General features: G+C 46.2%; 1 protein-coding gene across 5 annotated transcripts; it reads left to right on the forward strand.

Moving 5' to 3' along the window:
* The first annotated feature begins 3273 nt into the window (after positions 1-3273).
* uspl1 (ubiquitin specific peptidase like 1) lies at positions 3274-52390 on the forward strand. Of its 5 annotated transcripts, none has more exons than XM_072476970.1 (9): positions 3274-3377; positions 11715-11886; positions 12398-12526; positions 17615-18227; positions 28818-28931; positions 35730-35859; positions 41001-41126; positions 41208-41368; positions 49106-52390. In XM_072476970.1, the coding sequence occupies exons 2-9, from the start codon at positions 11761-11763 to the stop codon at positions 51199-51201; spliced, it is 3495 nt and encodes a 1164-aa protein (XP_072333071.1). In that variant the 5' UTR covers positions 3274-3377; positions 11715-11760; the 3' UTR covers positions 51202-52390. The 5 variants fall into 5 exon arrangements, with proteins under 5 accessions (XP_072333071.1, XP_072333070.1, XP_072333072.1 ...); XM_072476969.1 differs by having other exon boundaries at positions 3291-3397; XM_072476971.1 differs by lacking the exon at positions 3274-3377 and adding an exon at positions 3436-6632.
* The last annotated feature ends 8225 nt before the right edge of the window (positions 52391-60615 follow it).

Below are 60615 nucleotides of genomic sequence, written 5' to 3' on the forward strand. Positions count from 1 at the left end.
TCTGCACCAGCCCTTGGCAAGAGCACCCCACTTAAGCACACATCTCCAACCTCTCAACGTAACCCAGTAACCCCACCTAATCTTTTTTGTCTAGATACTAAGGGCAATTTAGCATACCAATCCACCTAACCTGCACTTCTTTGGACTGTGGGAGGAAACCGGAGGAAACCCATGCAGACACGGGGAGAACGTGCAGACTCCGCACAGACAGTGACCCAAGTGGGAATCGAACCCAGGTCCCCGGCGCTGTGAGGCAGCAGTGCTAACCACTATACCACCGTGCCACCCCTTCAAGAGCACAGAGCATGTTTACAAGTTGTAAACAAAAGAATCGTTCATTATTTACATGTTTAGCTCACCTTTGCGTGCCCATTGAAGAAAGCAGTTCACTCCAAAAGGGTCGTCTTGGCGGTTTCAATAACTGGAGTCGTATATCAACATTGTTAAGGATTCTTTTGAAGAGGTGGCTTTTTCAGCAAATCAAAAAATTGGCTACAGGTGATTTTCTTACCAGGTTAAGGTTGTGTTCTAGTGGATCTTTGAAAATGAATGGCTGGAAGACTTTTAAGGTGTAGCAGTGTCCAGGTTTTTAAAGGCATAGATTTTTCTGCTAATGCTGTTTCTGCAGCTGTTCTTCTGGATAGAATGACTAGATTCCCTCTGGTTCTTGAGATAATAGAATTGTTACCTTTAGTTGGTTTTGGTCACATGACAAATACTTACTTTGCCCACTCAGAATTGTTTAATGCTAGAAGCAATTTCTATACAATTGAGAATGGATGGAGGTCTGTTCGCACATTATGATATCTATGATAAACTGGCTTCCGCAGCTTTCCTTGTTAAGTTTCAACTTGGTGCCATAAGTTCTGTAAGTACATTGATTCTGAGTTTTGGGTAAACCACAAACCATGTCGTAGATGTAAATTCCACAAATGGGTTTTGTTCTGGGTATGTCCATTGAAGTGGGGGGAGGAGCAGCCATGGTTATTCAATCAGGAATTTTCTAAAGACTAACAGCAACCTTGTGCAGAATTTGTGACCCTTGACAGCCATGTTAGTGTGAACATTTAAACAACCGTCCCAGAAAATTATATGCTGTACAGAATGCAATCCATGTTTAAAAGTATGAATAGGACATGTCATTTCTGAGCCCCATCCATAGAATCCCTAATGCAGAAGGCTATTTGGCCCATTGAATCTGCATCGACCCTCTGAAAGAGCAACCCATCTAGGCCCACTGCCCCGCCCTATCCCTATAACCCTACCTAACTAGCACATCTTTTTTGACACTACGGGGCAATTTAACATGGTTAATCCATCTGACCGACTGCAGCAGAAACATCTTTGGCATGTTTTATGGGGGTGGATACTTTCCTGTCTCTCTCATCTTCTGAAGACCTTTAGCAATGGTGAATCGCTTAATATTCATGTTGATTGCATCCCACCAGAGCATTTGAGAATTAAAGAGGGGCTTCACATGTCAAATCTTTGGAACTGCTCTGGGGTCAATGGTGTCACATTCAGCTTCCATGTCCATACTGCCAACCCGCTGGTTACCGAGTGACAGTTGACTAGTAGGAGGCTGTGGTCAAAGAACATTGGCTTGACAATGGTGGATCTGAGAGTGAGTGCCTGGAACATAACCAGGAAGTCTATCATGGGATGGATGGCCCTGTTTTGGCTCAATCAGCTGTAACTACATCGTGCTTCCTCTGCAAGGTCACTGAAAACATCGCTTAAAGCTTGGTGTCTTTTACCACTTCCATCAGAAGTCTGAATCCGCTGTTGGCTTTGCCAGACCTCCAGCCACCTTAATGATACAGTAATGTTATTGTCCAGGATAGGACATCAGCAGGAGAGCTGTGTGGGGAAGGGTAACCCCAAATGCCCACATTTCTGAACATGGTCCTTGATCTGAAAAGTTTTTTAAAAATTCATTTTTAAGGGATGTGGGCGTCGCTGGTTAGGCAAGCATTTATTGCCCATCCGTAGTTGTCCTTTAGAAGGCGGTGGTGAGTTGCCTTCTTGAGCTGTTGCAGTCCTTGAGGTGTAGGTACACCCACTGTGCTGTTAGGGAGGGAGTTCCAGGATGTTGCCCCAGTGACAGTGAAGGAGTGGCGATATATTCCCAAGTCAGGGTGGTGAGTGCCTTGGAGGGGAACCTCCAGGTGGTAGGGTTCCCAGGTATCTGTTGCTCTTATCCTTTTAGATGGTAGTGGTCATGGGTTTGGAAAATGTCCAAGGAACCTTGGTGAGTTATCATCTTGTAAATGGTACACACGGCTGGCACGGTGTGTCGGTGGTGGAGGGTTTGAATGTTTGTGAAAGGAGGAGCAATCAAGCGGGCTACTTTCTCCTGGATGGGGTCGAGCTTCTTGAGTGTGGTTGGAGCTGCACTCATCCAGGCAAGTGGAGAGAATTCCTGACTTGTGCCTCATAGCTGGTGGCAGGCTTGGGGGGGGGGGGGGGGGGGCGGTGAGTTACTCGCTGCAGGATTTCTAGCCTTTGACCTGCCCTGGAAGCCACAGTATTAATATGGTTAGTCCAGTTCAGTTTCTGATCAATGGTAATCCCTAGGATGTTGACTGTGGGGGATTCAGTGATGGTAATGCCATCGAATGTCGAGGGGCGGTAGTTAGATCTTCTCATGTAGGAGATAGTCATTGCCTGGCACTTGTGTGGCACGAATGTAACTTGCCACTTGTCAGCCCAAACCTGGACATTGTCCAGGTCTTGCTGCATTTGGACATGGACTGCTGTTCATTCTGTTTCTCTCTCCACAGTTGTTACCAAACTTGCTGAGTATTCCCAGCACTTTGTTTTATGTCAGAATTCCAGCATCTGCAGTATTTTTCAATATGAGGTGCACGCCTTGGTGATCAAAGAACATAAACAGGGGAATTTCCTGACTCACTTGAAAGTTTCTGTGACCAAGTGGACACCAAAATGTGTCTTGACTATTTTAACTGATAAATCTCATGGAAAATATAAATATCGTGGTGAGCACGTTTGGACAGGGCCGGACGCACGGAACATCCTAGGCCCGCAAAAGAGAGCATCCCAGGCGAAAGTGAGAGTTTGATAGCTGAGAAACCGTCTCTAATTGTAGGCTGTTCACACAGGCGCGGAGACGCGGGTTTCGCCTCCTTGCCTTCATGTGTTTGGTTTTGATTCTGTGACTGGGCCGTCGGCAGGTGGGAACTTAAATCCTGACGGGGGGGTGCAGTCGGACCGGAAGTGGAACGCCGGAAGCAGAGGACGGAAAACGTTGGGCGGACGTTGCTGGAGCGGGGCCGGCGGTGGTGTGCGAGCGGCCCAGGAGAGCGGCCGTGGTGGGGGGCGCGCGAGAGCGGCAGCGCCCAAACAGGAGGAGGAAGGTGCGAGAAAAGCGGCACAGGTTAGGGCCGGTTTCACGTGAATCCTCCATGTGTTTGGAGTCCCGGCCCCCGAGTCTGGTCGAGGCGGCGAGGGTAATGGAGGGAGGGGCTGCTCCTTCTGTGGGCTGAGTTCAGACACGCAGCTTTCACACCTTCAGCCAGCTCGGGGCAAAAGCTTCAGGTCGCGGGTGCTTAAGGTGGGCTGATGCCAGGCCGCCTCGGTCACTTTCGGGTACTCTCCCTGCTTTGGGAGATCTCACTTTGGCGCAAATCTCAGCTCAATTCTCACCCCTGCTTTGCTCGGAATTATTCCTTCGGTCTGGGGGTTCTGCGCGGTGTGGTGATTCCCAAGCAGAATCATGGAACGACCACAGCACAAAAGGAGGTAATTGGGCTTGCTGTGTCTGTGCCAGCCCTCTACCATAGCAACTCACCTGGTCCCACTTTTCTGTCTTTTTCCATAGCCATGCAATTTTTTTACTCTTCAGATAATTGGTCAGGTCTCTTTTGAAGACCTTGATTGAATCTGTCTCCACCATACTATCAGGTGGAATATTCCAGATCCTAACCACCGGCTGTTTCTTCCTATCTACTCATGATCCTCATGATTTTGAGTACATAGACATAGAATTTACAATGCAGCAAGAGGTCTTTTGGCCCATTGAGTCTGCACCGGCCCTTGGAAAGAGCACCCCACTTAAGTCCACACCTCTGCCCTATCACCGTGACTCAGCAACCCCACAAAACCCCTTTGGACACTATGGGCAATTTAGCCTGGCCAATCCACCTAACCTGCACGTCTTTGAACTGTGGGAAGAAACCGGAGCACCCGGAGGAAACCCACGCAGACATGAGGAGAACATGCAGACTCCACACAGACAATGGCTCAAGCCGTGAATCGAACCTGGGACCCTGGAGCTGTGAAGTGACAGTGCTAACCACTGTGCTGCCTCTATCAAATCTCTGGAAATTCTCTTTGAAGAGAACAGCCTCAGCTTTTCCAATCTATTCACATAATTGAAGTTCCTCGACTCTGGAACCATTCTAATTAATCTTTTCTGAACCATCTCTAATGCCTTTATCTCCTTCCTTAAGTGTGGTGCCCAGAGTTGGACTCAATACTCCAATTGAGACTGAACCTGTGTTTTCTATATATGTTTATCACTCCTTTTCTGTAGAACTGTCCTCTATTTTACATTGTCTCGCCTTGTTTTTTTCTCTACCATAATGAATCACTTCAGATGGCTGCATTGTTTCATTTGACAATTGTCTGCCTATTCAACCAGCCTATGCCCTCTTGAGATCTATCACTCTTCTCATTGTTCATAATACTTCCAAGTTTTGTGTTCTCTACATATTTTGAAATGGTGCCCTGTGCACCCAAGTCTAGGTTATTAATATATCCAGAAAAGCAAGGACCTTGACACTGACCCTTGGGATGCCACACTCGTCTTCCTACAGTCTGAAAGACAACAGGAGATCTTGACTCTTGGTTTTCTGTCATTTAGCCAACTACTATCCCTCTTCCCCTTAAAGCTATTGTCACTGCCTTTTAAAAAAAAAAACTTATTGATTTGCTTTCCAGAGCCGCTTTGCCCTGAAGATTATGATTCATTTATATGTGGATATTAATCCTAAGGGGCCCTTTGCACACTTCCCTCCTTGTGCACCCTACATTTGTCACCTTGTCATACGAATACCAGTATGATTCAAGGAGCACTGCAACACTACCAGGTGCTGATCATGAAACTTTTTGTTATGCTTTTCTTTGTAACAAAACGCTTCTTGGCCTTTTGGATAAGATGAGCGTGAGTGAGGTCAGGTGTAATGCCTGGATCTGGTATGTCTCTTTTGTGGGGACCATGAATTGGTTTTTGGAGCAGGCAAGGAGCAGGATTAGGGGTTTGCCCACGTCCACACTCTGAGTTCTGGCTTTGTAACTCTGATAAAGTAATTTTAAAAAGGTGCTGGGGATGAGTGTCTCCTCCTTTCCATTTTTATAGCCAATGATCCCACCTGATCTTGGTAAACTCAATGCAGACCATGATTGAATATGAGGAGTTCTCAAATCCTAAGACTTGAGAAGCCTAACTGTAACTGGATTTCTAATTTGTTTCTTTTACTCTCAGGCAAATATAATTTTTTCCCTTTAATCTCATCCATCTAATCCTTAAAAACAACAAAGTCAAAATGCACATTACTTTTTTCTCCCATCTATGTAAACAGTTCAGGAGCTTTCCTTTGGCGTGTTGAACACAAAAATGGTTTCTAATTTAAAATATATGCATTAATTTATAGTGTACTCTTGTATCCTGCATATGTACTTCCCACAAGAAATGTATTTTGTGATGCTCAAGTAATCTAATAACATTATACTAGTTTAATCTCCTTTTTTGCCTTCTCTATGTCAATCATGCTGTGCTCTCCAAGAGTGCTGCTACTACTTGACATTTACTGGTATTTAAAACAAAAGTAGAGGGTGAGGGAAGCCTAATTTGCCCAACTTGAACAGTAAATTTGTTCCACTCTGAATAATTGGCTCATGGAATGAGTGTCCTGAAGTAAAGAAACTCATCTAGATTTTTAAAGAAATTTTGTTGGAAAATGTTTTCATTGTTGCCTGATCAGTGCATTGTATCCATGTTTTGCCCACTAGAATTCTGTTGACCTTCCTATTGTCGCACATTCTGCGATGACGAAGTATCATGGCTAGTTGAAATAGTAGACATTTTGATAGCTTTTTTCAAAGCACCTAATTTTGATACAGATGTTTTCATTCTTTAGAATTGTAGAAGAGGTAAACGAGAGGTAATAACACAGATTTAGGGGCAAGTATTGTCAACTCGTCTATAATCCAGTTTTTTCCAAGAGTTAGGCAAAGTCGGGGTAATGCTTGTAAAAACTGACCAGTGGTTTGGTATCTGCCATTTTATTTAAGGGTAGTTGAATCTTTGTTTTATCTATTACATTGGAGCCCAGCTATAAGAGCACTTTTCCTGTTCACTGTCAGCCATGTCTCACAAATCTGAGGCTTCAAACTGTGCTTCTAACTAATGGAAAAACACTTGCACTGAGGCAAGAGGAGTAAAACTGGTTGAAATGGCATATCTTAATATAATATAGTTCAACAGCCATCTGAAATAATTTGGGAATAAAGTAAATCTTAAAATACTGTGGATGCACAGTATCAAGAATAGGTCAGTTGGAGATGACGGCAAATCATTTGGGGAGCAAGAGTGAACAAGTTGGTGAAAGGTAAGTCTTGTGTAATATGTTTACATTGCATTGTCTGGGCTTTTCTCTATGGCATTAAATCCTTTGTTTTCTCAAAAATGTACCCATTATGGTTTAAAAAGCAGAAAAGTTTGGGTTGATTAGTGGTTGCTTGATATCTGACCTAACAATGGGAGCACTTTGTTATTCTGACTGCAATTGGATGGAATTAAAATACAGATGACAGATTATTGCATTTCTTAAACGAGGTGAGTGAAATTTAAAGCTCAATTTTGGTAATGCCAATTACAGTTATAAGACAGTCTTAATGAGGTGTGCCGGCAGTTCATAATATCAATCTATTCGAGCATTTTACAACCTTTTGTTGGAACCAAAGGTTGTTACTTTTTGTTAAATTGGAAACATGTACTGACGTGGTTCATGAATTTTGATGGCATCCTGTTTAAAGTATTGGGCCGGCATTCTTCGGCTGTTGGGATTTTCTTTTCCCGCTGGCAGTGCACCCCTGCCTGTGTGTTTCTCGGCTGCGTCAGGTGGCTTCAATGGGAAATCCCAATGACAAGTCGCCTGGTGGGAAGAGTGAATCCCGCTGCCAGTGAACGGCGGGCCGCCGAGAAACAGGCAGCTGGGAGACTGGAGAATTCTGACCAAGGCTTCGCAAATTTCCTGACTAGCCCTGGAACTGCATCCTCGGCGCAATGTTTTGACTGCCAAACATGAGGTAAAATAGTTAAATTTTTAGAAGGAATTTTAAAATGTAACAAGTTATTGATGGTCTTCAAAACATGGTGCAAAATCTAATTTGCATTAGATTTTTAAATTTTAAGCAAGGATTGAGGTGGCAAATGGATAATTCAGCAGAATCAGAAACCTACAGCACAGAAGGAACCATTTGACCCTTATACCTATGTTGGCACTTTGAAAGCGCCATCATGCTGAATTCCCTTTTCGTATGTAACCCTGTCAGTTCCTCATCCTACAGTACTTGTTCAACTCACTCTTGCTTATGGAATCAGCTTCCACCATCATTTCAGGCAGAATGTTCCAGATCCTGACTGCACCGTGAAAAGAATTCTCACCCCTATACCGTTTGCAAATCATTTTAACAATTATAGAACATACAGTGCAAAAAGAGGCCATTCGGCCCATCGTGTCTGCACCGACCCACTTAAGCTCTCCCTTCCATCCTATCCCAATAACCTCTCCTAACCTTTTGGACACTAAGGGCAATTTAGCATGGTCAATCCACCCAACCTGCACGTCTTTGGACTGTGGGAGGAAACCGGAGCACCCGGAGGAAACCCACGCAGACATGGGGAGAACGTGCAGACTCCGCACAGACAGTGACCCAGCGCCTCAATTTCCCCTGTTCCAAGGAGATCAATTCTAATGCCAACTTCTCTTCACAAGTGATGTTTCTCATTCCTGGTAATATTTTGGTCAGCTTCCTCTGTACCTTTCCTAAGGCCTTTGCATCTTCCCTGCAGTGTGGTGCTCCAAATCATTCACAGTATGCCCACCTAATCAATGATTTATGAATTTCTCACCTGGTCTCTTGAGTTGTTTATAGATTCTTCATGTTTGTAGATTCTTCATTTTTATCTTTCTGTCTCCTCTGTTTCTTACGTTTTCTACTTCCATTTACTTTTTAACATCTTAAGATGTTAACTTATGGGATACAATTAACTAGCTCAGGCAGCAGGCGTTGTCAGATTATTTGATTGCAGGATAATCCTGTTCTCACTTGGTGCCAGGATTGTATATCAATCCAGACTGACTTTATCTCTCTCTCCCACCATTGCATAGCCTATACAAACTATTATATTCAGTCTTTAGTGTGAAGTAGTAGTTCTAAAGAAATTTTGGAAGCCAGTTGTGTTGTAGCTGTTTGAGGAGAATAGCAGTTAAAAATACAACGTTCCCTCGCAACCACCTTTTGAAATTGCAGAAATCTTATATATGTTTGAAACTTTTTTTGTTTTTAAAAATATTTTTATCTGAACCACAGAGACGTGTTCAGCTAAAATTTAGAGCCACGGCAGATTGCTCCTCTAAAAGACGCAGTTTTGTGCCTTCGCTGAACCAGGAAGAGAGATTTCCCAGACTTGGTCACCTTAGCGGTATTGTGTGGTAGCCATTAACTGGATTCGACCTGTAGACCCTAAAGTTGGATGTTGGTTGGGAAAAGGGGTGTCTCAGTGAGTTCATGGAACATAGGTATATTTTGGGAACAAGAGGTAACTTCAGATAACACGGGTGTGTTTAGTTATTAATATACTTAAGTGTCATAGTGTATATTAGTCTTTTGTGTTTTTTCTTCGACTTTATTCAGTATTCTTTATTAATTATTTACACAACAAAAGGACAGGTTTCTCATTGGGTTGTACACTGTTCCTCACATTATTCAAAAAAAATAAACACCATTAAGAACCAGTGTTTCAAGTTATCTTTCAGTGTTTGGAGACATTCTCGCAGATAACATCAGCAGAATTCTTTTTTTTTTTTTTAAATATTTTTTATTCTCCTCCTTTTCACATTTTCTCCCAAATTTACACCCACCAACAATAAACAATAATCAGTAACAAATATGTCAATCCCCATATCAATAACAACAATCCCATCCTCCCACCAAACCCCAAACATTAGCCCGCATGTTCACAAAAAACAAATGATAAAAAGGAATTAGGGATCACCCATAGTCTCCATTAACACACACAGCTCCTCCTCCCCAACCCTCCCACCCACACGCCCCAACTAATGTTCGATGTTATCCAGTTCTTGAAAGTGCATAACGAATAATGCCCATGAATTGTAGAACCCCTCCATCCTTCCCCTCAGTTCAAACTTAACCTTCTCAAGAGTCAAGAATTCCAACAGGTCCCCCCGCCATGCTAGGGCACAGGGTGGAGAGGTTGCTCTCCAACCTATCAGGATCTGCCTTCGGGCGATCAACGAGGCGAAGGCTACAACATCTGCCTCCGCACCCGTTTCCAACCCTGGCTGGTCCGACACCCCGAATATGGCCTCTCGGGGCACGGGTCCAGTTTCACGTGCACCACTTTAGAAATTATCCTAAAAACCTCCTTCCAGTAATCCTCTAGCTTTGGACAGGACCAAAACATATGAACGTGATTAGCCCCCCACACACACAACGTTCACACACATCTTCGACTCATTCAAAGAATCGGCTCATCCTCGCCTTCGTGAGGTGTGCTCTGTATACCACCTTCAGCTGTATCAGCCCCAACCTCGCGCACGAGGTGGAGGCATTCACTCTCCGGAGCACCTCACACCAGAACCCCTCCTCCATATCCTCTCAACTTTTCCTCCCACTTTGCTTTGATCCCTTCCAGTGGTGCCTTCGCCTCTTTCAAAATAGCTCCGTAAACTGCTGACACTACCCTCTTCTCCAGTCCACCTGTAGTCAGCACCTCCTCCAGCAATGTGGAGGCCGGCTCCACCAGGGATCTCTGTGTCTCCTTTCTGGTAAAACCTCGAACCTGCATGTATCTAAACATTTCCCCCTGCTCCAGCCCATACTTCGCTTCCAGCTCCTTCAACACTGCAAACCGACCCCGAAGAAACAAATCTTTAGTGTCTTAATCCCCTTCTCCCATTTCTGAAAATTTCCATCCCACCTCCCTGGCTCAAATCTAGTTCCCCTGAATCAGCATTTCCCTTGACCCTGCCCCAATCTGAAGTGTTGGCGAAACTGCCTTCAAATTCCCAATGAAGCTATTATTACTGGACTCCCTGAGTACTTCCTCGGGGCTATCGGGAGCGGCGCTGTTGCTAGTGCTTTCAATCCCGACCCCATGCACGTTCTCCTCCATTCTGACCCACTGGGAATCACCCCCTCTGACCACCCTCCACACCTTCTCCACATTCGCCGCCCAGTAGTAATACATCAGGTTCGGAAGACCCAAACCCCCTGCCTGCCTTCCCCTCTGCAGCAGCACCTGTCTACCTCTGGCCACTTTCCCTCCCCATATGAACAAAGTAATCCTTCCCTCAATCTCTCTGAAAAAAGTCTTTGGCTGGAAAATTGGCAGGTATTGAAAAATAAACAAAAATCGTGGCACGCGTTCATTTTAACCGCCTGTACTCGACCCGCCAGTGACAGAGGGAGACCACCCCATCTTGCCAGATCAGCTTTCACTCTCCCCACCAAACTAGAAATGCCCCCTTCTCTCTTTTTCCCCCCCCCCCCCCCCCCAAACCCCCGGGCAACCTGCATCCCCAGGTACCTAAAGTGAGTCCCTGCCTTACGGAATGGCAGCCCCCCCACCCCCGGCAGAGACACCACAAAATACTCTTGTTCAGATTTAGTTTGTACCCCGAGAAAGGCCCAAACACTCTCAGCAGCTCCAATATTCCCCCTATATATGTTTGAAACTTGAATGAATATATTCAAAGACCACCGATTAGATTCTAAAAGCCAAGGATTTGATTGTCATGACCTAGATGGGCTACCACCTAAACATTTTGAGGAAACCTGTTTATAGCCATTTTGAGACTCTCTTATGTGCTTTAAATGCATGGTTTCAGAAGCTGCTTTCAAAAATGTTTACCTGATGAATTACACTCACCAGGATGACCATTTTCTGCAAACAAACATTTTTAGAGAAAACGTATAGATAAATTAATCTTTCTGTTGGCTCCCTCCTAAGTGCAGTGTTTCTATAAGGTGATCAGTGCATGTGTTTAGTTTTTTTTTTCATTTAAGCATCGAGGTTAAGAATATTATGATGTCACTCCTGGAAGTCAAATGATTTTTGGATAATGATGTATGCTAAAACAAATAAGGTTTCCAGTTTGAGGTTGGGTAATTTTATCGAGTGAACAAGAACATGGCTACACCTCATTAAGATGACAACAGGATTACCCTCAATTTAACACTGGTGAGCTGTTAGTAGCTTACTGATTTTGATCTGGAATTGTTGTTTAAAATATTGTCATCAAAATGTTATTTTGAATCTGTGCTTGATTGTATATTTTTAGAATGCTACTAGTTGTGAGTGCTTGCATGTTGTAAGTTTACTGATTACTTGTAATTAGGTTTCATGTATTCTCTAATGACATCTTCAACTTTTATTTCAACAGCATATTCTGAGAAGTTCCTGATGGTGTGCTTCAAATCACCGGTGAGATGGTAAAGGTTAGCCTATGTCTCAGCATGGCGGATAAACAGAAGACCAAGACTGGTTTGCCACTGAGTGGTCCAGACACTGATATAAATGTGTCTTCCATCCACACGGTGGGGTATTTGGGAAAAGTCAGTAAAACTGTTTATTCCTCTCTAAACTGAGCAAAGTTCTAAATTTAATTACATTTTCAAATTATTTTGAATCTATTGTCTTTCTGGAAAAGGTGAAGAAATGTGGAACATTCTAAACTCATTCAAAGTGACACGGAAATCTTGCACAAAGTGCTATGGCGAAAGATTTGTCTGAAGTGAAAACATGGTTACCATGGTAATCCTCTAACTACTGAGTAGTTGTTGAAACATGCACCCGAGGGCACTGAGTCTTACTTTCAAATGAAAACGAGAATATGAAAGTAAACTGAGCATAAACAATACTGTTTGTCATATTTGTCCAACTTAAAACTGTCCTCGAATATGCACTTCACGTTCTGAATACTGAAGATGAAAATACTATATGAAAGGGATTTAAGTTTCTGTCTGGTTATGAATGGTGTAAAACATTTGACTTTAAAAAAACTCCTGAATTGGAAACATGACGCATAACTTTCCTTGCTCCATTTTATTTTTTCCCTGTATACAGTTATCTGGAAACCCCTCACCCAGTCTACGGGAATACTGTCCTACCTGTGCTGCAAAAGGAGAAAAGAAAGCTTTGCGCAGATATTCTATTAGCTTGAAGGAATCCGTTCTTCTTTGTGAAAATCCACAGGTAATGGAAATTTTAGATGTGAGTTTGTTGATTTTTCCAGATCTCACTGGAATGTTTTCCATGCAATAAAGCTGTAGAAAGCAGCAAGTAGTATTAGTCAATTTGGACATTATTCAAAATTGTTGGTCATTGCTTAAAGTTGTAGTCAAATTCCTGAAAATTGTAACTATGAAACGACTTAAAACAAATCACATTTTCCCATTAAAATCCATGAAATATTAATTAGGTTCTGAGAACCTTTCCCATCAGGGAAAAAAATATACCCTTTAAGTTGAAATCTTTAAATTACTAAATTCCCAAATTGATAAATGAAATAACTTTGAAAATAAACTTAAATATAAAAGAAGGTAACTTTCTCCTTGCAAAGCCTCCCATTCGCTGTCAACCCTGCTCATCACACATCCGTGCCCATTCTCTTGACCCTCCTGGTCATTGCAGGCCCTTCACCCAGACCCTCCGGTTTGCAGCCTTTCTGGTTCCCTAACCCACCTTTTTTCTGCCAAACCTCTGACTTGTAGTCACCGCCACTTCCTAACCCACCCTCTTGTCGACCCTTCGACTCCTGTCCTCTGCAGCTCCGTAGCCCACCTTGCTGACCCTTGCTCACACTGAATCTTCCACTCATCACTTAGTTCTCCTGAACCCTTGCTGTGAGCATGGGCTCTGATGATGAGTGGCGAGACACAGGAGGAGCAGCTTCAGCTTTCAGGAGTTCTCTTCAACTGGGATGGTGATCAGCTTCATCCCTTCACCCACCGGGTTTAGAAATCTCCCTGTACATTCTCATCCTAGTTTTAAGGTCACCGAGAGTGGTTCTTACCTTCATAGCATGGGTTATGGCAGTGTATGTGAAGTCACTGACCCACTGGTTTTATCTCTGGGAAGGGGAGTCGTGTCCCAGCCCAGTGTTTATTCAATTCATTGAGGAAATTGTCTCATTGTCAGGATGAGGGATCTATGACCAAGAGATATCTAATCACAGTAGACTTGAAGAGACCTTGCCTCCTGCAAGTTGAAACTGCTCTTCCTGCCTTTCGCTGCTCATCTCCAGAGTCCTCATTCACAGCAAAGGTTCAGGATAAGGAAGCTACGAATGGGATGTTCACTGGGGGGATGATCTGTGGCTCCCTTGGGTTCCCTCCTCATCTCCTCCCCCTTCACCCTTTGTACCTCCTCGTTGTATGCATTCTTGTCTGTTCTTCCACCATCTCCCCCTCTTTCCCTAGTCGCTGTTGGCTTTGAACAGGTCCTGGAACAGGCCCCCAATGCTTTGTGGAAGCCCTCGACCTATCCTTGGATGGTGTACTTCATCTTCTCAGGTGGCGAAATTCCACCAGCCTTGCACAGGAGGCGGTGGAGTTGGCCCTGCTCAGTGCTTCGCTCAGAGTGCCCAACCCATTTCCGTCCCCAGTTCGTTCTCCCATTTTCGTCTGGCTTCGTCCAATGGTGGTCTTGCCCTATCCAGTAACTGTCCATAGATGTTCCCACATTCCCCCCCACCTTACTGTCTGTGTTTATCAGTTCCTCTAATAATAATCTTTATTGTCACAAGTAGGCTTACATTAACACTGCAATGAAGTTACTGTGAAAAGCCCCTAGTCGCCAAATTCCGGCGCCTGTTTGGGTACACTGAGGGAGAATTCAGAATTATTCAAATTAGCCAACAGCACATCTTTCTGGACTTGTGGGAGGAAACTGGAGCACCTGGAGGAAACCCACGCAGATACAGGGAGAATGCGCAGACTCCACACAGATAATGGCCCAGGAGCTGTGAAACAGCAGTGCTAACCACCATGCTACCGTGCCGCCCTGAGCCTAATTGTGTGTCTCTTGGGGCGTTGGGGTATCTTGCCGTCTCCTTGCGGAGAAAGTGTTTGATTTGGAGGTGTCTTGAGTTCCTGTGCCGTTGGTAGTTCCAGATCTTTGTCAGTTCGCCCAAGGTCGCTAGTCTGTCCCCTATGTAGAAGTCCCTGACTGTTGACGTCCCCCTGTACGGTCTCCATTTTGTGAAGGTAGCGTTGAACATGGCTGGTGGGAATTTGTGGTTTTCGCAGATGGGGGACAGCTTGGTTAGACCAAAATGCTGCCTCATCTGGTTCGATGCCTTTAGTGTGGCTACCACCACTGGGCAGGATGTGTATTTTGATGGGGGGGGTGGGAGCGCCGAAATGGCAAGGGCCCGGAAGGTCGTTCCCTTGCAGGAGGACTTTTCCATTCTCACCCATTCCGTATTGGGTTCACTTATCCATTCTCTGACCCTCTGCCGTAGCTGCCCAGTGGTAGTATTTTAGATTCGGCAGGGCCACATCGCCCATATTATTCCTCCTTTGCAAAGTCGATTTAGGGATCCTTGGGTTCTTACCCCCCACACACACACTCCATACATAATTATTTTGTCTATGTTATGGAAGAGGGCCTTGGGGGTGAAGATTGATATGAACCTGTACAGGAAGATGAATCTCGGCAGTACGTTTGTTTTGATCATCTGCACTCCCCACCAGGGAGAGCAGGAGTGCAACCCATCTCTGCAGGTCCTTTTTAACTTCCTCCGCCACACTGGTCAGATTCCACTTGGGGATCCTTGTCCAGTCATGGGCTATCTGGATCCCCAGGTAGCGGAATTCGTTTTGGAACAGTTTTGATGGAAGTCCTTCCAGCTCTGTTCCTCCCCCATACAAGTTCACCGGAAAAGCCTCGCTCTTGTCCAGGTTGAGTTTGTAGCCCGAGAAGGCTTGCAAACTCTTCCAGGAGCCGCATGATTGCTTTCAAGCCGTTCTGTGGGTCCGAGACATAGAGGAGCAGGTCATCCGCATAGAGTGAAACTCTGAGCTCTCTGCCTCCTCTTTGATTGCCCTTCCGACTTTTTGCATCTCTCAGAGCGATCGCCAGGGTTTCAATTGCTAGGGCAAACAGGAGCGGGGACGGTGAGCATCCCTACCATGTGCCTCGGTGCAGCTGGAGGTATTTATTCCGAGCTTGCTGGTCCGAACGCTGCTTTGGGGGCATTGTACAGAACTCTGCTCCTAGCCCAAACCGCTCCGGTACCCCAAAGGGGTACTTCCACTCGTTTTCTGTCGAAGGCCTTTTCTGCATCCAGGGAGATGATCACCTCTGGTTTCTGTCCCCCCGTTCCTGCGGGGTCAACCATACTTAGCTGGTGGACGCCCCCCTGCATTCCAGGGTTTCCCTTTATTAGGGGCCCGTCCAAAATGACTGATCGCCATTCTCACCATGAGTCCGGGCCCCTGCGCTCCGGGGTTTGTTTCCCTTTGCCTAAAGGGCACCCAACATGGCCGCCAACTGTGTGTACACTACGTGGGTGCACTCCGGGGTTTCCCTTTGTTTAGGGATCCTCCAAAGTGGCTGCTTGCAGTGCCACCATGTTTCCTCGACCTGCTCCCTACCTGCCAAAGCCAAACCGAGAACCAACTCTGATTTTCCCCGTCCTGTATCCTGTATCCCTGGCAGCCCAACGGAGTTTTAAGGGGAAAGTCGAGGACCAGGAGAACAGGTCGCGATGACAGAATGTTCGGATTGTGAGCCTGCCAAAAGGCATCAAAGGTAGAGACCAGGCAGAATACATCGCCCAAATGCTGGGCAACCTAGTCGGGAGACAAACTAGAGCGAGCACATGGGAAGGACACAACATCCGTATTTACCAGGACATTGGGACAGATCTGGCAAAACACAGGCCAGGCAAAGTCGGCGCTATACAAAAATGGGGAGCTGGCTCCCATCCTAGTCTAGCCCCTAGCTTGTGCCTGCTGGCTATCTGCTTTCTCTGTCTACGCCCTCACCTGCATTTGCCTGTCCCCTCTTTCCTGTGACCCAGTCTTTTTGATCAGAACGAGGCAGTACAGTTCCGTGTAAACATGGTAACTGCAATCTTCCTCCGATCCACCTTCATCGCTGCCTCGCCTGCCCCTTGTCTAGGCTGTTGGCCTGCACAAAATCATGTGCCTCCACCAGGGTGATTGAAGTAGTGCTCTTTTTTTTTTCCGGTATGTGACCCAGAGCCTGGCTGGGAGTAGCATGCCAAATCGCTCCCCATTTTTGTATAGCGCCGACTTTGCCTGGCCCTGTGTTTTGCCAGATCTGTCCCAATGTCCTGGTAAATACGGATGTTGTGTCCTTCCCATGTGCTCGCTCTAGTTTGTCTCCCGACTAGGTTGCCCAGCATTTGGGCGATGTATTCTGCCTGGTCTCTACCTTCGATGCCTTTTGGCAGGCTCACAATCCGAACATTCTGTCTTCGCGACCTGTTCTCCTGGTCCTCGACTTTCCCCTTTAGACTCCCTTGGGCTGCCACCAATCTTTTGACTTCTGCTTTCAGAGTGACAATCCTGATGCGCTGGTCCGCCGAGGTTCTCTCCAGGTCGTGGATCGTCGTCTCCTGCGCCTCCACATTCTGCCCCAACCCGTTGATTGTTTTTTGTAAGATGACCATGCCTCTTTCATGACGGCCAGCTCCTTCTTGAGGAAGGTCTTCCAATGGTCTCCAGGTGGTGAGGGGGAGGTTGATGTTCAGGTCGATGGTCTCCCTCTCTTGGGTGGCCGGGATCCGCTCACCTCGTGGATCCGCCGGTTCGTCCGCTTGCTGTTCGTGGCCCTTTCTGCCACTCCTGCCGTCACTTCGACCCCCTGTTTGCAGGCATTTGTTTTTGAGGTTGTTTTCTTTCCTCCGTTCAGGTTGATTTGCTTTCGATTTTTCGGGTAAAATTCACCTTAAAGTGCCTATTTGGTTCTGGTTGGGAGGAGAGCCATCTGATGTGCGTCCGCTCAGCACATCCGTCACTGGAATTCTTACAAGCCCAATTCATCACCAATGTTACAGTGAAACTACATTAAACTGCTAGTAATTCATTAGACAGACACACACAATGGAATTCATGGGTCTTGTCTCTTACATGGTTCCTCTGGCATTCATCTGCTGTTTAGATAAACAGTCCTGTTTTCTAGTTACGTAATTGTAACATGTTTGTGGCACTTTCAGCATTAGACTAGACGGACAAAGACAATGTTTGTATTTGTTTGACCAATAATTATATTTCTGATTTTAACTGAATATCTTCTTCAAATCTTTTTTAGTGTGTCTTTCCCTTGGGATGTAAACCGTTGAGTGAGATCCTCATTTCACCCACCTTACCTCGACCATCAGTTGTGAAGAGCACATGTGGATCTGATTCACTAATTCCACTATGTAAACAGAATGTAAAACGACAGAAAACTTCTAATTGTAATAATAAAGACATTTGGAATGGTTCCAGTGATGCACCCAAGGATGCTGCATTTCAGCCATTTGGAACTAGCTTAAATAGAATCGACAGTATTGTCCCTTGTTCTGAAAATGGAAGCAATCATAAGTCAGTTAATTCGAGTGAAAGAAATGGCATGGTTGTCCCAGACAAGCCAATTCTTGTGGTACCTAGTCAATTATGTGGTAAGAGAAAGGAGCCACCAACCGAATTTGATCAGGCTAGATTGGAAGTTCCACATGAGGTTGAACAGTTCTATCTTCAGTGGAAGAACATGTCTGCTCTCTGCTGGCTAGACTGCATATTGACAACTTTGGTCCACTTGAAAGTGATAAGAGAAGTCGTACCTAATCTAGGAACAGAAATGGAATCTCCAGTTAAGAAACTATGCACCGAATATGATCAGGCATGCACACTAGTATCCAACTGCCAAATTCATAGCAAAGGTAGGAGCTGATACCTAGTGTTCTATATTACATTATAGTACAGAAGCATCTGATTTAAGGATGTGAACTAATATTTTGCATTGCTGTTTACTTGTCACCACTTGCTTTGAAATGCTAATCCTGTCCAAGAAAATTCCTGTCACTATCTGCGCCCCATGCCAACAAAACCTAAATCTCTGATCATCCTTTTTTGGGGAACAGAGAAGAGTTATGTTTAAAATAAGCCTTTAAACTCTTCATCACAATTAAGTACAATATAGAGATTTATATTTGTGTCAATGCATTTTTACTAAAGATGTTTTTTTTAGAATTCTGACTTGAGTGCCATTCTTTGAGAAGTGGTTAAGCAATCTAGTCTTGAGTCAGAATGCTATGGATAAAAAGCTGTTTCTGGGGATCGGTACAAAATCGTGGTTGACACTTCGGGGTGATTAAGCGAGGAAGTGGTGCCCAATTCTAATTCAGAAATTGTCTGTTTGATTGTTTGGCAGATCGAGATTGAGACTTTTTAATTAAAAGTAAATCTTTTAAAAAAGAATAATAATAATAATTTCCAGTTAAGGGGTAATTTAGCGTGGCCAATTCACCTAGCCTGCACATCATTGGGTTGTGGGAGGGCAGCACGGTGGCACAGTGGTTACCACTGCTGTCTCACGGCACCGAGGTCCCAGGTTTGATCCCGGCTCTGGGTCACTGTCCGTGTGGAGTTTGCACATTCTCCCCGTGTTTGCGTGGGTTTCGCCTCCACAACCCAAAGATGTGCAGGGTAGGTGGATTGAACACTAAATTGCCCCTTAATTGGAACAAATGATTGGGTACTTTAAATTTATTTTAAAAAATCTTTGGGTTGTGGGAGTGAGACCCACATAGACACGGGGAGAATAAGCAAACTCCACACGGACAGTGACCCTGGATCAAACCCGGGTCTTCGGTGCCGTGAGACAGCAGTGCTAACCACAATGCCACCCTTAATTTAATATTAATCTTTGGTTCAGCACGAGACAAAGCAACCAAAGGAACTTTTCTTTAAAAAAAAAATTAAAACATTTGAGTACCCAATTCATTTTTTCCAATTAAGGGGCAATTTAGCGTGGCCAATCCACCTACCCTGCACATCTTTTGGGTTGTGGGGGCGAAACCCACGCAAACACGGGGAACTTGAAACTTAAATGCAGAATTTGATATTTTAAAAAAATATTTTAATTGTTTTTCAATTTCTGAAATACAAAATAGACAAAAACAAATTTGCATACATCAACCAGAAAAATAAAACCCCCCTTTACAAAATCTAAATCTCCCCCCCCCTTTTTATCAACTCATGGTGACCAATTTCTTGAAATAAACAATAAAAGGCTACCATCTCCGATTAGAACCGCTTGACTGCTCCCCTCACAGTATACTTAATTTTCTCAAGGTTTAAGAACTCCCATCAGATCTCCCAGCTATACCGAGGCACTGGGTGGAGCTGGAGACCTCCATTCTAGCAGAACTCTCCTCTGGGTAATCAGTGCGGTAAAGGCCAGAATATCTGCCCCGCATCCGTCAGCACCTCCGACAGGCCATACACCACAAATAAGGCCACTAAAGGGCAGAGCTCCAGCTCAATCTTCAGAATTTGCGACTTACTGAAGAAGAAGGAGACCCAAAAACCCAAGTGCTTGGGACAAGACTAGAACATGTGCGTGTAATTAACCAGACCTCCTGAACAACACTCCACCCCTAAAACAAAAATACTCATTCTAGACTTGGTCAGGTGTGCGCTAAGCACTGCATTAAGCTGGATCAAACGAAGCCTTGTGCATGAGGACATGGAGTTCACCTGGCAAAGGGCCTCACTTCACACCTCATCATCCAATATGGGTCCAACTCCCCCTCCCACCCAGCCTTAACCCCCTGCACTGACACTGAATTTTGCGACAAAATACCGGAAGTGCCACTTTCCCCTGACCTTTTCTCTCCAATCCCCCCCCCCTCAAAAAAAAATGGCATCTAATCTCGCTGGCTCGAATACATGATTCAACAGATGGGAGTCACCTTCGACACTGACCCCAGTATAAAATGTTGTGAACATTTTCTTCATATCTACAAAGTGGAAACAACCACTGGATTTGATTCAGTCAGTGAGAACTGGAGCGAGATCGTGCCTAATGTCCCCGACCAGATCCCCTATATGACCTTGATTCTACCTGCACCCAAGTAGCCCCCGGATCACTACACCAACCCAACACCTCTGCATTAGCTGCCCAATAATTAAAATTTCAGGTTTGGCAACTACTGTCTATCTCTTCTGAAGGACTGTCCTATGAATCCTCCGGATGATGTCAACTTCTCGACCCTCGCAAAAAAAAAAAAAAAAAAATTTGGGAAGGAAAACTGGCCGGGGGGGGGGGGGGGGGGGGGGGATCGTGGCAGAATGTTCATCTTGATCAACTGTACCCTGCCTGCCAAAGGCAAGGGACAGGTATCCCACCTTTGCAGGTCAGTCTTGCCTCTACTTAGCAAGTTAGTATAATTTAGTTTACGAAGTCGGACACAATCTCGAATCACTTGGACCACCAGGTACCTAAAACTGGATTCGGCCAAGCAAAATGGTAGCACCACCAGGTTGGCTCCCCTCCCTGGGTGGTGGGTGGGGGTTCACCAGAAACACTCACTCTTCTCCAGATTTTATATATATCCAGAAAAGGAGCCAGAGCTCCTCAGCAATTCCATTCTATCGCTCATAGTGAGCACCAGGTCCGTCACATAAAGTAAACGATCGTCAGCAAACGGGGATGCACCCAATGTTCCACCCCTCATCTAAGTCTCCCCATTCACTTGGCCCCGAAGCCCTCAAAAACGATGGCCAAAGGCTCAATCGCCAGTGCAAGCAAGAGGGCGGGGGGAGACATAGGGCACCCCTGTCCCGTTCCCCTATTTAATTGAAAGTCCTGAGCTTGTGATGTTGGTGCGAACACTAGCCAAAGGAGACTTGTATAACAGGCGTATCCATGACACAAACTTGGAGTCAGCCAGAACCTCCGCAAAAAAGGTACTTCCATTCTACCCTGTGAAATGCCTTTTCGGCATTTCAATTGCCTCTGGATTGAGCCCGCCAGACGAGGAAAGAGCCACATTTAGCAATCGCTGCAAATTGGACTACAATTGCCGGCCCATAACAAATTCCGTCTGATCAACCCCAATCACCTGAGAAAGACCGGGTTCCAACCTCTGCACTAGCACCTTTGCGAATACTGTGGCGTTCACATTAAGTAATGAAATAGAATGGTATGATCTGCAATCCACAGGGTCCTTGTCTTTTTTCAGAAGGGCAATCAATGCCTGTACCAGCATTGCAGGAAGGGAACCCCATGCTAAAGAGTCCTCAAACATCCCTACCAGTAACGGAACCAACTGTCCAGCAAACATCTTGTAAAACTCCACCGGGAACCCGTCTGACCAGGGGCCTTGCCTGTTTGCATCTGCTGTATCATATCTGTAGACAACAGATCAAACTGCATCTGCAGCAGCTTCTTGCTTGCCAGGAGCTCCGGGATTGGGTCATTTGAGTGTCTGCAGTCCCCTTCCAGAATGTTACCCACCAACGTCTGGGCTCCTCTCTAGCCTCCCAATCCATATATGCTTTGTGCAATATAGAATCATAGAATTTACAGTGTAGGAGGCCATTCAGCCTATCGAGTCTGCACCGGCCCTTGGAAAGAGCACCCTACCTAAGCCCACACCTCCACCCTATCCCTGTAGCCCAGTAACCCCACCGAAACGTTTTGGACACAGGGTAATTTAGCATAGCCAATCCACCTAACCTGCACGTCTTTGGACTGGGAGGAAACCGGAGGAAACGCACACAGACACGGGGAGAAAGTGCAAACTCTGCACAGATAGTGACCCTAGACTGGAATCGAACCTGGGACCCTGGAGCTGTGAAACAACTATGCTAACCACTTGTGCTACCATGCCCCTCTATATACAGTGGGAATATAATCTCCCGTCTAATCACCGCTTTCAAGGCCTTCACGGAATGGAGGGCAAGACCAACCCATTGCCATTAAACCCACTTACCCGTTTATAACCTTTTGATATCCGTCCACAAAACCCATGTCCGCTAATAATCCCACATCCAGCCTTCATGCTGGGGGCTCTGCCACACCTACCTCTGATACCAAGTCCACTAAATGTGGAGCATTGTCTGAGATGACTATCGGCAAGTACTCGGTCTTCCTCCCCAGGAAGGTGAGACTTGGGGGAAAAAGACTATCCCATAGTATACTTGTACTGGGGGGGGGGGGGGGGGCGGGGGCAAATCGAAAATTCCTTACACCCAGGGTGCATAAACTGCCATGGATCTCTTTCTCTCTCCCCCGCCCCCCCCCCCCCACAAAGTTCTTAAGGTGAGAGAAAACTCTCTACCTTTTTGATTTGATTTATTATTGTTACATGTATGAGCATACAGTGAAAATTGTTTCTTGCATGCTATATGGACAAGGCATATCGTACATAGGGAAGGAAGGAGAGACTACAGAATATAATGTTACAGTCATAGCTAGGGTGTAGAGAAAAGATCAACTTCATAGAAGGTAGGTCCATTCAAAAGTCTGATGACAGCAGGGAAGATGTTGTTCTTGAGTCGGTTGGTACGTGATCTCAAACTTTGGTATATTTTTTCTGATGGAAGAAGGTGGAGAGAGTATGTTTGGGGTGCGTGGGGTCCTTAATTATGCTGGCTGCCTTTCCGAGGCAGCGGGAATTATAGACAGAGTCAATGGATGGGAGGCTAATTTCACAATCTTTTGTAGTTTCCTGTGGTCTTGTGCAGAGCAGGAACCATACCAAACTGGTTTCCCCGACCTCTATAATGTTCCAAGTAACTAGTCTAATCAGCGGTCTCTCAGTAAGCCTCCCCCTTACGACACAGTAATTTTCACCGTGAGGAATTACCCAGTCCTTACTCCAAATTCCTAGACCCAATGCCCACCTAAGATGGCTGGCAATCCCACCCATATGGTGAGACAAAGAGAACCCCCTGGCCACTGTTGGCACCCCTACCTACCTCCTCCGCCCCCCGCCCTGCTTCAAAAAACCTGCAGACTGCCTATCGAAAAACATTACCCCCCTCTTCGCCAACCCCTTCCGCCTACTAAACAAACATACTAGGCTCATTGAAACCCGTCTAAACAGGTCCAACAAGCCGCAAACCCCCGTTTCCCCCCCCCCCCCCTCCCGGGTCAGGATACAGGCCCCCCCCCCCCCCAAAAAAAGCTCCCCCACCTGCCTTCGCTGCAAAGGAATAACAGAAATCAAAGGCCTTGCAATTCTCAACATCCCACTGTGGGCCATGTATTATCCATAATGCTGCCTTAACCATTACCTCCGACTACACTGACCATCATCCGTTCCCAAACAACATATACACTGGACACTCCCTGCCTCCCTCCAACACAGAACAAGAAACCCCAAATAACCAGAAATGTATACAAAATACTGAAATATCCCCAAGCAAACCCTTCCCACCCACACCCATTAATTAAAGTCTCATTCAAACCCTTTCAATTTAAGTCCATGTCCTTGTCCCTTGACAAAAGCCTCTGATGTATTGCGAAAATGATTTTTCAAGTTATAAGTAACTCCACCTCGCTGAGTACACCACTCCAAAACATTCTGCTCTCGTATAATGTCGAATTCACCTTTATTAAAGACTGCACACCTCTTTGCTAACTCTGCCCTGGCATCCTGGTAAATCCAGATGTTACTTCTCATTCTCGCTCTCAACAAATTCGCAAACATCTGGGAAAAATACGCAGTTGACCTCAGGCCCTCCAACCCCTCCGGCAGCCCCACGATAGTGTCTCCTCGACCTTTTCTCCAGGTCCTTGACCTTCACCCTCAGGCTCGTGTTTTTCTCCTCCACTAGTAGCACCTCTGGCTTCCAATGAGGCAATTTGGTTACTATGCCACAACAAGATCACCTCCACACCTTCAGCACATCTCCATGTTCTTTCAGAGCCTCCAAAGTCTTTCCTAACTTCTCCCATATCGGGCCAAGCGCCACCTCGATAGATGTTTTGAGGGTTTCCATAACATCTCTTCCTTGCCTTTCAAAATGTTTATCTAATTTTTAAAAATAAATAAATTTAGAGTACCCAATTATTATTTTTTTCCAATTAAGGGGCAATTTAGCGTGGCCAATCCACCTAACCTGCACATCTTTGGGTTCTGCGGGTGAAACCCATGCAGACACAGGGAGAATGTGCAAACTCCACACAGTGACCCGGGGCCGGGATTTGAACCTGGGTCCTCAGTGCCATAATGTGTCGCCCTTTTATCTAATTATTTTTTGAATTTGTGTGCCATTACCCTGGTCACTGATGGGAGTGGCCACATCCGCCAAGATCGTCTCCACCATCTTCCTTCCCGTTGAGCCTCACACTCTCTCTGGCTCCGTTGAAGGACTACCACTTGTATCCTTATTTCCAGCAGCCTTTTTTGTAACTTTTGATATATTTTCGTTCACCAGTGCCTTGTATCATTTGATGTGCTTGATTTGACCACCAAATTCCCCTGGGAACCAGGCAGATAGAGACTAAATAACAACGGCCCTGGGAGGAGCGACCTTGTGTGACCTTCTACATGACACCACCGGAAGCCCGACCGTAACTCTATCGTAAAGTCAGAAATGAAAATGTTGGCTGATGCACAATGACCAACCTCATTCATTTAAAAAAATAAATTTAGAGTACCCAATTCATTTTTTTCAATTAAGGGGCAATTTAGCATGGCCAATCCACCTAGCCTGCACATCTTTGGGTTGTGGGGGCGACACCCACGCAAACACAGGGAGAATGTGCAAACTCCACACAGGCAGTGACCCAGAGCCAGGATTGAACCTGGGACCTTGGCGCTGTGAGGCTGCAGGGCTAACCCACTGTGCCACCGTGCTGCCCTCGACCATCCTCATTCATGACTCCTCTAATACTGAAGCAGTCCATGTCCATATGCAGCAACACTTGGTCATATTCCGACTTGGGCTGATAAGTAGCAAGTAATATTTATGCCACAGAAGTGCCATTTCCAACAAGAGAGCATTTGACCATTGACCCTTGACATACACTGGCGTTACCATTGCTGAATCCCTGCTACCATTGACCAGAAACTGAACTGGACCAACCACAAAAATACTGTGAATACAAGAGCAGGCTAGGCTGAGAATCCTGCAGAGAAATTCCCCTTTTGACTCCCCAAAGGTTATCCACCATTTGCAAGACTCCACCATTTACAAGACTCAAGTCGCGGGTGTGATGGAACTTGCCTGGAGTAGTATAGCTCCGTCAAATTCAAGAAATCCGACAGCATCCAGGACACAGCAGCTTGCTTGATTGCACCTCATCCACCACCTTCATCATTCACTCCCTCCACTACTAACGCATAGTAGCAGCAATGTGTGCTATCTACAAGATGCACTATAGCAACTCACCAAGGCTCCTTAGATGGCACCTTCCCACACCCATGACCACTACCACCTAGAAGGACAAGGACAGAAGCCGCCACCACTTGCAAGTTCCCCACCCAAGTTGCACACCATCCTGACTTGGAAATATACTGCCGTTTCTTCACTGTCGCTGGGTCAAAATCCTGGAACACTATAACAGCTCTGTGGGTGTAACTACAACGTTTCAAGAAGGCAGCTCACCACCATCTTCTCTAGGGTGATTGCAGATGGGCAATAAATGCTGGCCTAGCCAACAAATTCCTCATCCCATTAACGCAGGGAAAAAAACACTTTGTGATAGTTCATTTAAGATTTAGGGGTGCTTTTTTAAAATGGATAGATATCTTGAAACAGCAGACGGAGGGGTGGATCACTGGGAGCAAAGGACCCGAGTGTCTTAAACTGTCTAGTTGATGAATTAGAGTTGGATAAATAAGGTGGATAGTTATTCTGGAGGGTAGGCTTGAGCAAAACTAGGATGTTGTGGAGAAGGGTAATTCCGAGAAAGATGAAAAGCAGCTAGTCTGCAGGAGTAGGCTAACGGTAGACTGAAAAATGTTAAGTCAATGAATGGTGCTTCTGACATAAGTAGTTTTACTGTTGTCCAATTGAAGATATAAAACAAAATGAATGGAAGGGAAAACAGTCAAAAGTTATGGTCCCAGTTGAAATCTGATTGGTTAATTTTGTTGCATTTTTAAATTCTTGCCACAAGAATTTAAGGTGCTAAATTGATAAACTTTGCCCCACCCATTGCTTGTTGCGTCTCTTCAATTCCCTGAGGTGGTATGAAATTCTCTCCCATCATTCTCTCTGGAGATCCCACTGCTAAATCCTGCACCTCTCTGGATTTATCCGTCAGTGTTCCAGCTTCCAAAGCTAGCACTCAGCACTTGGACCTCCCTCTTGAACCTTACCTGCTGTTCACAGATTCTGACACCCAATACGTTCAGTTGACTTTTCAAGGTAATTTTATAATCCAACTTCCTGCTACCAGATTTACAAATTGCCTCTCTTGACCCTTCCAGGATTCCACAGCTACATAACACTACACCCAGCCATCTTTCCTATGCCTGGCACCCAGTCTTCCATCCCAAGACAAGGTAGAATTCTTGTATTTCCAAGTAGATATTGAAAGGAAATATAGGGATGCTTGGCCTCTCAAGCCTGCTGCACCATTTAAGTAGATCATGGCTGACCTTCTACCTCCACCATCTACCCGCACTATCCCCTTATCCCTTAATGTCATTGATATCTAGAAACCTATCGACCTCTGCTTTGAGCATATTCAATGACTGAGCCTCCACAGCCCTTTTGAGGTCACAAATTCCAAAAATTCACCACTCCCACCCTCTGACTGAAGAAATTCCTTCTCAGACCTATATGGCCTACCTTTTCTGAGATGTGTCCCCCTGGTTCCAGACTCTGAACTAGGGCCAACCTCCCTCCTGCTAATGCCCTGTAAGAATTTTGTACACTTCAGTAAGATCACCTCTGATATAAACTCGAGAAATACTTGTTTAATCTCGGTCTTTCCTCATAGGACAATCTCGCCATCCCTGACATTAGCCTGGTGAACCTTCGCTGCACATCCTCTGTGGTCAGCATATCTTTCCTTGGGTAAGGAGTTCAAAACTGCACACACTACTCCAGATGTGCTCTCGCATCCCTTTGCAATAAAGGCTAACATACCACTTGTCTTCCTAATTATTTGTTGCAGTGACTTATGAACCAGAACAATCAGGTTCCTTTGGACATCAACACTTCCCAATCTCTCACTATTTAAGAAATACTCTGCATTTCTGTTTGTCCTACCAAAGTGGATAACTTCACATTTCTTACATTATATTCCAGCTGCATTGTTTTTTCTCACTCCGTTACCCTGTCTATATCCCCTCGATGCCTCTTTGCATCTTCGTCCCAACTCACATTCCCACTAATTCATCAGCAAACTTAGAAATATTTGTTCCCTACACCCAAGTCATTGATAAAGATTGAATAGCTAGGGCCCAAGCCCTAGGATTGCACGAGCACTGATCCTTGCAGTACCCCACATGCCAACCTCAGAATGGTCCATTTATCCCTACTCTATCCCAATCTTTTTGCCCAATCCTATGAGCTACCATTTTGCTTACAAACCTCTCGCGTGGCATCTTGGCAAAATAAAATTTGTGTAAAACAGGCTCTCTATTTGCTGTCACCATTTCTGTTTTCTACTATATTAAAGTCACGGTCGACCGCTAACACTCCAGGGCCATCCTCCCACAATTTCCATGTGCCATTAATATCTCTTTAGATAAGAGATAAAAGTTAATTAAATGGTTCAAGGTATATATAACCAATGGCACTTATTCCATGGAATAATAGAATGATGTGGCATTCAATTCTTAAAACATTAATAAAAGCCCTTCCAAGGAGAGAATTCAAGAGCTTAGTGCCTCGGTGGCTGAAGTCAGGGCTGCCATTGGTGGAGAAATTAAAATCGGAGATGTGCAAGAAGGTAAATTTGAAAGAGTCAGATATCTTGTGGAAGGGTGCTGGGGAGCAGTTAAGAGAGTGGTTTATATGGCTAGAGTTAGAGATGGGAGGACAAGGCCACAAAGACTTGAAAATGAGGTTGAGAATTTTAAAATTGAGTTGAGCTAAAGAAGGGTGAAAAAGATTTGGTGAGAGTTACGACATGGGCCGCAGTTTTGCATGAGCTTCAATTTTATGGGAGGTCAGCCAGGAAAACATTAGAATTATGGAGTGATGGGTAATAAAGACATGGATGAGGGTTTCAACGTCAAATAGTATGTTATGCGCTACATGGCATAACACTCTTATTGTTGTAAAACAGCATATTCTCAAATTCACTGTGACCATCTCCATGGCCAATTTGTACATGCTTATTAGAGTTTATTTTAAATCCAAACTATGCTACGTAATCATGTTAATGTTGATGCTTTCCTGTGACGTGCTGCATAATTTTTCTTTAAAGTGAATTTAACTTCAATTTCTTGTCACCAATATAGAAGTAAAAATTCCACTAATTTTAGATTCCCTGCCAGCAATGTTGGGGACTTTTATCTTCCTGGTGATTTACTGAACTATTCTTACATTTGTAGGTAATGGCTTGTGGAAGATTCCCCACAAAACACTTACTGAGATCGAATTAGTACTGAACAATGTCCGAGAGAGCCTCTTCCAGCTTCTTCAACCAAAACTGAAGTGTGAATTAGGTAATTCCTGCACATACAGTCTCAAATATATATTTGTTTTACAAACATGCACTTTTAGTTTAATTTACAATAACAAGGTTACTATTATTGTAATAAAAGCAAAAAATGCCAGAAATACTCAGCAGGTATGACAGCATCTGTGGAGAGAGAAACAAGAATTAATGTTTCAGCTCAACAATCTTTCATCAGAACTGGCGGAAGTTTAAATGTAATAAGTTTTGAGCAGGTGAAAGGTGAGTGGGCGGGAAGAACACCAGGAAAGGTCTGTGCTAGATGGAGGCCGAGAAAGGTTAAATGACAGGTTTCATGGTGAAAGGCCAAAGCAAATGTATTGGGACAAGTAAAGAAACAAAAGGATGTGTTTAGGGGAGATGTGAATGGCAGGATATGGGCTGCCACCAGAAATAAAAGTAGAAAAAGACAAGAGAAAAATCCAAACCAGCAAAGGAAATGGGGAACAAAGGTTACAGTTTAAAATTCAAACTCTTGTGCTCCGTCAGGCAGGTTGAAAAATTGCCCACTCAAAAGATGGGGGGCTGTTCTCTTTGAGCTTCATCAGAAGACTGCAGCTGGCCGGGGAAGTCCGTGGGAGAAAGATGTAGAATTAAATGCCATGATGTGGAGATACCGGCGTTGGACTGGGGTGAGCACAGTAAGAAGTCTTACAACACCAGGTTAAAGTCCAACAGGTTTGTTTCAAATCACTAGCTTTCAGAGTACAGCTCCTTCCTCAGGTGAATTCTGGTGAAGGAGCAGTGCTCCGAAAGCTAGTGATTTGAAACAAACCTGTTGGACTTTAACCTGGTGTAAGACTTCTTACTGGAATTAAAAATAAGAAGTCTTGCAACACCAGGTTAAAGTCCAACAGGTTTGTTTCAAACACTTGCTTTCGGAGCACTGCTCCTTCCTTCACCTGAGGAAGGAGCAGTGCTCCGAAAGCTAGTGCTTGAAACAAACTGTTGGACTTTAACCTGGTGTTGTAAGACTTCTTACTGTGCTCACCCCAGTCCAACGCCGGCATCTCCACATCATAGAATTAAAAGGACAGACGAGTGAGGGCCCAGGGGTCATGTTGGTGGACTGGTGTTCCACAGAGTGGTTGTTCAGTCTGTTTGATCTCCCCACTATTAAGATGACATTGTCAGTAGCAAATACAAATTGCCAGATTGAAAGTAATACAAGTGAGTCATTGTTTCATCTGAAAGGAGGGTAAGGGGTCTTCGACAGTGGGAAGGGCGCAGGCAAAAGAGCGGGTGTAGATCTCCTGTGCCTGTATGATAAGTTGTGATGAGAAGGCAGATGTTGGAGATGTCTGAGGACTGGGCCAGGTATCCCAGAGGGAACAATCCCTTCAGAATACTGAAAGGGAGGGAATATGTGTTTGATTATCGGGTGAGGCAGAAGATGATGAAAAGGGGGACCATCAGAGGGTGGAGGAAGGGATGACCAGTCATTGAAATAAAATTGACATGGTCGAGGACCTGTCAATAATGGTGGGGATTGGAGTCCTCAGTTCAGGAAAAAGGAATGCAAAGCCTTTCCCGCATTCTGCAGGGACTGTTTCTTCTTTGCTTTGCTTTCAGGGGAATCAAGTTATTCAAGATCTGTCATTCATATCGCCCCAGGATATCACTCCTTTAGTCTTGCACCATGAACACATCTTTCATTTATCTCTGCTGCCTTCCCTCTACTAGTTTAATTCTTCCCATTGTTCCCTTCCACCCCCCCCCCCCCCCCCCCCCCCCACCCCCAAACCCAACATTCTTTGCACAAATGTTTTCCATGTCTGGCTTTTACTTTCTGATGAAAGGTTAGTAACATAAATATTTTTTACTGATGCTGCAAGACCTGTTGAGTATTTCTAGAATTTGCAGAATTTTGTTTTTGTGCTGTTACCGTATGTAAAACAGGTGAAAGAGCATATAGTCATAATCATAGGGTCATAAAGACTTGCAACACAGCAAGAGGCCAGATGGCCCATACCTGTCCATGGCGACTATCAAGTATCTATCTAATCCCATTTTCCAGCACGTTCTGTAGCCTTGTATGCTTTGGCATTTCAAGTGCCTATCTAAATGCTTCTTAAAATATTGAGGATTACCACCTCCGCTATCCTTTCAGGCAGTGAGTTCCAGATTCCACCACCCTCTGGGTGAAAACGTTTTTCTTCACTTACGCTCTAAATCTCCTTCCCTTCACTTAAATCTGTGCCCCCTGGTTATTGACCTCTCCACTAAGGGGAAAAGTTTCTTCCTGTCTATCTACCCTCTCTATGTCCTTCATAATTCTATGCATCTCAATCAGCTCTTCCCAGCATTTGGCATATCTGGAAATGGCTTGTTTTCCCTTCTCCCATCAATATTCTCCCCCTTGAAGGTACCATTCATACTCTGGTGTTATTGTGTACCAGTTCTCTTTAGCTTCTAGTTTAGTTGCTGAAAGCATAAACAATGTTGTGCTGTTGGCCTACACAAGTAGAGTGGAGGAATTGGACTGTACTGAATAAATTACTGACGTCCATAACTAATGTATGGTGTGGGAATACTGAAGTTGATTGTAGGACTTTTCTCACTCCTACCCTGGCCCATGATCCGATAATGCAACACGAACTAATGTAAAAGCAAAATACTGCCAATGCTGGAATCTGAAAAACTCAACTGGTCTGGTGGCAGATGTGAACAGAAAATAGTTAACATTTCAAGTCTGTATGATTCTTCAGAGATCAGAGGGGGGAAAATATGATGGAATATACACTGCGTAAGAGGGGATGGAGCAGCTGGAGCTGGGTAGAAAGTTGGTGATTGGTGGGAACTCTTGAGAGATTGCAGCAAAGATGTGTCAATCACGAGACCGAGGAAGCGTTAATGACAGGAGAAGATGCTACTTGTTGCATAAAGGTAAGGGGCTGGATTCTCCGGCGGGATCCTCCGTTTCGTTGGCAGCACACTCCCGCCCACGGATTTCCTGACGGCACAGGGATTTCACAATCTCTCACAAAGAGAAACCCAATTGACCGGCTGCAGGGATGGCGAATCCCGCTGCCGGAGTGGTGCGTCACACCAGAACACTGGTGCAGCGGGACGGAGGATCCCACCCTAGATATCAACGTGATAATGGGAGAATAAAGATCAGTGCCCAGTGAAAGCAAAACTTAAGAACAAGTGAGAGATGGCAGACGGGAGGATGGGTTGTTTGCAGTGGGGCAAAAATTGTTTCGGATATATTTTTTAAAAGGGCCAAGATGGAGGAGAAATGTCAGTCCAAAGTTGTTGAACTCAAACATCAAGTCTTGAGGGCTGTAACCTGCCTAATTGGCAACTGAGGTTCTGCTCCTCCACTTTGCATAGAGTTTCACTGGAGCATTGCAGCAGCAAGGATCGGCATGAGAGTAAGATGCTGAGTTTAAATGGCAAGTGACAGGAAGGTTGCGGCCATGATTGGGCTGAGAGAAGGCGTTCCACAAAGTCTGCGTTTAGCTTTGCCAAAGTAGAGGCGACTGCATTGGGAGCAGTGAATAGAACAGACCAAATGGAAGGAAGGAAGCGCAAGTAAAATGTTGCTTCGCCTGAAAGGATTGTTTGGGGCCTTAAATGGGGAGGAGAGAGGAGGTAAAGGGGCAGCTGTTGCACCTTTGTGATTGCAAGGGAAGGTGCTTTGAGAAGGGGAAAGAGGAGTGGGGGTGATGGAGGAGTGGTCTAGGGTGTCAAGGAAGGAGCAGTCTGGTAGGGTGGAAAGTGATGACAAGGGGGACCCTATCATCATTTTGGGATGGAGGGGAAGGGATGAAGTCAGGTGTGGGAAAAGGGTCCAACCTAGTTGAGTGCCTGTCAACCACAGGGAGGGGAGCAAACTATGGTTAAGGAAAAAGGCAGATATGTCAGAAGTGCTGTTTTGAAAAGTGGCAGCATCAGTACAGATGTAACTCGGATGGAGTCCTTGCAGGTGTGAGGCGCTGTAGTCGGTGGGAGTTCCTGGGCTTGTAACGAATATTGGTGGTCAGTCTATCACTGAAAATGGAGATGGGAGAAGTAAAGGAAGGGGCGTTTTGGAGGTGCAACATATGAAGGTGAAAAGGGAAGCAAAATTGCTAAATTTATGCAGATTCAGAGGAGCGCATGAAGCGACACCAATACAGTCATTGGTGTAACGGACAAAGTGTTACGGGATGATCCTGAGTTTGACTGGAACAAGGACTGTTCCCCATAATCCACAAAAAGACCAGTGTAACTGAGGCCCATGTGGGCCCATAGCCATACCTGCAGGAGTGAGACAAGTTAAAGGAGAAATTGTTGAACAAGTTCAGTCAGGAAGAAGAGTGTGGTGATGGACGGGAATTGTTCAGGCCCCCAGTCTCTCTCGGTGGGGGACGAATGTGAAGTTCTTGGTGGGGGATGAATGTGAAGGGGGATTGGCCATCCAAGGTGGAGAGGAGGTAGTTAGGTCCCGAAATTTGACATGGCCAGTGTCTCCCCCCCCCCCCCCCCACCGTTCCAGCCACATCTTCACCGTGGGGCTTTCCCCACCCACACAAACCCTGAGATCAATTCATTAATCTTCCTTAAAAAAAAGCCTTTAGAATAAAATCGGAAGGTTCTGGAACACAAATAAAAACTTTGAGAGCATCATCATCTTCATGGACTGCACCTGCCCCGCCAATGAAAGCAGGAGCACGTCCCACCTCTTAAAATCCCCCTTCACCTGGTCCACCAGCCGTGTCAAATTTAATTTATGTAGCTGCGCCCATCCCCACGCCACCTGAATGCCCAGATACCTGAAACGCGCTCTTGCCATCTTAAACGCCAGCTCGCCCAACCTCCTCTCCTTCCCCCCCTCGCCTGGATCAGGACGACCTCACTCTTCCCCTTGTTTAACTTGTACCAAGAGAACTGGCAGAATTCCTCCAAAATGTCCCTGATTCCCCCAATACCAATGGGTTCAATGTGTAAAGCATTAATTGTCTACATATAGCGAGACCCTGTGCTCCAACCCCCACCCCTTGATGCCATTTCCAATGGTTCTATCGCCAAGGCAAAGTGCAACGGGGAGATTGGGCATCCCTGCCTCATCCACGATGCAGCCGGCACCCGATGCAACAACCGGACCCAATCCACAAATTCCTGCCCGAACCCAAACCGCCCCAGTACCTCCCACAAATATTCCCATTCTACCCTATCAAAGTCCTTCTCCACGTTGGTAGCGACTGCCACATCCCTTCCCTCCGAGGGCATCATTATAATGTTTAACAACCGTCTGACGTTAGCCGACCCATGCCTCCTCTTCACAAACCCGGCCTGGTCTTCCCCCATCACCCATGGCACACAGTCCTCAATCCGCAAGGCCAAGATCTTTGCCAGCAATGTGGCGTCTACATTCAGCAGTGGTATCGGATGGTAGGACCTACATTGTTCCGGGTCCTTATCCTTCAAAATTAAGGATATCAAGGCCTGTGATAACGTGGGGGGAGCTCCCCCTTTTCCATAAATGTCCTTACCAGCAGGGAGCCCCAGGTCTCCTGAAAACTTTTATAAACTTCTACCGGGACGCCGCCCAGGGCCTTCCCTGTCTACATTGTCCCCATATCCTCCATCACCCCCACCTGCCCAATGGGTGCTCCTAGCCCTTCTACCAGGTCCTCCTCCACCTTGGGGAACTCCAACCTGTTCAAAAAAACGCCCCCCTCCGACAGGGGGGCCTGATTCATTTAACCTCTTATAAAAGTCCTCAAACCCCATTCGCCCCGACCGGGTCTGACCACTTTTCCTCTCCTATCCTTCCCCTTTCCGATCTCCCTCGCCACCTCCTGCTTCCTCAGTTGATGTGCCAACATCCTACTTGCCTTCTCCCCATACTCATAGACTACCGCCTTGGCCCTCCACAATCACCTCACTGCCTTACCTGTCGACACCAGCCCGAACTCCATAGTTTCTGCCACTCTTTCAACAACCCAGCCTCCGTGGCCTCCGAATACCGCCTATCAACCTGCAGGATCTTATCCACCATCATCGCCATCTCTGCCCGCTCCGTCTTGTCCCTGTGTGCCCGTATCGATATAAACTCCCACTTGACTATTGCCTTAAGTGCTTCCCATAGCATGGCGGCCGAAACCTCACCCATGACCGAAGTTATTTTAATAACATGACTGCAACAGACACATAATACAATATCTAAAATTTCCTACATTCATCACACCAATCATATCGCAATGCTCTTTCCACACTTAGCAGATGCCTATATCGGGCAAAAAGTGCCGTGGGGGTCAGTTACAAATGTACCTTTATAACCTATTATATACACTATTAAGTGTGATGACTATTTCGAAAAATAAGTTGACTTTTTTTTAAAGAAACAAAACTGCCAAAGTCAAATTTTTCCTTTATTAAAATCACTGTCGTACTGCGATTCCTAATACGGCTGCCGACAATTGCTAAGCGAGATGTCCTGAACTTCTATTCATGTACTGGTTACTTTTTAGTTTTCGCAACCACCCCATATAGTGGGCATATCATATTGACACTAACGCATCTGCTAGTAGTTCTTAAATTGTGCAATTGCTATTGTCTCAACCAGGTAACTTGTCTAACCTCAATCAGTGCATATCTATAATCCAAATGTTACAATATATGCAAGGGCAATCTGCACAGATTAGGTCAATGCTATTTTTCCCGCCTATTCATGGGCTGTCCTCGGGAACCTTTTTCCACTCCCATCCCCAATAATATTAGCTGTCATTGGAACTGCAATAGAACTCCTAGGGATGTAGTCTTTATCATGTATCAATGCATTTTTACTTTCTTGCAGGAATGCCCGATAGTCCAGTCTTTGCTTTTCCACAACTTCTACGGCAGGATCCGTATGTTGAAAAGCTGTTCATGCAGTCATATGTTTGGAGTTTTGAATGTATGAAATGCGGCTATAAAAATGACGAGAGGCAAGTGTATTTTTTTAATTCAGACATATTATTGCCAGAAAGTTTCAATGCTCTGCCAAATTATTACAATATAGATACCAGATTAACTTCTAACCAGCACATATTTTCCTGTTCTTGAGTGTTAATTTTTACTGTGCCCCGTGTATTTATTAAAAACAATTAAATAGATGTTGGAAATTCAAAAGCATTTTTAGTCTGGAAAGTTTCATTCTCTGTTGTGATGCCATCAATTTTCAATCAGTTTTATTGTTTATTAATGGCAAACCATGAAGGAGTAAATCAGGTGTTAATGCAGTTTTAAAAAATCAATTTAGAGTATCCAATCATTTTTTTCCAATTTAGTGCGGCCAATCCACCTAGCCTGCACATTTTGGGTTGTGGGGTGTGAAACCTACGCAGACACGGGGAGAATGTGCAAACTCCACACAGACAGTGACCCGGGGCCGGGATCGAACCCGGGTCCTCAATGTCGTAGGCAGCAGTGCTAACCACTGCACCACTGTGCTGCCCTGTAGGTGTTGGTGCAGGTTGATGCACTCAGTTGAAATCTTATGTGAATCTAATCACTTACATAAGTAAACCTAGGCAGGTCCAATAACAATGAGATCTCCCACCAAAGATTTCTCTGTCATCAGCCCTGTTAAGTTAATCTATTGGACAATAATACATACATTGCCTGTACTAACTCACAGTATTTGAATTATCTTGGTTTCCTGCCCTGGCATTAAACAAGGCTAGACGCAGGATTCTGAAGAATCCAAAGTCTGTACTGATCCATTGTTTCATTGTACAAAAAGCCTTTTAAAAATGCTAAACTGGGCGATTGATTGTTCCTGTCTTTCCCCTCACATTTTCCATTTGCAGATAGACCATTGCAACGCCTTGAACATATTTGTTCTCTTTACCAATTTGTACAGTTCTTAGAGTTTTGTTTACTGTTTTCAAATTCAAAATAGTCACATTATTTGTCTTTATGTTTGGTCAATCCATAGTTCTTCCTAAAGAAACTAATTAAAAATCTAGAGCCTTATCATTGACATTCTGTTTTTTTTAAATTTAAGAGTATCCAATTCATTTTTTCCAATTAAGGGGCAATTTAGCGTGGCCAATCCACCTGCTTCACAGTGCCAGGGTCCCAGATTTGATTCTTGGCTTGGGTCACTGTCTGTGCGGAGTCTGCACGTTCTCCCCGTGTCTGCGTGGGGTTCCTCCGGTTTCCTCCCACAAGTCCTGAAAGACGTGCTGTTAGTTAATTTGGACATTCTGAATTCTCCCTCTGTGTACCCAAACGCGCCGGAATGTGGTGACTAGGGGCTTTTCACAGTAGCTTCATTGCAGTTTTAATGTAAGCCTACTTGTGACAATAAAGATTATTATTATAATTGCACATCATTTCAGTAAACGTATTCTGAACTTGAACGTGAAACAAAGTCAAGTGTTGGGAGTTTTTTTGGAATATAGAAGATGAGAATATGGATAAAGGAAATGGATTCTAGTTGGCAGGATGTGATTAATTCCCTGGAATCTGGACTGGAACTGCAGCTTTTGACAATGTTTCAATATCATAGAATTTCATAGAATTTACAGTGCAGAAGGAGGCCATTCGGCCCATCGAGTCTGCACCGGCTCTTGGAAAGAGCACCCTACCCAAGGTCAACACCTCCACCCTATCCCCATAACCCAGTAACCCCACCCAACACTAAGGACAATTTTGGACACTAAGGGCAATTGATCATGGCCACTCCACCTAAACTGCACATCTTTGGACTGTGGGAGGAAACCGGAGCACCCGGAGGAAACCCACACACACACTGGGAAGATGTGCAGACTCCGCACAGACAGTGACCCAAGCCGGAATCGAACCTGGGACCCTGGAGCTGTGAAGCAATTGTGCTATCCACAATGCTACCGTGCTGCCGTTGGATATCTTGGATAAAGGAATAGAAAGTTATATATCCAAGTTTGATCCCAAGTTAGGAGACAACAGGTTGTATAGATGGGAGCAGGAACTTGAGAGACATACACAAATTAAATCAGTGGACAAAAATGGCAGGTGGCGTTTAACATCGAGAAATGAGTTAATCCACTTCAGAGCCAACAAAAAAGATCCGAATACTTTATTGATATAGGCGACTAGTATCTTTTGGAAGAATGGGTTCAAAAAGGCAATTGGAATATTGGCATTTTATCTCAAGAATCTGAAATATTCTTTGAATCATAGAATTTACAGTGCAGAAGGAGGAGGCCATTTGGCCGATCGAGTCTACACCGGTCCCTGAAAGAGCACCCTAGCTAAGCCCACAACTTCACCCTCTCCCCGTAACCCAGCAACCCCACCTAACTTTTGGAAACTGGGGAGGAAGTAATGTTTCAGTTGTTCAGAGCCACTGATCAAATCCCATCTGAAATACGGAGTACAATTTTACTCAACATGTTAAAATAGATTGAATTCAGAGGATTGTGTTCCGGGGATAATAGGGGAGCACCAGATGGGATTTGTGAAGGGACGACACCTGACGTCCAACTTTAGGCGGCTCCTAAATGTAATGATGCCTGTTGAGGGGCGTGAGGTCGAGGTGGTGGTGGCCATGGACGCAGAAAAGGCCTTTGATCGGGTTAAGTGGAAGTATCTGTGGGATGTCCTGGGAAGGTTTGGGTTCGGGCAGGGATTCGTGGACTGGGTCCGGTTGCTATATCAGGCACCGGTAGCGAATGTAAGGACCAACCGGGTTCGATCAGAGTATTTTGGACTGTGCAGGGGGACAAAGTAGGGGTGTCCACTCTCCCCACTACTGTTTGCCCTGGCCATAGAGCCTTTGGCAATGGCGCTGAGGGCATCGAACATTTGGCGGGGGATATTGAGAGAGGAGGTGGAACATAGGGCCTCACTCTATGCGGATGATTTACTCCTTTATATAACAGACCCTTTGGGGGGAATCGCAGGAATTATGGGATTACTGGAGGAATTTGGCCTGTTCTCCGCTTACAAACTGAATATGGCAAGAGTGAGGATTTTGCGGTACAGCCAGTGGCAGGAGAGGAGACTGAGGGAGATGCTATTCAAAGTGGTGGGAAGGAGTTTTAGGTACCTGGGGATTCAAGTGGCAAGGGACTGGGGTCAGCTCCATAAACTAAATTTGGGCAGGATGATTGAACAAATGAAAGGGGACTTTGGTAGGTGTGACGTGCTCCCGCTGTCATTGCGGGGAGAGTACAAACTGTGAAGATGACAGTCCTCCCAAGATTGCTGTTTGTGTTTGTGTCTCCCAATCTACCCCCAAGGCATTTTTTAGGAAGATGAACACGGCGATCTCGGGTTTTATATGGGCCGGGAAAGCTCAGAGGGTGGAGAAGGTCCTTCTTGATCGGGGGCGCAGTGAAGGCGGCTTGGCCCTTCCAAACTTTATTAACTATTACCGGACGGCCAATATTTTGATAATTAGGAAATGGGTAGTGGGGATGGGGTCGGAGTGGAGGCGGCATCTTGCAAGGGGACGAGTCTGAAGGCTCTGGTTTTTTTTTTAAATTTAGAGTACCCAATTTCTTTCCCAGTAAGGGGCAATTTAGCGTGGCCAAGCCACCAAATCTGCACATCTTTGAGTTGTGGGGATGAAACCCACGCAGACATGGGGAGAATGTGCAAACTCCACAAGGACAATGACCCAGGGCCGAGATTCGAACCCGGGTCCTCAGCGCCCCAGTCCCAGTGGTAACCACTGCACCACATGCCGCCTTCTGAGGGTTCTGTTAACGGCACCTCTGCCATTCTCGTCGGCTCAATTCTTCATAAGTCCAGTGGTAGTGGCAGCCCTGAGACTGTAGGGGCAACGGAAGCAACACAAGACTGGAGGGGGCATCGGTATGGTCACCGATCTGTGATAATCACAGGTTTGCTATGGGGGGGCTGGACGGGGGCTTTAGGAGGCGACAGCGGGCGGGGATTGAGAGATTTGGGGATCTCTTCATTGAGGAGGGTTTCCCAAGCCTGGAGGAGCTAGAGGAGGAGTTTGAGTTGCCGGGTGGGAACGGATTCCGGTATCTGCAGGTACAGGATTTTGTCCGGAAGCAAGTTCCAAGCTTCCCTTGCCTCCCTCTAAGGGACTACAAGATAGGGTGATGTCTAGAGCAGGGGTTGGGGAGGGGAGGATCTTGGAAATATATAAGGAACTGATGGAGTGGGAAGGAGTCCGAATCGGGGAGGTGACGAAGAATTGGGAGGAGGAGTTGAGAGGGGAGTTGGAAGTCGGGCTATGGGAGAAGGCCCTGAGGAGAATCAATGCATCCTCGTCGTGTGCCAGGCTCAGCCTGATCCAGTTCAAGGTGGTCCACAGTGCTCATATGACTGTGGCCCGGATAAGTAGATTTTTTGAGGAGGATGTGGGCGGTGAGGGGGAAGTCCAGCGAATCATGTACATATGTTTTGACCTTGTCTGAAGCTGAGGGGATTTTGGCAGGGATGTCAGAGGTCCTGGAAGGGAGGGTGACTCCGCGTCCAGAGGTGGCAATATTTGGAGTGTCAAAAGATCCGGGAACCGGGGGGGGGGGGGGGGGGGGGGGGGAGGGGAAGGGGAAGGGGGAAGAGAGGCTGACGTTTTGGCCTTTGCCTCCCTGGTGGTCCGGAGACAGATTTTAATGGGATGGAAGGACTCCGAGCCTCCAAAGTCAGGGATGTGGGTCAGTGACTTGGCAGAGTTTCTTAGGCTAGTAAAGATTAAGTTCGCATTGAGGGGGATCATTACAGGGGTTCGCTCGGAGGTGGCAGCCGTTCATCGACTTATTGAAGGAAAACTGACAGTCAGCAGTGAAAGTGAAAGGGCAGGGAATCTAATATATAGATAGCTAGGAGTTAGGGTGGGGGGAAGTTGGATATGTTATTGTGGGGCTTTTGTGTGTGCTGGACCGCTCTGTTGATTAGAATGTTAAAATTATAAATGTCTCAAAAATATTTTCAAAAAGAAAAGTTGAATTCAATATATGAGGGGGGTATCATTAAAAGTGAAGCCCCTACAGATGGACAATTTATTTTGCAACAAAAATTATCTTTAAATATGCAGTATATTCAGATGTAAATATAGAGCAGACATTTTTGCTGAAATAAAAACCTTTGCATGGGTGTTTATGGAAAGATTTTCTTTTTATAGGTGTATGAAAACTTTGACTACGTTTACAAAAATAATTTCAGATTGGCACCCACTGAATGCAATTCATAAATCGCCCTGCAATAAGTGTCGAGATAAAGATCAAAGGAGGAAGATGATTTTAGATCGGTAAGTACACTGTTCATTAATATTTCTGGTTATATTTAATTGTGATTTGGAATGACTAAAATCAAATTCTGTTTCTCCTAGTGTATCATCATTATATATGCTACATTTTGTCGATGGTCTACCAAATGCAGACTTGGACATTTACAGATTTGACTTTCAAGGCTACTCGTACAGGATCTGCACCATAATTCAGTACTTACAATCTCCGAAGCACTTTGTGACATGGATTCAGAATTCTGATGGTATGCATTGCTTTTTCAGATGTTATTTTCAGGATTTTGGCTAACATTGTTTTTCTGCCAGGAGCATTTTCTGCTTAGAGCATTGATTTCCTGTTGGCGCTTGAAATGATCATGTTGGAAAATTAGGAATATAAAACACTAAAGGGTCATCTGTGATGCAACTGCTTCTCTGGGGGTCAGGTTCTAGCATTGCCTGGTTCCTGCCTGGCCCAAGGCTCCCAGCTGTCCTGCCCAGAAGACAGTTGTACAGATGTCTCAATGCATGCATAGAGATTCTTTCAACAGTTAAAACTTTTGAATGTTTAGGAGAAAATTGCAGCTGATCTCAACATTTTAATTGAGGTCAAACGCCAAGGAGCTGCGCTAGCCGCCTTTGTTTATTCCTGCCTGTGTTCTTGCCCGCCCGCCCACCCAGAACCCCCAACCCTTTTATGGGTTTGGATTTGCACTGCGATTAAACTTGCATATGTAAATTATTTTTCAGTTCCTTTTAAACTAATAATTAACAATGTCATCTCATGAGTATAAAAAATGCAATGGTGAAATGGGGAGATTTAGGTATAACTAGTAATCATAGTCCTGTAGCTGACATTTTTCCCTTTTGTACTCACTTTTCTGGAATTACTCCAGTAGACGAGAGGGAAATTTGACCTGAGTGCTGTACTTATTGGTGGTAAGCCTTCTGGATTGGAATGTGTTCTTGTATATTGAACATGAAGCAGGTTGCATGCAAGTCTATAGTATCTAGATATTGAGTTGCTGGAAATTGGATTGGTTTTTAAAAAAAAGCAAATTACTGCAGATGATGGAATCTAAAACCAAAAGAGAAAATGCTGGAAAATCTCAGCAGGTCTGGCAGCATCTGTAAGGAGAGAAAAGAGTTCAGGTTTCGAGTCCGGATGATTCTTTGTCAAAGCTCACTTTTCTTGAATTTTGTTTCAGTTGCTCACCTACTAATGAAAGTAGGGAGGTAAAAGAGTAAAGGTAAATTGAGTATCCTCCTGGAAAGGAACTGTTCACAAGTAATTTATGTTGGCTGTGACATCTGATCAGATAATCCAGATTTATTTCTTCACTACCTTCTGAATCACTCGGAGTAAACATTTCTGCAGCGCTAAGGAAAGTTGTGCATAGGATCTTTTGCAGAGTAAATTGTCCATGGCCTCTTTAAAGAATACTAATGTTTCTTCTTCTTGTCATTTCTTTTGGGGTTCTTCTGTCGGGTCCAGGTGCCCTAAAAAAACATTCCATTTCATAGGATGTGCTTTAGTGATCTCCTATTGGTATTTGTACATTCCCAAACTAGTTATGTCATTTGGGGAATTAAATCTTGTCTTTTTCCTGGGCCGGCCTCTGTAACTCCAGTGTCATACCAATGTGATTAGGTCTTAACTAGCTACATAAAACCAGGTATGGCAGTAAATTTCACCTGTGCCAATGACACCAATGTACTAAAAGTTTTTTTTAATGCACAATGGAAAATCTGTGACTTGTCCCTTTGTATCCAAGTACAATATTATTCTTTCTGTCTCCCAGCAGTCCCAGCTTCAATTTTGTCCAGAACCTATTCTTTGTTTTCTCTGACAGTATCGTGCCTCACCTCTTACGGAAGCCTTGTTTATTTTCTTATTTGTGCTCCATAAGAATAAAACTTGAAGGCTTGTGACTACATTTTCAAAATCTGAGTATTGTAGCCGCAAATATAGAAATTGGGACTTGGGCTTTGCCTGGTTAATTAACAAAGGCTTCAATATTTCTAGTATGTATTACATTTTTGCATCTCTTTTATCATTTTTAAAAAAGTTTCCTGGGGTGTGGCTGTCACTCTTAGGTCAACAATTGTTGCCCATCCCTGATTACCCTTGACAAGGTAGCGCTCAGCCAATTTCTTGAAGTGCTGCAGACCATGTGGCGAAGGTTTGCCCTCGGAGGTATTTGGAAGGTTGTTGACCCAGTGAAGGATTGGCAATATATTTCCAATTCTGGGTGATGTGTGGCTTGACCGGGAACTTGCAGGTGGTGATGTTCCCAAGCACCTGTTACTCTTTTCCTTCTAAATGGTAGAGTTTGCAGGTTTGGAAGGCTCTGTTGAAGGAGCCATAATGAGTTGCTGCAGCACATCTCGTAGATGGTAAGCATTGCCTGTCTATGTGCAGAGAGTGGAGAGATTGAATGTTTACGGTGGTGGATGGGGTGTCAATCAGGTCAGTTGTTTTGTCCTGGATGGTGTCAAGCTTCTTGAGCGTTGTTGGAGCTGCACTTATCCAGGCAAGTGAAAAGTATTCCATTACACACTTGACATACAAACAAGGAGCAGGAGAAGGCCATTCAGTCCCTCTAACCTGCTCTGCAATTTAATAAAATCATGGCTGATTTGATAGTAACCTCAAATATGCTTCCCGCACTACCTTGCCGTAAAATATTCAGAGACCACCTTTTTCAGGAAGAGTTCGAAAGACTCACTGCCCCTCTGAATGAAAGAATTTTGCGCCTCCTCAGTCTTAAATGGGCGACCCCTTATTTTCAAACAGTGGCCCTTTAGTTCGTGAATCTCCCGCAAAAGGAAACAACCTCTCCACATCCTCCTGTCAAAGCCCCTCAGGATCTTTGTATTTTTCAGTCAAGTTGCCTCTTGCTCTTCTCAGCTCCCAGCAGGTACAAGCCTAACCTGTCCAGCCTTTCCTCATAAGACAACCTGCCCATTCCAAAGCAAAAACTGCGGATGCTGAAATCTGAAACAAGATAGAGAAAGTTGGAAAAACGCAGCAGGTCTGTCAATATCTATCAGAGTTAATGTTTCGAGCCAGAATCCCTTTGGAACTGAAAAGAGGGAGAATGTTGGAGCAAAAGAAACTGCAACAGAAAGTAGAAATTTTAAGAACAAATGACAGATGGCCTGGTGAGGGGGGATGGAGGTGTTTTGCATCGAGACAATACATGTCTGGAATATTTTTTTTAAAAGATCAAGGGGGATAAGTTGGAGGAGAAAGGTCAAAATCTAAAGTTGTCGAACTCGATGTTGAGTCCTGAGGGCTGCAACATGCCCAACTGGAAGATGAGATGTTGCTCCTCCAGCTTGCGCCAAGCTTCAGTGAAGCATTGCGACAAGCCAAGGACAAACATGTGGGCATTAGAACAAGGTATTGAATTAAAAGAGACAAGCAACAGGAAGGGTGGGGCCATACTAGCAGACTGAGTGAAGGTATCCGAAAAGCGGTCACCCAGTCTGCAGTTGATCTCCCCAGTGTAGAGGAGACCACGTTGGGAGCAGTGACTGCAATAAATAAAATTGATGAAGTGCAAGTGAAACGCTGCGTAACCTGAAAAGTGTGTTTGGGCCCTTGAACGATGATGAGGCGGCAAAGGCAGAGTTGTTACACATTCTGCGATTGTAAGGGAAGGTGCCATGCGATGGGGAGTTGGGTGTGATGGAGAGTGGACCAAGGGCCACGGAGGGAGGGGTCCCTGTGGAATGCTGACGGGAGGTGGGCGTGAGATGCATTTAGTGGTGGCATCATGCTGGAGCTGGTAGAAATGGTGGAGGATGATCCTTTGAATGTGGAGGCTGGTGGGGTTAAAAGTGAGGACAAGGGAGACCCTATCATGATTCTGGAGGGGAAAGGGTGAGGGCAGAGGTGTGGGGAATTGGTCAAACCACGTTGAGTGTCCTATTAACCACAGTGGGAGGGAAACCTTGGTTAAGGAAAAAGGCAAACATGTCAGAAGCACCTTTTTCAAAGGTTGCACTGTGGCACTATCAGAACAGATGCCACAAAGGTAGAGAAACTGAAAATGGGGTGGAATCCTCCACCCAAACAGAACTCTCCTTTGTGCTATTAACAAGGCGAAGGCCAGAGCATCCACCTTCACATCTGTCTGGAGCTCTGCCGAATCCAGGACCCCAAAGACAGCAACCAAACAGCAAGGCTCCAACTCAATCCCAAGAATTCCTGACATGGTGCTGAAGAAGGAGACCCAAAAGCTCACCAGTTTAGGGCAAGACCAGAACATGTGCGTGTGATTCGCCGGCCCCTGTGACCAACGCTCACACTTATCCTCTACCTTCTGAAAAAAACCACTTGTCCGTGCTCAATTGGTGGGTTTATAATTAATGTTTGTGGTCAGTCTGTCGCTCGAAATGGAGACCGAGGTGTCAAGGAAGGAAAGGGAAATATTGGCAATGGACCACGTGAAGGTGAGAGAGGAGTGGAAATTGGAAGCAAAATATCTAGGTCCAGACAAGAGCATGAAGCAGCACCAATACTGTCATCAATATTACGGAAAAATAGTTGCAGATGCCAGCCTGAGTAGACACTTTATGCCAGGCATGAATCCAACCAGTTGAGAGTTTCCCCCTTGATTCCTATTAACTTTACCTTTTCTAGGGCTCCTTGATGCTACAATTGGTCAAACGCTGCCTTGATTTCAAGGGTAGTCACTCTCACCTCTCATCTTAAATTTGGCTCTTGTCCATAGTAGGAGCTGTAATTAGATCGGGAGCTGAGTGGCCCTGGTGGAACACAAACTGAGCATCAGTGAGGAGATTATTGCTGAGTAAGTGCCGATTGATAGCACTGTCAGTGATCCCTTCCAGCACCTGGCTAATAAAGTAGACCAGGGGAGTAATAGGTTGGATTTCTCCTGCTTTTTGTGAACAAGAGACTCTGGGCAATTTTCCACATTGCATGGTAGATGCTCGTGTTGTAGCTGTACTAAACAGCTTGGCTAGGGAGGTGGCTAGTTCTGTAGTTCTGGGGTACAAGTTTTCAGTGCTATTGCCAGAATGTTGTCAAGGCCCCATAGCCTTAGAAACCAGTGCTTTTGGCCAAGCCTTGATGTCACATGGAGTGAATCAAATTGGGTGAAGCCTGACATTTGCGATGCTGGGCCTCTGAAGGAGTCCATGAAATATCATCCACTTGGCACTTCTGACTGAAGATAGTTGCAACTGCTTCAGCCTTGTGTTTAAGCACTGATGTGCTGACCTTCCTCATAATTGAAATTGGGGATATTGGTGGAGCCGTCTCAAGTTCGTTTAATTGTCCAACAGCATTTGTGACTTGATGTGACCGCATTTGCAGAGCTTGAGTCTAATCCATTGGGTGTGGGATTGATCAGCTCTGACTATCGCATGCTGCCGCTGCAGTCTGGGATGCAAGTAGTTATGTGTTGTAACTTCAGGTTGATATCTCATTTTTCAAAATATCTGCTGCTGCTTCTGGCATGCCCTCCTGCACACTCGATCAGGGTTTATCCTCTGTGCTGTAAGATTCTATACCGAAGAATGTGTATAATAATTACAGGGAAATAAATTAGGAATTTTGTGTATTACTTTTCATTGTTACAAATCTCTTGATTTCATTAAATTGCTCTTTAAAGCACAGTGGCGCAGTGGTTAGCACTGCTGCATCACGCCGCCGATGTCCCATGTTCGATCCCGGCTCTGGGTCACTGTCCGTGTGGAGTTTGCACATTCTCCCTGTGGGTTTACGTGGGTTTCACCCCCTAAACCCAAAGATGTGCAGGGTAGGTGGATTGGCCATGCTAAATTGCCCTTTAATTGGAAAAAAATCAATTGGGTACTCTAAATTTAAAAAATAGAAAGAAAGAATGCTCTTTAGATGATAGTGACCCATACATGTTTTTTTAGCCTGATTTTTCTGTTTAAAAATTACATTCAATTTCAAGGTTATTTACAACAATGACAGCAGCAACCTGGGAACAGAATACAAGCTGAAGTTATCTATTCTACTTGGGTTATCTTTTCAAAGATAACTTCACAGTAGTGAAAACTTAGTTCCATTCTGAAATTATGTACATCACTAGAACTGGCTGATTTAAAGATTACTGGGCTGATTTCTGGGATTAAGGGGTTGTCTTGTGAGGAAAAGCTGAGTACGTTGTGCCTATACTCACAGCAGTTTAATTGAATGAGAGGTGATCTTAATGAAACACAGAAAATTCTGAGGGGACCTGACAGGGTAGATGCTGAAAGGATGTTTCCTCTCGTGGGGGGGGGGGAATCTGGAAATGGGGGAACAGTTTCAAAATAGGGGTCTCCCATTTAAGACTGAGACAAAGAGGAATTTCTTCTGAAAGTTGCTCTCCCACAGAGAGCAATGGGGGCTGAATAATTAAATATATTCAAGTCAGGATTAGACAGATTTTTGATCTACAAGACAGACAAAAGTTCGGGGAAGCTAGTCGAAAAGGAGAGATTTTCTTTTTAGAATTCATCTTATGGAATGAGGGTCTCGCTGGTTAGGCCAGCATTTATTGCCCATCCCTTCAGAATGTGGTGGTGAGTTGCCTTCTTGAACCGCTGCAGTCCCTGAGGTGTAGGCACATCCGTAGTGCTGTTAAGGAGGGAGTTCCAGGATTGTGACCCAGTGATGGTGAATGAACGCCAATGTATTTCCAAGTCAGGATAATGAACAGTGACTTGGAGGAGATCCTCGAGGTGGTGGGGTTCCCAGGTAAGGTCACAGTGAGATCAGCCATGGTCTTATTGAATGATGTTTGATGGGCTGCATGGCCTCCTAGTGTGACCTTGTGAAGTAGGAGTTTGAAACATTGAGTCCATTTTGTTAAACCAAATTGGTTCCACTGTCCAGGTAATTCTCAGCCCTGTATCTTCCTCTGGTTCCATTGTTTATCCTTTCTGTTTCCCATTAAAAACTGAACTGATCTCTGCCTCAACCCCTCCAGTGGTTGGCATTCCATTGTCCAACAACTTTGCATAAAGAAATCTGTCTTGCCTATTTCTCATCTCTTGGTAGTAATTTTAAATTGATGATTCCTCATCAACTCACCAACTGGAGGATATAATTGTTTGCTATTTGTAAAACTTCTTTTCTATCTCCCTTTGGCCACTTTTTTTGCTCCAGTGGAAATAATCCTTGTATATCACCTTATTTTTATAGTTTTGCATCCTTGGCATCATCTATTGAATCTATAATGGGGTGTCCAACAGAATGCAGTAACTAATATTATGAAAAATCCTGTATTTTAATGCCCTTGCTGCTAGCATGTGGCTTCAGAACAGAGTTTTACGAGGAGATATGCCAGATAAAGAGCAGGTTTATATATTTTAAAAAAAACAAATGTAGATGGTTTCAAGTTTTAGGACATAATGATTTAGTATATACTGTTATTTTTAAACGGGGTTAATATTTAATTGTATTTTCTTTTTTTTAAAATTTAGAGTAGCCAATTATTTTTCTTTTTCCAATTAAGGGGCAATTTAGCATGGCCAATCCACCTAACCAGCACATCTTTGGGTTGCGGGGGTGAAACCCACGCAGATATGGGGAGAATGTGCAAACTCCACACGGACAGTGGATTCAAACCCGGGTCCTCAGCGTCGCAGTCCCAGTGCTAACCACTGTGCCGCATGCCACCCTTAATTGTATTTTCTGGGTGGCAAGGTGATGCAGTGGTTAGCACAACTGCCGCACGGCACCAAGGACCCAGGGTTTGATCCCGGCCCCAGATCACTCTCCTTGTGGAGAAACTCCGTGTGTCTGCGTGGGTCTCGCCCCCACAACCCAAAGATGTGCAGGGTAGGTGGATTGGCCATGCTAAAGTTCCCCCTTAATTGGAAAAAATAATAATTGTGTACTCTAAATTAATTTTTAAATATATATTTGATATTTTCCAGTTTAACCCAAGTGGAATTAATTTTTGAAAAACCTATGTAGCTGTACTTCTAAGAGTTTTTGTTGTCTCATCTTGCAGGGTCATGGCTTGAATGTGATGACTTGAAAGGTTTCAGTAGTTGCAGACGTTCAACTTTGAAAGTTTCTCCACATGAAGTTCACATTGTAGTCTGGGAAAAGAGTGACCTTGAAAATACAACTCAAAGCCGCAACACCGTCCCATTTTGTAACTCATCCTCTGCGACTTGCATAAGTCCCTCAACCTTCAAGAGCAATGCCACTTCCTTTGTATCGCAGCTGCTCTGTGAAGCATCGTTAAATAGTCCTGTTCCGTTAAGTGCAGTTGAGAAACCAACGTTCAGTACATTTGCAGAGATTGCTGCACCAGATATAAACGCTTCAAAAGAAAATGAACAAGAAACTTGTAATAGTAACTTGCTTCCAGCTCTGGAGGAACTGGCCGATGATGCAGTGATAACACTGAATCTCGTAGAAATTAAAGTGGACAGTGAAGGGAACGCAATAAACAATACTCAATTCATACCAAGTGCTGAACAATGTGATTTACAGAGACAGCTGGAGACTTTACCTTTACAAAATTCGTCTCTTGCGACTCCGATGGCTGTTCATCATAATGTATCTGTCCAACCTAGTACTGTACAACCTTGTACCGAAGAACAGTATTGTAATGAAATTTGCCAACAAATGGACCAGACAACTGTCATAAAACCTGATGTGTCTCAAAAATATATTTTGCAGTCTGAAGTACCTTCCTGGCCACCTAGAGCATCTCGACCACATGCAACTGGTGTTAAGCCAGTGTTACAAAAGGATACCATTGTGAAAAAGTTAACAATGAGTCCGCCTGCTTGTCCTATACAAGAAATAGAAACAACTTCTGTTGGTTCAGAAACATTCATACAGTCTTGTAGAAAAACTCAAAAGAAAAGTCCCATCAAAATTCCAGCATCGCCGATCTTGAAAACATCTCCCGTAAATGGGTCATCAGCTGATATTTCTCGGCCTCCAGCAACTAACAAAAGCTTTGCAGGAGGCTGGACAAGGAACTTGTTGAACCGCCACCTTTCAACATTGGCTAGCAACGAACCTAGAATTTTGCCTCGGAATGAAGTTAAAGATGTTCCTAAAGGCAATATTTCGCTAAAAACCACTGATCCAAAGCACCCTATAAAGGACCATTTTGATGGGTTCAAAACCAAATATCTCTCAAAACATACGCAGAGAGACAAAAAAATACCCATCTCTCAAGATTCAAATAGTCCGAATGTTGCTTGCATACAGAATACCAACCATTTGCCTCAAGACTTTGGTAACATGAAGGAAAACTGCAAAGTATTGTCCAAGACGATGCCTTCTGATGTCCATGCAATAACCAAAGCATTTATTTCTAATTCATCAATATATGACCATCCAACAATGTATGAAACCGGGGCTTCTAACATGAAGAAACCGATCTCTGGCTCCAGCCCAGTCAAAGCAGAAGTGGATCATGTCAACTCAAAAGCGCATGGTCTTCGTCTCAAGCTGCTCAAAAAACTTCAAGTCAAAAAAGATCAACTAGCTTCACTTGACCAGCTAATGAAGACTAAGCAAGATGGTGAATTTGCTACTGAATATGTTAATACTTCTAGTTTTGAAGAACAGTTAAATGTTCCAAATAGTAATGGAAGCACATTGTATGATGATGTATTGAATGAACTTTGGCGTGAGCTTGGTGTTGAAGAGAATAAGTCTGTTTGCATAACCGGTTCTAGTACATCATTGAATAGTAGCCAAAGCCATGATGAATTACTTGCAGAACTGTTCATTCCAGCGACAGCCACCGCATCTCGTTGTATGCAAAATGTTGAATTCAGGCTTTCTGGGATGTTAGCAGATGGAGTAGCAAACTGTAAACTGAGTGATGGGTGTACCATGGATCCAAGGACTGCTAATGGTGACCAAACATCACCAATTTCAACTGTGCAGGTGCAGCACCATGCTTATAAATGTGATTCTGTCAGTGTAGCTGACAGCTGTGCATCAATTTATGAGAGTCCCACAAAGGAAGAAATGCTGGTAGATTTATTGTCCACATCAACTCTTAACTCTTTAGCAGGCGATCATGAAGATGAATTGCCAAACTTTGATGAAAATCTTTTTGAAAACTGCTAGGAAATGGTAATTCTATGAAAGCAGTAAGGAATCCTTTGTCGCTTATAACTTGGAATATATTACGAGTAAATTGTTCCCAGTCTCTTGCATGTTTCAACAAAAGTGATTCCTTCTCTTTGAAATTTCATGGCAAATGGGTGGTTTGTGCATTCTGTGAATGTACCCTCTTTGTTTTCGCATAGTTTCACGTTATTTGAAGGATATGTAAAGCTGTAATGACACTATTGAATAAAATGTTAAGCCATCTACATTTGATGCAATGTTACCTTTCCTTTTAAGAGAAAACTGAACCAGGTGTGCTGTTTTGACAAATGGAATTCAACTTGCTGGAGTTTGCTCAACATAGTTACATGAATGTGACATTTTTTGTTAATTTGAAATGTGCAATGTGTCAATCCTTATTCTTTGTGAACGACAAATATTTATAAACTTACAATGATGTCAGCAGTAGTTTCTTGTAACTGCTCTTGCAGACGTAATTACAACCAACTTAATATACTAAAAACAATAGATTATGTTCAAAGTATGAAGCAGTTGATCCTTGTAATGATTTCCAGCCTATAGTGCCACCTGAGTTCAGCTGTAATCCACTGAGTTCTGTTCTTGCAATTCATATCATCATCCATTAGACTCTTATCCTACAAATTTCCCCATCGTGTGTACTAAGTGTAATGAAAAATATTTGCCTTTTGTGCAATATTGTTTATAATTGCTGCAAAGTTCTTTCAGTTAAAGTTATGAAAGTAGCTGGATTTACAATTTAAACTAGCATATCATGTAAAGTAAGGGTGATTTCTTAAAACTGAGACACTGTATTGTGATAAGCTTAAAAAAACCACAAATGCAAAAAACGCACTGTAGGTCAATTGGGATCTGTGGAGAGAAGACTATGATCAATCTTTTGGGCAGTAGCCTTGTCCAGGAGTCTGTCCAACACACCAAGTTTTCTCCATGGCTAATGTTTATTTAGATTTTTTTCCATTTGTTTCAGATTTCCAATATTTGTGGTTCTTTGTTTATTTTATACTACGCTATTGTTCCTTGGGTTTTGAAAATTCAATGTAGAAATTTGTGCTGAAAGTTATAAGATATGTATATAATTTGTTCAGTGGCCACAGTTAAAATTGCCTTTCTAGGCTGATTTATTTAAAGAATGTTTTTGATAGCTAATAAAATTTGCTGTTCTTCATGTTTGTGAACTGACATTAGACATGTATCATATGCTGAGAATTACATCAACAGAACATAACTTAAACACCAACACAAAGTCCAGTAAATAAGCATATCAGTGGGCTCTTAGCTCAAAGTAATTTACATTATCCTACCCTCATGTAAAAATGTGTTCCATTTGAATTATTTTGATGTGTTCCTCTGACATACTTTCAATGAGAATGTTAAGTTGGCCATGTTAGGGCAGCACGGTGGCGCAGTGGGTTAGCCCTGCTGCCTCACGGCGCCGAGGTCCCAGGTTTGATTCCGGCTCTGGTTCACTGTCCGTGTGGAGTTTTCACATTCTCCCCGTGTTGGTCTGGGTTTCGCCCTCACAACCCAAAGATGTGCAGGCTAGGTGGATTGGCCACGCTAAATTGCCCCTTAATTGGAAAAAATTAATTGGGTACTCTAAATTTATTTTAAATGTTGACCATGCTGCCAAACAAACTTATTCCAATTTACCTAACCTTCAGGTCTCAGTATTACTAATGTGTCTGATCAAGCACTCTTTGTTTATTTTAACCTAATAACTTGCATATCTAGAATTTTCTTTGCAAGATAGCCACCAGTGGAGTGGCGAGTAAAGCTAATCTGATATGTGAGGGCAGGGGTTTAGGATTGGCAATGGAAGTAGAATGGGATGTCAATGAGGATATTTTCACTTGACATTGGCTTTCATATGAATGAGTTTAATTGGTAGGGGGTGGAAGCCATTAGATATAGTGTGTCAAGACGGTGCGAAGTTGACCCTGGGTGGTTAGACGGGAAGGCTGAAAAATTCAAAGTCTGAGCCTGTCCTGGATGAGTGCCCATTTGTTTAAATTTGGAATTACTTCTGATCTGGCCAATGCCAGACACCTGGCCAGTTGCATCCCAGTACTTAATTAAGACGCCTGCCCCATTTTTATATAGTTGTGAAGCAATATAAATTTGAGTATGAGATGGCCAGCTGGTCTGATCAAGACTGAGATGATTCCTAAAATTAGAACTTGCAATATTGTATATTGCCTTATGTTGAAATGGCAGTGGAGCCTTCTTTCTCTGTGTACCCTGAGGCAAATTGAGACCAGTTATAAAAAGGGACCGAGTTCCTGTGTATTATCCAGCAATTTCCTGTGTGGCAGTCAACTTCTGCAAATGAAGGAGGTAGGATGTTACGAGTCCTACCAACTGGAACTCTGGGCAAATGCCGTACAGGCACAGCTTCCAGAAGAAATGGCCCTTAAGTTTGTGCTTGGCTTTGCATGAGGGTCTGAGCTGTACTGTGGGTGCCATACATTGGAGCCATACGTTTTTTTTTTGTTTGGAGGGGCTTACGAGCTGATGCTTTTGGACTTCTTGTCAGCCATATTTCAAAATGAAACTAGTGAAGAAGTGGGCACTTTGAGCATCTACCTCTGCCACTGCCACCTTATGTTAATGTTATTACAATAACACCGCTCTTCTTGAGGCTTTTCGCTACCTGTGATTGATGTTCTACAAAACTGAGAATGAGAATCTTTTCACCAAGAGCTTCCACTTTAGAGGAGGCATCAGGCCAATCTGCATCCAACGACCTGCTCTGAAAACTCTGCTCACATTTTGACAGATATAACGAATTCCATGATAGCAGCTGAGGTGATCCACAATATTTTAAAACAATTGATGACGTTCTAAATAAAACAACCCACAAATTCTAAAATAAAATCCATTTGTCCTGTCTCTTATTCTCCTTTATCACATTTTCATATTTACAACAACAAATAATAACAATAAATACTATGGATATCCCCTAGCCAACAATCCCCTCAGTGCCAACCTCGCACATGAAGTTGACGCATTCACCCTCCGTAGCACCTCTCATCACAACCCCTCCCCCCAAACTCTTCCTCCCACTTTGCCTTAAAACCATCCAGTGATATCTCCCAGAATAACCCCATAAATCGCTGCCACCACCCCTTTCTCTAATCCCCCCCACCATCAATATCTCTTCCAACAGTGTGGGGCTGGTGCAATCGGAAAGCTCTGTACCTCCTTTCTGGCAAAATTTCGGACCTGCATATACCCCTAACCATCTCCCCCTGCCCCAACCCACATTCCTCCTCAGCTCCTCCAACTTGGCAAACCTGTCCCAAAGTCTGTGGCAACACCTACTTCCCAATCGCCTCCTCAAACATCCCCACCATCCGTGGCGCCAGCTTATCCCTAAATTTTTTATAGTACTCCACCGGAAACCCATCCGACCCTGCTACCTTCCCGACTGCATACTCCTAATCTCATCCTTTATCTCCTGCTCCCCTATCACCCCCTCCAATGTGGTCCTATCCTCCTCCCCAAACCTCTGATCTTCCAAACCATCCAGGAATTCCTGCATTCCCCGATCCTACCCCGATGGTTCCGGCCTATAGAACCTCTAGAATCCTCAAACACCCTATTAATCTCGTCCGGAGCCACCGACTTCCCTGAACCTGAACAATTTCCCTCGCCGCTGCCTCTCTCCAAGGTTGGCCTGCCAGCATACGCGCTTCTCTTCCTACTCGTGCACTGCTCCCCCCCCCACCCACCTCAATTGGCGCACCACCTTGTGGGTAGCGAGTCAAAACTCCTGCAACTCTCATTTCCAACAGTTTGGGATCCCTATCCTCTGCATACCTCCTGTCCACTTCATTTATTACTCTTTGGCGCTCCACCCTCTCCTTATCCACTTTTGCCTTAAATGATATTACCTCCACCCTGGCAAACACCCTTACCTGTAAGTACCTGAAGGTGTTCCCCGGGGGGGAGCCCGTACTTCTCCAGCTCACCCAAGCTCGCGAACTTCCCGTCCACAAACAGGTGCCCCACACACCTTCTTCACAAACTCACTCTTTTATTCACCAGGACCGCAACCGATCAAAACCCCGAGTGAAACACCTGGCTAACCCAGCCCTAACTAAGTCTCACCTGATCCTTCACCCTCAACTGAGTCTCCTGCAGCATATCCACATTTGCTTTCAAACTTTTCAAATGCGCAAGCACCATCAACTTCTTCGCTGGGCCTCCCAAGCCCTCACATTCCACGTAACTACCCTGACAGGGGATCTCTTGCCCCCCCCCCCCCAGCTAATGTGGGCAGCACGGTAGCATTGAGCATTGTGGATAGCACAATTGCTTCACAGCTCCAGGGTCCCAGGTTCGATTCCGGCTTGGGTCACTGTCTGTGTGGAGTCCGCACATCTTCCCCATGTGTGCGTGGGTTTCCTCCGGGTGCTCCGGTTTCCTCCCACAGTCCAAAGATGTGCAGGTTAGGTGGATTGGCTATGCTAAATTGCCCTTCGTGTCCAAAATTGCCCTTAGTGTTGGGTGGGGTTACTGGGTTATGGGGATAGGGTGGGGGTGTGGACCTTGGGTGGGGTGCTCTTCCCAAGAGCCAGTACAGACTTGATGGGCCGAATGGCCTCCTTCTGCACTGTAAAGTTTATGATCTATGATCTAATCCACCATCATCATAATTCTGGCCCCACCCACTGAGTCGGACCCGTCCCTATCCATTGTTGACATCGAACCCCATCCCTCCCTCCCAGAATCCCCCCTACACTCCCTCTCGAAGAAACCCCATCTTGTATCGATCCCCTCTTTCCCCCCCCCCCTTTTCTCACCTCCAAGGCCCATCGAAATCTGCTCAAGGCTCCAGTGACTGCAGCCCCTCCCCCCACAACACCTCCGTTCAGTAGCCGGCTTAAGTTAGTTAGTGCGGGGGCCCCTGCTCAGGCCTTTCCTCCCCTCCCGCCCAGTCCCAGGAAAAAAAACAATCAAACGTATATGTGGTAAACCACTGTATTGTATTGTTCTGTATATTGTTACATGTCTGGGCTTGTCCCTGCTGGCTTCGCCCCTCGGGCTCATGTGTAAAGGTGGCCAACCTCCAGCCCTGCCCTATTTCTGGGAGCAGCTGCCAGCAGGTGTCTTTAAGCTGATTAAAGCCACAGTTTTTCTCCCGACTCCTCATCTGTCGTCAATTGATGGTACATCAATTTAATCAGCTTAAAATTTTAAGATGGATCCTTCGCTAAACCTGATCGCTTGGAGCTGGACACCCAAGGAGCCGAGGCCACTATTACGTTTGAACACTGGCTACACTGCTTCAAATCGTACGTCGAGTCCTCCGCGATCGCCGTCGCCGAGACCCACAAGCTGCGAATCCTCAACTCCCGGGTGAGCCCGCAAGTATTCCTTATCATCAGGGACGCTGACTCGTACGAGGATGCGATAACGCTGTTGAAAGGACAGTATGTTAAGGGAGTCAATGAGGTGTATGATAGGCAGGTTCCCCAGTGACCATCACCACTACCCCCGACCCTACACCGTCTCCCCCCCATTGCTACTCATCTACTACGAGACGCCAAAGACGACACGCTCCTGGACACGCAGGCCTCAACACCGCATCCGACACCAATATCCCCACTATAGCCGGGACTGAGGCGGTCACAGCAGAAAGTCAAAGCCCCCGACAGACTCGATCTATACCTCAACCCGTCCACTTCACCCCCGCCGGACTCTTTTTTTTAACAGGGGGTGAATGTGGTAAACCACTGTATTGTATTGTACTGTTGTATAGTTACATGGCTGGGCTTGTGCGGTGAACCACTGTATTGTATTATATTGTATTGTACTGTTGTATTGGTACATGCCTGGGCTTGTCCCTGCCGGCTCCGCCTGTGGCTCCTCCCCTCGGGCTCTTGTATAAAGGTGACCAATCTCCAGCACTGTCCTCATTCTGGGACCGGCTGCCAGCAGGTGTCTTTAAACTGATTAAAGCCACAGTTTCTCTCCTGACTCCTCGTCTGTTGTCAATTGATGGGACATCAGTATACTTTTAGTAAAAAAGCGTTGCTACAAATAACAGCAACAAAAATCTTTAACCTCTATAACAGCATGAAGTAAGAATATTATTCAAAGCTACATATATACATTCTCCCACCCTTTACTTCCGTCCCAAGCCTCCTGCCTTCATAAATGCCTCGGCCACATCCACCATCTCAAAATAAAAGTCTCTGGAGTTGTAGATCACCCATTGCTTTGCAGGATACACCACTCCAAACCAGACTCCACTGTCGCACAATGTCACCTTCACTCGACTGAAAGCCGCTCGTCACTTTGCCGGTTCCATCGTCAGGTCCTGACAGATACGAACCTTGGCACCAGCCCACTGTACCTCCCGCTTCTGCTTTGCCCAGTACAAAACCTTCTCCTTCATGTGATGTCTATGACAACAGATAATCACTCCCCTTGGCGGCTCGTTTAACTTAGGCTTAGGCCTCAGCGACTGATGAGCTCAGTCCAATTCATACCAAGAGGGTTCTTCTCCATTCCCCCGTCAGTTCTGCCAACACCTTGGCAAAGTACTCTGTCAGCCTCGGGCCCTCCACCCCCTTGGGCACTGCACCCCCTCGAGCACTGCACCCCCTCGGGCACTGCACCCCCTCGGGCAGGCCCACAAACCTGTCATCTCGAGCGGTTCTCCATATCCTCCAGCTTTGCTTGCAGCCCCTTATTGGCCTCCACCACCCTCTGCAGCTCATCTCCCATCGTTGTGTGCTGATCGCTGTGCAGCGACATGGGCTCCTCCACTCCCTTCATCTTCTCACTCTGTTCCCTCACTTCAGCCAACACCTTTGCAACAGCTACCTTCACTGTGGCAATTGCCTCCTCTACCAACGCCTTCATATGTTTTGTGAACTGCTTTATTTTTGAGCTCCAGAGACACTACCTCAGCCACGTTCTCTGCTGTGAGCAATGCGGCCCCATCCAGCGGTCTGGCCTCCGCCCTCTTGTCAGCCCTCGGGCTGGTCCCCATGATCGACGGTGAGCTCTCATTCGCTCCCTTCCTGGCTGCTGTTCGCCTCTGGTTTTTGGACATCTTTCGCCTTCTTTACAGCTTCTTAATCCTTCATGAATTGCCCCGAACAATTCCCAAAAAGCAAAAAAGACTTCAACGCCTCAAGCAGGAGCCACACAATGTGTGACGATACCTCTACATGCTGCCTCTGGCTGCCCCGTCACCGAGACCCAGCCCCGTCACTCCGACTGCCCCGTCCCCGAGACCCAGCCCTGTCACTCCGACTGCCTCGTCCCCGAGACCCAGCCCCGCCGCTCCGACTGCCTCGTCCCCGAGACCCAGCCCCGCCTCTCCGACTGCCTCGTCCCCGAGACCCAGCCCCGCCGCTCCGACTGCCTCGTCCCCGAGACCCAGCCCCGCCGCTCCGACTGCCCCGTCCCCGGGACACAGCCCCGCCGCTCCGACTGCCTCGTCCCCGAGACCCAGCCCCGCCGCTCCGACTGCCCCGTCGCCAGGACACAGCCCCACCGCTCCGACTGCCTCGTCCCCGAGACCCAGCCCCGCCGCTCCGACTGCCTCGTCCCCGAGACCCAGCCCCGCCGCTCCGACTGCCTCGTCCCCGGGACCCAGCCCCGCCGCTCCGACTGCCCCGTCCCCGGGACCCAGCCCCACCGCTCCGACTGCCCAGTCCCCAGGGCACAACGCCACCGCTCCGACTGCCCAGTCCCCGGGACCCAGCCCCGCCGCTCCGACTGCCCCGTCCCCGGGACCCAGCCCCACCGCTCCGACTGCCCCGTCCCCGGGACCCAGCCCCGCCACTCCGACTGCCTCGTGCTCCGGACCCAGCCCCGCCGCTCCGACTGCCTCGTCCCCGGGATCCAGCCCCGCCGCTCCGACTGCCTCGTCCCCGGGACCCAGCCCCGCCGCTCCGACTGCCCCGTCCCGGGGACCCAGCCCTGCCGCTCCGACTGCCCCGTCCCCGGGACCCAGCCCCGCCGCTCCGGCTGCCTCGTCCCCGGGACCCAGCCCTTCCGCTCCGACTGCCCCGTCCCCGGGACCCAGCCCCGCCGCTCCGACTGCCCCGTCCCCGGGACCCAGCCCCACCGCTCCGACTGCCCCCTCCCCAGGACCCAGCCCCGCCACTCCGACTGCCTCGTGCTCCGGACCCAGCCCCGCCGCTCCGACTGCCTCGTCCCCGGGATCCAGCCCCGCCGCTCTGACTGCCCCGTCCCGGGGACCCAGCCCTGCCGCTCCGACTGCCCCGTCCCCGGGACCCAGCCCCGCCGCTCCGGCTGCCTCGTCCCCGGGACCCAGCCCTTCCGCTCCGACTGCCCCGTCCCCGGGACACAGCCCCGCCGCTCCGACTGCCCCGTCCCGGGGACCCAGCCCTGCCGCTCCGACTGCCCCGTCCCCGGGACCCAGCCCCGCCGCTCCGGCTGCCTCGTCCCCGGGACCCAGCCCTTCCGCTCCGACTGCCCCGTCCCCGGGACACAGCCCCGCCGCTCCGACTGCCCCGTCCCCGGGACCCAGCCCCACCGCTCCGACTGCCCCGTCCCCGGGACCCAGCCCCGCCGCTCCGACTGCCCCGTCCCCGGGACCCAGCCCTGCTGCTCCGACTGCCTCGTCCCCGGGACCCAGCCCCACCGCTCCGACTGCCCCGTCCCCGGGACCCAGCCCTGCCGCTCCAACTGCCTCGTCCCCGGGACCCAGCCCCACCGCTCCGACTGCCCCGTCCCCGGGACCCAGCCCCAACTCTCCGACTGCCCCGTGCTCCAGATCCAGCCCCACCGCTCCGACTGCCCCGTGCTCCGGACCCAGCCCCTCTGCTCCGACTGCCCCGTCCCCGGGACCCAGCCCCTCCGCTCCGACTGCCCCGTCCCCGGGACCCAGCCCCGCCGCTCTGACTGCCCCGTCCCCAGGACCCAGCCCCTCCGCTCCGACTGCCCCGTCCCCGGGACCCAGCCCCGCCGCTCCGACTGCCCCGTCCCCGGGACCCAGCCCTGCTGCTCCGACTGCCTCGTCCCCGGGACCCAGCCCCACCGCTCCGACTGCCCCGTCCCCGGGACCCAGCCCTGCCGCTCCAACTGCCTCGTCCCCGGGACCCAGCCCCACCGCTCCGACTGCCCCGTCCCCGGGACCCAGCCCCAACTCTCCGACTGCCCCGTGCTCCAGATCCAGCCCCACCGCTCCGACTGCCCCGTGCTCCGGACCCAGCCCCTCTGCTCCGACTGCCCCGTCCCCGGGACCCAGCCCCTCCGCTCCGACTGCCCCGTCCCCGGGACCCAGCCCCGCCGCTCTGACTGCCCCGTCCCCAGGACCCAGCCCCTCCGCTCCGACTGCCCCGTCCCCGGGACCCAGCCCCGCCGCTCCAACTGCCCCGTCCCCGGGGCCCAGCCCCACCGCTC

The sequence above is a fragment of the Scyliorhinus torazame genome, chromosome 15 (genome assembly GCF_047496885.1).
Source record: "Scyliorhinus torazame isolate Kashiwa2021f chromosome 15, sScyTor2.1, whole genome shotgun sequence".
NCBI classification, from domain to species: Eukaryota; Metazoa; Chordata; class Chondrichthyes; order Carcharhiniformes; family Scyliorhinidae; genus Scyliorhinus; species Scyliorhinus torazame.

Bases quoted from the DNA above. Each gene is read 5' to 3' on its own strand.
- uspl1 (XM_072476970.1), top strand. From the start codon at position 11,761: ATGGTAAAGGTTAGCCTATGTCTCAGCATGGCGGATAAACAGAAGACC. The intron at 11,887-12,397 runs GTCAGTAAAACT...CCCTGTATACAG, and splicing joins CGGTGGGGTATTTGGGAAAA to TTATCTGGAAACCCCTCACC. The intron at 28,932-35,729 runs GTAATTCCTGCA...ACTTTCTTGCAG, and splicing joins AAAACTGAAGTGTGAATTAG to GAATGCCCGATAGTCCAGTC.